A 72089-nucleotide genomic window follows, 5' to 3' on the forward strand; every position below is an offset into this window, starting at 1 on the left:
AGTGAGAAGACCAAATTGTAAAGAAAGCAAAACTTTCTTTCTTTCTCTCTTCTTCTCGCGTTGATGCATGGAAAAATGGTGGGATGGTGGCTTCCATCTTTCTTTCCACTTATATATATACACTAAATAAAATAATAAAATAGCATCAAGAAAAAAAATCAAATCAAAATATAATAAATTAATATTTATTTAATCTAAAATATCTCCAACATCATCATTATTTTCTAGATTTCTCTCTCTTCTAATTGACCATTTTGCCCTTTAGATCTTCTAAAATTCCATCCTTGAGTCATCACTTAATTTGGTAAAATTACGATTTAGTCCCTCATAATTCTTCATCTATTCAAATTGGTCCCACTTCATTCATTTTCCTTAGTTTTAGATTATTCCACCCTTAAAATATTTACACTATTGATCCTTTAACTTTTCATATTTACATTTTAACCCTTCAAATTTTGAGTATTTACTATTGGGTAACAAAACTTTTCTCACTTTTGCAATTTAATCATTTCTTGAATTAATATGTCATAATATACTTCCCAATGTTGTCATAACTCAAAATTCTCCTTTTGTCACTTTATTTCCTTACTATATCAAAATAATATCTTCTGTAAAAATTTTCGGGGTATTACAGTTCGTCTCGAGATATAAGGTGCAATGTTTTAATATATGGATCCTAATGCGTTGCAAAATTAACTAAAAATTTGAATAAGGAAAGTTCACCTATCAATTAGTAGTATAGCTACGATGAGCAAAGATATCGTTCCCATGAAGACTAAAAGTACTAGTAATTACCATTTTTCTATTATTTAACCAAATAATTAGAGTAATTGACTAAAAACTAAAATTAACTAAATTAATTAACTAACGAACATAGTATAGAACAAAACAGAAAAATAATCGATTGATAACCAAGAAACAAAACAATACCCAGGAAAGAAGCCGCCTAGATTTCATATGTCACTACCAATTTAAATTACACAATTTCTTTACTTGGTATCTTGACCCGTAGAAATCCTTAAATTATGTAAATATCTCTTTCATGCGTAACAGCAACTGAATCTAGGTTGACTAGTTGAAATTTCTTTGTAATTAAAACTCCTATTATCGCATTAACTCGTGCTATGGATTTCCCTATTAGATTTGACTCTAATGTGGTAGATTTATGTCATCCTATTTCTAGGATTGCATGCAACTCCACTCAACTATGCAATATCTGCTCTTAAACAAGGTCTATTCAACCACCGATTTAAGCACATCAAACATGGATTAATAATCTAGAAATACCAAACCAAGAATTAAACACACATAATTGAGAATAAGAATTAAGTATTTATTGCGTAAAATAAAGATCAAACAACTTAACTCATCATAGGGTTCATCTTCCCTAGGTACTTTAGAAAATTAATTTTTGCTTGAAAACAAAAACATCTAAGATACAGTTAAACCGAAAAAAAAAAGAAATTCATGATAACTTCCTAAGAAACTAACTAGGAATTTTTAATCTTGACGGAAATCTTCTTCAATGGTGTTTTTCTAGTTGTTTTCTTGAATATTCTCTGACAGATCTCTCATATCTTCTTATTTTTGTCATATATATGTCTTAGAATGCCCAAAAAACCTAAAAATTTTAATTTCTCGTTGTTCAGTGCACAATTCTGCGAAATCGACACAGCCTACAACTCGCTCATGTGGGTCACACGGCCATGTGGAATGGTTCAACCTGTGTGGCTCCTGCAACTTGCTCCAACGCTTCGTTTTTCGCTCTTTTTGCTCCCAAGTTCTCTATTAAGTATTAAAACATGAATTTAAAGAATTAAGAGAATAAAATTCACAATTAACATTGAATCATCATCCAGGAATCCATTAAGAACGAGGTTAAAAAATGTTAGTTTTAGCACTTATTAGACCTATTGTCTTAAGACATAAAACATAAAATCTAAAATCCTAAAACATGGGAGGCATGTCTTGAGACATGACCTGACATGTCTCAATACATGGCTTTGTATTTTGATATTTTTGCCTAGAAATCATAACCTAGTCTCTTATTTGATCATATTTGACCCAAGAATATCGTATGTGGGCTATCTAAGTTAGATACTCACTCGCATTGATTGTAAGCATCCAATGCAATGTCTAACTTTTCTTGATGGTGACATTTTTGTTTGGGCAACATGTTTTCTTGTTGGTATAGGGTTCAACATGCTATACCAACAGATTTTTAGGTATTTACTAACGGATGTTTAATTATTAGTAAATGACTTTCTTGTAGTGTTGTGTGAAATTCATAATTGTATAAATATGATTTTTTCTACGCTTATTTTGAGTTACTCCAGTGATAGATGCATGCCTTATATTTGATCGTCTTCTAGATCTGATGTATGGTGTTGCATAAATATACTATGCATAGCATTTTAAGGCCTATTTATATGCTGTTGAAATTGCACATTTGGTGCGCTTTTTTAGAGTGTTTTATTTCGTTTTGTTACCTTGATATTATGTATTTTAATACTCTCTTACTTGAGCATTTCTTGGAGAGCTATTTTGTATGTAAAGTGAGGATATTGAGAGATTGAAGGTAACAATTGTAGACAACTTTGAGGCTTCAATTATCCATTATTGTAATGGTAGATTGCATGCCACCCTAAAATTTTCGATGTCTTAGTGTGGTACTATTCCAAGAACGTCATGGAAAAATCCTAAAACTAAAATTTCAATCTATTAGTATTTAGTATTTAGTATTCAGTTGGAACATATGAGAAATTAGTTATTGAAGCATGATAAATATTTTTAATAAATAAAACAAATCATGTAATTTATATACAATCACAATTTTTGTTCATATAGTTTAGTTCTTAAGATAAGCAAAAACATATAATAGTATATGCTACTCCTTTTATACCAGCTAAAATGTCACATTTAGTGCAACATGGTTTGTTTGCAATCAAATCAAGTCAAGTAAATCCATTTATAGCAACATTTTCTTGGTTATTAACAAAGAAAACAAAGCTTGTAGTTTTAGATCAAATCACAACTTTGTGCTCCTTGTTTAATTCTTAATATAAACAGCAAATATTAGCTTAATTTACTCTAATTTTTAGGTTTCAATTTCAACTTGATTTTCTCAACTTCGTTGGTATCAATTTGGAATTCCTTGCTCAATAAATCAATAGGAATTGTTGGCATGGCTACAAATAAGGTGGATACAATAGATTGTGTTCCCAGATTTTTGCTATTAAAGGTAGTAATAACAGCAGCAGGCATCCTCCAAATGTTCTTATGGAAATGAACCAATCCTTTAGGGAACAAAAATATTTCACCCTTTTTTATCAGCTTTGATATAAACATGTTAGATGTAGTTAAGAAGCTAACCTCTAGCTCGCCTTCTAAAACAAACACTATTTCTATTGCTCAAGGGTGGGTGTGAGCAGGGTTGACCCCACTTGGGGAATAGTGAATGTGAGACATAGTGACAAGAAGGGTGTTGAGACATGGGATTTTTTCCACATTAGCCACTACGACAAGTAACCCCATAGTGTTGTTTAGGACACTTGGTTGGGCAAACCAACAAAGAAGAAATTATTTGCTCTGTAACACCCCACACATAACCTGGTCGCCAAATTCAAGAATGAGATGTCATATTCATTGTCAAAGCAACTCAAACTACTAAAGCACAAAATAAATTCAATTTATTCATCAAAATAATTCATAAGTATATATTCATAAATTCAATGACTTGATTTTAATATCTACAAGGTTATATGGGTTAATGTTAGAGTTAGAACTCAAATCCAAACTCAAATGTCAAATTTCAAATTCATGTCTCGAGCAAAGACAATGATCCCTATGTCTCGAAATAGGTCATAAATTATTTAGGGATTTTTAGCTTTGAAGTTAGCATGTCTCGAGGCACTACACATTATGTCTCGAGACTAACCTCCCCTATTTTCCTATTTTTTCTTCAATGTTTGATTATCTCAAGACAAGGGATTCCTGTCTCGAGACCTAAAGCAGAAAAATTCTACTTATCTTTGATGTTCTTCTATCTCGAGACAAAGGTCACTTGTCTCGTGACCTAGGATCAATTATTTCAAGACTATACAAATATGCCTCAAGACCTCAAGTTATTGAATGCAAAATTTAAATAAAATAAGTTTCAATAGTCTCAAGACATTTTCTTTCTATCTCGAGACTTAATGGTCAAATGGGAAAAAAAAATTGCACAATTTCAAACATTCAAACCTCACCTAATTGTACCTAAAACATATCCAAATACTACACCAATACAAAACCACCAATTTAACACATGTAACCACAATCAAACATCATTAAATCATAGTATCCAAAACATTAAAACTTAATCTACTAATTAACACATTCAAACTTACATAAACAAGCATAGATAATCACAAATTAAGTGATAAAACTTAACCTTAAAAACTTTATAATTCATAATGCAAAATGTACCAAATATTAACTTAAGAGCATACTAACTAACCCAGGTACATGCCACAAAACTCAAAACACTTACAAAAAGATTGAGATGTCTTTTGAATTGATTTTGGAGAAATTAGATGCTTAAGCTCAAGTCTACTAAGCTCTTGACCGAGACCTGCACATAGAACAAACAAAACCTTACACTAAGCAATAGGGTGCAGTGGTGCTAACATGATTTAAAACAATAATCAATTAAAAACAAAAAAAACCAAATACATTTAATATGAAATTAAACTATAATATAAATCATGTTTACATTTCTTGTCTCATGTATTTAATATCATGTTTTATGCTTATTATCATGCCATATATCAACATTTGAATTCATCTATTATTCTATCTCAATTACATGCAAAGTTAGACATAACATATAAGCCATTTTACCTTTTCATTTCTACTCAAATCTATTAATTAGTATTATAATCGTATCGGCTCGTAAGGCTTGTAACAACTATATCACATGGTCTTTCACATGCTATTATCTATGCTATAATGTTGATATACAAATTCAACATCATCATTCAATATTCATTATTATTTATCAATTTGCATATCTAATAATCCCTATTAACCTAACATGGACTCAATGTAATGCCCCAAAATCTCTTATATATTTTTTCGTATGTTTGTGACACAACTGTGTATCTGCTTTAGTGGTTAAGTGTTCTGGGAAGTGTTTGAGAGGTCCCAAGTTCAAGCTTAGCTTGGGAAAATTTTTGTTCTTAAATGAATAAACCCCAATCTCTAATCAGTAGGCTTATAAATATATGTTGGTAAAATATGTTAGAATGGGTTTGCTGGTCTAGTGGTTAAATGGGGTGTCAGTGTGCTGGGGGTCTTGAATCCACCATTTTCCTTCATTTCTCTTTTCAACTTTGTTTTCAAATCGTCATTTTACGCAACATAGAGTCACACTCATTCGGTAAGTGATAATGGTGTTATAAAATTTTAGTTTTTAAGTTATTAATTGGGGAACCTTTGTTTAACTGTGTTATAGAGGGAAGCGTCCGTAGTTAATAAGGTAATGGTTCTTTCGCTTGGAATATGACTTTTCTATTTTGGGGTTAAGTTTAATTCGATTATTTAATTGACTAATTGAGCGAAATGTTCGTCAATAATAGGTTCTGGAGTGCTCGAGGTGGCTTTAGCTTCGATTCGAAACCAGGTGCGTGTAACCGTAACACTGTAAACGAAAAATGATGAAAAATCGAAAAGTGAGACTGTCGATGCCACACGGGCGTATGGTTGTCTATGTGGTTGGCCGTGTGGTCAAACATGAGTGTTTGATCAACGAGGCTAGTTGTGTGTGATACACAGGCCGAACCGAATTGGGCTGTGTGGGCCACACGGGCATGTGGGATTTTTGGGTCAGATCATGTGATCTACACAGCTAAGACCAATTTAGGCCATGTGGGCCACACGGGCATGTGGGCCCATACGGGCGAATATCATGGGCATGTAGGCTCATTTTCACTGTTTTATTGATAAGGTTGCAAGGGTCGCCCGAGTCGACTTTGGCCCTACTATAGGGTCGATAAGCTTACCTAGACCCCTAATTTGCTAAATGACTATTATTTCCATGTACGATATATATATTTATGACTGTATATTGAACATGCTATAAAATTGTACTTAATGCATGTATAATACTATGATTTGACATGACATGATTGTATGATGCGTAGCGTAGGGATGAGTTTATATTGATCGGAGGAATTGTACTGAAAGGCTTCAAGCCTAACTTACTGGCAGCTCAACTGCATAATACTGTATAGTACCATATTCGGTGTTACTCGGAGTATAGGGATGGGTGAGTTGATTATATCCCCACATAGAGTGTAAGGTTGGACGGAGATAGAGTGTGGAGGCTGGCTGAGTAGGATTTTGTGATCGCATAACTGATACTGTACTGATTACTAATACTATAATGGGCCAAGGCGCAATGCATGACTGCACCTATATAGAATGAGCTAAGGCCCTAACTGAAACTGGATCTGATACTGAAAAAGGGCTTAGGCCCAGATTGTGATTGATTTCTGTCTGCTTGTATATGGGATTACACATTGAGTTTTCGTAAACTCACCCTTCTAATTTATCTGTACAAGTAATCCCCGGTCATAAGAGGATCGGTGCGACAAAGGCTCAGCGGTGGCCACACGACCTACTTCATTCCATTTAAGTGCTTAATTTTGATTTTGATTTTATGTTGGGGTTTTTACTGTATCATAGCCTCTTTGGATTTATATTTTTAATTTGGGATTTTTATTGTTTTGATTTATAACTATTAGTAGTAGGGATAATCAAGTTTCAAAAAGAACCAAATGTTTTAACAAAATTCACTCAAATACACAACTGTTTTAAAAAGCTTCCGCAATAAGTGACGTTTTGAAAATTAATAACATTTTAAAAGAGAACAATTTTATGAATTACGTTTTGAAAATGAACAACACGTCCTAGAATTAACATAAGATACTGTCAAAAGGTGATATAGGTAAGAGGTTTTTGACGATAAATTATTTTTTATTTCGAAAAACACTTCCATGTGACATCATAGGTCGGGTTTGAGGTGTTACATTTAGTGGTATCAGAACCAAGTTGTAAAACTCAGCTGTGGATATGGGTTTTTAAGACGTTATTTCTGATAACTAAATTTTAAATGTTTTTACTGAAAGTGTGGTAAATTGAGTCTCCGGCGCTGATCTAGTAAGTTTTTTGAAACTGTTTTTGATAGTATATCCTGAAACTGCTATATGTAGTATATACTGAGACTACTATAGATAAACTGTACTAAAAACACTCAAATTAGTGTATACTGATACTGTAGTAAAACTGATAGACACTGATAGACATTGCATTGTACGAAAACAAACGTTACACTTTTGATATTGTTTTCATAAAACATCTGTTAATAAACATTGGAACTGTAAACTGATGCATAAAATTGTAAATACAGATTAACACAAATAGACATTGAGCACAAGAGGTACTCGCGGACGGGGTACAAAAGGACGTGGTAGAGGCCGTAGAGGTGCCCGAGCTGGGTCTTCATTTTCTGGCAACTTGCCTAATTTGGATACAAGTGAGACACCGACTTCACCCGTGACCGAGACTGGGTCTCATGATCGTGCGACTGAGGATGGCGTATTGTCTCAAGCCATGTAAAGGATTCTAGAGAGGGTCGTTGGACCCAATACTGGAGCTAGAGGCCGTGGGTCAGTTACGAAACAACTCCGGTCTAGCGGAGCTTAGCTTTTCAGGGGTATTGCTGGAGTTGCCCCTAATGTGAAAGAATATTGGATTGAGGCCATGGAGAGGATTATGGACGACCTGGACTGCACCTCTGAGCAGAAGTTGAAGGGTATTGTATCACTACTATGTGATGAGGCTTATCAGTGGTGGCTCACTATTAAAAAGGGCACTCAGCCCGATCGACTAACTTGGGAGTTCTTTAAGACCGCTATCCAGGGGAAATATGTGGGGGCCAGCTATGTAGATTCTCGTAGGAGAGAGTTCTTAAATCTAACTTAGGAGACAGATCAGTGGCCGAGTATGAGGCTGAGTTTTTACGACTGAGCCGCTATGCGCATTGTATGGTGGTGACTGAGTACGAGTTATGTGTTCGCTTTGAGGATGGTGCCAAGGATAATCTGAGGGTTCTGATAGCTCTATAGAGGGGGCGAGATTTTGCTACACTGGTTGATAAAGAGAAGATCACAGAGGAAGTGAAGCGCACTAAGCTCCATAACTGTGACAGAGAGAGAGGTAGGAATAAGAGGGATTCGGAGCTCTCGAGTTCCGTTCAGAAGCCTAAAAAAATGTTAGAATTGATGGGCCGATCAGAGTTGGGGCTCCCATTGCTACTACTGGATAGCCGTTGTATACTGACTATGGTAGACGTCATCAGGGCGAGTGTTGGAAAAGAACTAGGGCTTGTTTGAGGTGCGTTTCATTAGAGCACCATATTAGAGAGTGTCCGCGGAGGTCTGATTTGATGCAAGCTTTGGGTACCGATACTGCACCACCACCGAGAATAGTTCAGCAGCCACCGAGAGGCTGTGGTCAAACCAGATTTAGTAATGGGTTGGCCGAGGTCAAAGAGTACCTGGCAGAGGTGCCGGTCATACTGAGGTGAGGCAGCCGGCTCTAGTTTATGTTGTACGTCACCGAGAGGATGAAGATGCTTCAAACGTTATCATGGGTACGTTCTTTATTTATAATGTACTTTATACTACACTGATAAATATTGGATCCACTCACTTCTATATAGCTAGTATTGTGTCTGAGAATTTGGGTATCTTGGTTGAGAGCACAACGAGTGAGGTGACTGTACTAAGTCTGCTGGGACAATCAGTAAAGGTAAATAAGTTGTTTAGAGACGTTCCTTTAGAGGTTCAAGGGGCTATTTTTCTGGCTGATCTGATGGAACTGCCTTTTAAAGAGTTTGATCTGATACTGGGAATGGACTAGTTGGTTAAACACCAAGTGAGCTTAGATTGTGCCACAAAAAGATTTGTACTGAAAACTGAGGAGGATAGTGAGGTAGTCGTAATCAGGGAACGTCAGAACTACTTATCGAATGTGATTTCTGTATTAAGGGCAAAAAAGTTGGTTTCTAAGGGATGTGAGGCGTATCTAGCCTACATCAGTGTTTCTGATTCTAGGGCTTCTTCGATTAAGGATATTAAGATGGTTAAGGACTTTTGGGGCGTATTTTTTGAAGAGCTATCTGGGTTACCTCCGAATTGTGAAGTAGATTTCGGGATTGAGCTTCTTCCTGGTACAGCTCCGATGTCCATCGCTCCATATAGAATAGCACCGAAAGAGATTGTGGAGCTTAAAGCTCAAATTCAAGAGTTAATGGATCGTGGGTTCATTCGTCCTAGTGTGTCTCCGTGGGGAGCACCAGTTCTGTTCGTGAAAAAGAAGGATGAATCTATGCGTATGTGTATTAACTATCGACAATTGAATAAGTTGACAATCAAGAATAAGTATCCCTTTCCGAGGATAGATGATCTGTTTGTTCAGTTTCGAGGGGCTTCAGTTTTCTTTAAGATTGACCTCCAATCAGGATATCATCAGTTGAGGGTTAAGAAGACCGATGTATACAAGACAGCATTTAGGACTCGATACAGTCATTACAAGTTCTTAGTAATGCCATTTGGACTAACGAATGCGCCAGTAGCTTTCATGGACCTGATGAACCGAGTGTTCCAGCCCTATCTAGATCAGTTCGTGGTGGTTTTTATTGACGACATACTGGTGTACTCAAAGACTGAGGATGAGCACGATGAACACCTTAAAGTGGTTCTACAGGTTTTACTAGAGAAACAACTGTACGTCAAGTTCAATAAATGTGAGTTCTGGTTACAGAAAGTAACATTTTTGGGTCATGTGGTTCCTGCTGAGGGGATTAGGGTCGATCCTTAAAAGATTAAGGTGATGTTGGATTGGAAACAGCCTAAGACTGTATTTAAGAGTCGCAGTTTTCTGGGACTGGTAGGGTATTATCGACGACTTGTAGAGGGTTTTTCACTGATTGCAGCACCCTTGACTAAGCTGTTACGTAAGGGTCTGATGCGCAGCAAGAGAGCTTTAAGAAGATCAAAAGCTGTCTTGGTGAGGCCCTATTTTGATCTGACGAGTCCGAAAAAGAGTTCTTGTCTCTGACGATGCATCACATGTTTTGGGATGTGTGTTGATGCAAGAGTGTAAGGTGGTAGCGTATGCGTCTCGTCAGCTTAAGGCTCATGAGGCGAATTATCAGACTTATGACCTAGAGTTGGCTGCAGTGGTGTTCGCATTGAAAATCTGGAGGCATTACCTATATGGTGAAAGGTGTATCATCTACACGGATCACAAGAGCCTCAAGTATCTCGTCACTCAAAAGGAGCTGAATCTTAGGCAGCGTAGATAGATTGAGCTGTTAAGGATTACAACTGTACAATTGAATACCACCCTGATAAGGCTAATGTGGTGGCCAACGCACTAATTTGTAGGGCAGTGGCTGATTTGAGGAAGATGTTTGCTCGCCTCATTTTATTTGATGATGGTAGTTTGTTGGCCGATTTTCAAGTTAAACCGACGTTGATATAGCAGATTAAAGGTAAACAGTTGGAGGATGAATCTTTGGGTCTTCGCTTCTGACAAATTGAGAGTGGGAATACTGTAGATTTTGGACTAAATAGCAAAGGGGTACTCTGTTTCCGTGAGAGAATCTGTATATCGAAAGACACTGAATTAAGGCAGTCGATACTGAAAGAGGCGCACAGTAGCCCCTATGTTATGCATCCTGGAGAAAATAAGATGTACAGAGACCTTCGTAATTTATACTGGTGGTCAGGTCTTAAGCGAGAGGTTATCGAATTTGTGGCTAAGTGTCTAACATGTTAGCAGGTTAAGGCTGAACATCAGTTACCTTCGGGATTACTGCAGCCAGTCAAGATTTCACTTTGGAAGTGAGAGCGTGTAACTATGGATTTTGTTAGTGGGTTACCCCTCACACCCACTAAAAAGGATTCTGTATGGGTCATCGTGGATCGATTGACCAAGTTTGCCCATTTCATTCCGATTCGTACTGACTACTCTCTGCAGAAGCTGGCTAAATTGTATGTGTTTGAGATAGTGAGACTGCATGGGGTACCGATTTTAATCATATCTAATAGGGATCTTCACTTCACGTCTCGATTTTGGAATAAGCTACATAAAGCTCTGGGTACAATGTTGAACTTCAGTACTGTGTTTCATCCTCAAACAGATGGTCAATCTGAGAGGGTGATTCAGATACTAGAGGATATGTTGAGGAGTTGTGTCATTGACTTTCGAGGCAGTTGAGAGGATTACCTATCGCTAGCAGAATTTGCTTATAACAACAGCTATCAGTCTAGCATTCAGATGGCACCCTACGAGGCATTATATGGTCATAGGTGTCGCACACCTTCATGTTAGACTGAGTTCGGTGAGCGGCGTGTTCTGGGCCCTGAACTAGTTTCTGATACCGAGGATAATGTTAGGTTTATTCGAGACTACTGAAGACGCCATCAGACAGACAAAAATCCTATGCGGATTTGAAGCGTCGAGAGATTGAGTATTCGATGGGGGACTTCGTTTTTCTCAAGGTCTCACCGTGAAAGAAGGTACTGAGATTTGGTTGCAATGGCAAGTTGAGCCCTAGATTTATTGGATCTTACCTTGTGCTTAAGCGAGTGGGATCAGTTGCTTACCAGTTAGAGCTACCTCTAGAGTTGGACCGAATTCACGATGTTTTCCACGTCTTAATGTTGAGGCACTATCGCTCTAATCCTACGCATATTGTTCCTGTTAAGAAGATTGAGGTAAGGCCAGATCTGACCTTTGAAGAGGAGCTAGTGCAGATATTGGAGCGAGATGTAAAGGTTCTAAAAAGAAAATCCATCCCACTGGTTAAAGTTCTCTGGCATAATCATAGCACCGAGGAGGCCACGTAGGAGCCTGAGGATGCGATGCGTCAGCAGTATCCCAATTTATTCTGATCAGGTAAAATTTCAAGGTCGAAATTTTCTTTTAGGGGGAAGAGTTGTAACACCCCAAAATCTCTTATATATTTTTTTGTATGTTTGTGACACAACTGTGTATCTACTTCAATGGTTAAGTGTTCTAGGAAGTGTTTAAGAGGTCCCAAGTTCAAGCCTTAGCTTGGCAATTTTCATTTAAATGAATAAACCCCTATCTCTAATCAGTAGGCTTATACATTTATGTTGGTAAAATATGTCAGAATGGGCCTGCTGGTCTGGTGGTTAAGTGGGGTGTCAGTGTGCTGGGGGTCTTAAATCAATCTTTTCCCTTCCTTTCCCTTTTTAACTTTGTTTTCAAATCATCATATTGTGCAACATAAAGTCACACTCATTCGATAAGTGATAATGGTGCTATAAAATTTTAGTTTTTAAGTTATTAATAGGGGGTAAGGGTTTTTCCGCTTGGAAGATGACTTTTTTGTTTTGGGGTTAAGTTTAATTCGATCGTTTAAGTGACTAATTGAGCGAAATATTGGTCAAGAATAGGTTCTGGAGTGCTCGTGGTGGCTTTAGCTTCGATTCGAAACCAGGTGTGTGTGACCGTAACACTGTAAACGGAAAATGGCGAAAAGCCAAAAAGTGAAGTTGTCGACACCGTACAGGTGTGTGGCCGTCCGTGTGGTTGGCCTTGTGATCGAACATGAGCATTTGATCGACGAGGTTGGCCGTGTGCGATACACAGGTTGGACCGAATTGGGTCGTGTGGGCCACACAAGCGTGTGGGCCCACACGGGCGTGTGAGATTTTTGGCCAGGCCATGTGATCTACACGGCCAAGACCAATTTGGGCCATGTGGGTCACACGGGTGAATATTATGGGCTTGTAGGCCCATTTTCACTGTTTTATTGATAAGGTTTCACGGGTCGCCCAAGTCGACTGTGGACCTACTGTAGGGTCGATAAGTTTACCTAGACCCCTAATTGACTAAATGACTATTATTTCCATGTACGATATATATATTTATGATTGTATATTGAGCATGCTGTAAAATTGTACTGAATGCATGTATGATACTATGATTTGACATGACATGGTTGTATGATCCATAGCATGGGGATGGGTTTATATTGATCGGAGGAAGTGTATTGAAAGGCTTCGAGCCTAACTTCCTGGCAGTTCAACTGCATAATGCTGTATAATGCCGCATTCAATATTACTTGGAGTATAAGGATGGGTGGGTTGATTATATCCCCACATGGAGTGTAGGGTTGGGCGGAGATGGAGTGTGGAGGCTGGCTGAGTAGGATTTTGTGATCGCATAATTGATACTGTACTGATTACTGATACTGTAATGGGCCAAGGCCCAATGCATGATTGCACCTGTATTGAATGGATCTGATACTGAAAAAGGGCTTAGGCCCAGATTGTGATTGCTTTCTGTCTACTTTTATATGGGATTACACATTGAATTTTCGTAAATTCACCCTTCTAATTTATCTGTACAGGTAATCCCCAGTCATAAGAGGATCGGTGCGGCGGAGGACTCAGCGGTGGCCACATGACCTACTTCATTCCATTTAAGTGCATAATTTTGATTTTAATTTTATGTTGGGGTTTTTACTGTATCATGGCATCTTTGGATTTATATTTTTAATTTGGGATTTTTATTGTTTTGATTTATAACTGCTAGTAGTAGGGATAATCGAGTTTTCAAAAAGAACCAAACGTTTTAACAAAATTCACTCAAATACACAACTGTTTTAAAAAGCTTCCGTAATAAGTGACATTTTGAAAATTAATAACGTTTTGAAAGAGAATAACTTTATGAATTACGTTTTGAAAATGAACGACAGGTCCTGGAATTAACATAAGATATTGTCAATAGGTGATATAGGTAAGAGGTTTTTGACGACAACTAATATTTTTATTTCGAAAAACACTTCTATGTGATATCGCCAGAATCGGCCATAACGTCTAGGCCGGGTTTGGGGTGTTACACTCAGGACGGATAGATGGATCAACCAACCATCACAATAATATAACTTGCACTTAGTACAGCATCAGAACGTCCGAAGTATATTGTGCTCCGTGCCTCATCGGTATAAATCGAATTAATATATGTAAATGTGCCTAGTATATCATCAATACATCCAAAGTATAATGTGCACTCCATATCTCATCGATATAAACCAAAGTAAAATATCGTACACTAATCCTATGACATGTCAACTATATCTGACTCTATCGAAGACCATTAGTAGGTTAATCAATATCTCAAACATATATATATTTCACATTATATCAACCATCACATGGCAAATTCATATCAATCAAACCATTTGCATATCATTACATATCATTACTTAACATATCACATATCTTCAATTTAATCATAACATGAATACTTACCAAACCATGAGACAATATTAGTGTTACCTTAATTAAACTATACTTATCGAACCATATACATATTGAATTCAAAGTCATGAAAGCGCAAACCAAAATAGGCTACTCATCTACGACCTTCGCCTTTCCTTTATCTCGAGATGGCTTGACATTTTCTTTAGCTACACGTGATAAATTTGATAAGAGAAATAATATCAGTTTTACACAAACAAATGAAAACACAACAATTTAATATAATTTTTATTTTATTCATTTTAGTCCCTATATCCAAAATGCTCATATTTTCTGATATTTACAATTTGTATTTTATTCATTTTAGTCCCTATATCCAAAATGCTTATATTTTCTAATATTTACCATTGAACCAAAATCCAATTTTATATTCTTTCACTAAGGACCCCAAGCTTTCAATCTATAACAAAATTTATTTTTCTTAGCAACTTTCACTTCATTCAATTTAGTCCCTAATATCATAAATTTACTATAGAGATTAATTAAACTTCCAATTAAATTCTACACCTTTTACTACTTTTTATTTAGTCCTAACATAATCTAAGCTTATAATCAATAATCTCACCAAAATCAAGCTTAAAGCTCACTAAACCCTTTAATGACAACTTGAATAAAAATCATTAACTTAGAAATATAAAGTATGGGTATGTAAAACCAAGCTTAGATGATCAATTATTTGTAAAAATCACAAATAAAAAGCTTAATTTCCTTACCTAATTTGATGGTTGAATATGTTGGAGAAACTAGCAAAATTTTCTTTCTTTTTCTTAAGCAAAGGATGACAACACCAAAGAGAAGAATGGTCATTCATTCTCTCTCCCACTCACTTTGTTTTATACTTAGATTATAGGTATGGTTGAAACTTAAGTAATCTTAATTTAGCTAATTAAATTAAGGTTACTTTATTTATTATAAACAATATTAGTAATGATGATGGATTTAATCATCAAATGCCACTAACTTAATTTTCTAATGGTTAAATAACCATTAGGTCCCTAGCATAAATGCTACGTAGGCCTTCGTGCATTTTCTAAATTAAAAATTCAATAGTGATTGCACTTTTACAATTTAGTCCTTATACTATAACTAACAATTTTCTTGATTTAATAACTTGACCGTCCAGTAATATATTTTAATACTAAATAAATAAATTCTTACATTCATAATTTTATTGACTCGATTTACAAAATTCGATTCTAAAATTGCAATTTTTGATACCAACTATAAATCTAGTTGTTACATGCTCTTATAGTTGAAGGTTTCTTGCAAGGGAACCCATTCACTTTCACTCGTGTTTACATTGACACATAATACCTATTATGTATACAAGTATTTAACAAAAAAAAATATAGCTAATGTTGTATCTAAAAGCCCGATGTTTATACTTTTTTTTGAGTATACATAAATAATAATAAATAAGAAGTTAATTATTATGGTAAATGGCAAAAAGAAATGACATATATATAAGAGAATATTAGCGTATAGTGCCGACAATACCTGAAGAAAGATCGACAACACATATATCTTGAAATAAGTTTGGATCAACATGGGAGGCACCTAGCAGTAAAGCAAAAGTTATGAGAAAAAAAGATTGAAAAGGTTCCATGTTGAATGATGTTATTATTGTTGTAGTTGATGTAATAAAATAAATAAATAAAATAAGTAGAAGGGATAGTGAACTAAGAAGAGTTAAGTAAAGGGATAATTAGAAGATTAATGGAAAAAGGAAAGAAAGAGTTGCAAATCAAATTTATAATGAAGTTTGGATACTTGTGTGTACCATTAGTTTTGGGCATGACATGATTGTTTTAAACAAACAACATGAAACATGCATTTATTTTGGTCTTTGCATTGTCAAATCTAACATAACTATATAAATACATAATAGATAACTAAAAATTAAGTAATCGTTGCCTTTTTCTATCCATAAACACAACTAATTAATTAATAATTCTTGTTTTAGTTTGAATTAAGGTTATAATGTTAATAATCTTAATGATGGTATCACTATTACTATTCTAAAAAAAGTAATTAAATAATTCAACTCTTTTTTCATCGAGCATAAAATTAATCAAATTAATATTTGAATATGTATTGTTGATATACATCATTTGAATGATTATGTGAATGCAAGACATGCACCATGATTAATCATATTCATGATGTATCATAATCGTATGACTTCTAATATGTTGATTCCATTACATTTACTTACATTTTCTTTTGTAAAAGAAGAGAGTCAAGCTCAATAACACTGACATAATTACATTACACAATTTTTCTCAAATGTAATTCCCCTAACATTGCTTGTAAGTATACATTGCATTTCTGAAGGTGGTTGGTCAAACATGTATAGTCCTTATGCACTGATTAAGATAAATGCCATAAAGTCAATTGCTCGATTTGCTTTCCAGTAGATATGCCTAAGTTCGATCGCCTAAGATCGTCAATGCTTTTGATTATATTGAAATTGCTACATCCAATATAGTTCCAAGATAACATCTGGACTATCACCATATTATTCATGTCCACCCTAACTTTTTGGAGCCCTTTATCCTAAGCTAGCATCAGTCCATCTAGTATTGCCCACATCTTCACATCTTAGTTGTTGCTGCTGCTAGTTGTTGTTGAATATTCAAATTTTACTCTTAATACCTATCTAAATAAATTGATAATATGATTTTTCAACTAATCGAATAAACAAAAATAGGCAAAGCAAGTTAAAACAAAATAGTCAATCAATAATAAAAACCTAGGATTACAATTTCATCTAATGTATTAGTTAATTGTTCTACCTCCACCCAATTTATCCTAATAGAATTGACTACTAACTTTGAGAAACTAAAATTCCTTAATTCTTTTCCAAGCAATTAAAGAACTAATTTAACCTAATTATTGAGCAATATTTCTATGTCAATAATTTAGACCAAATTGATTAAGAACAAACACCAATTATTGCTACCAAGGTAATCGGTATACTTTTATCCTAATTATAGATAAGGAATTGACCCATCTAGTTTAGATAAAGAGTTATTCATTCAAGACCTAAAAGAAAAGTCATTTTTCAATTTCGTTAAGTTTGTTAGATTAATTGCTGGCCGACTATTATAAATAAAGAACAAGAATGAATAAATAATCAAATCTCTACTAAAAATAAAGAGATGTGGAAAAATATTCAATTAACTAAACATGGAATACATTGCAATCTTAGAAAAGAGAATTTAGTTCATGGAAGAATTGAAAAAGAACTAGTCATAAAAAAAAAAAAAAATCGATGGAGAAACTTCGTCGTCTCAATGAAATCCATTGATTCTTGATGCTAGGTCTCTTTTTATCTTTTATATTCCCTAAAAATCCCAACTCTAAAAAATTGTTCAAGTACTAACACCCCTCAAATTAACAAACTTTCCGCTTTTGTCTTCTAGCATTCATTAAGGCGGGGAATTGCCTTAACATCATATATCAAACTATCCTTCTTCCATACTATGTCTAATCTACATTAGGTAAGAAACATAAAAAAAATAAATCTAATTTAAAAAATATATATATAATTAATTAAAAACATAAATTAAATAAAATTTTAAAATCTACTACTACTCACCTACAAAATAAACTAGAATCCTACTAAAATAAAAGAGAAATAACTCTAATATAATGCTTATGACTATTAGGTTGAATCTCTCAATACTTTTTCTAAGAATAGATTTTAGTTATTTTATTTAAATTAGTGTTGAATTAGTTAAATTAATTTGATATTTAATTAATTTATAATTTAATTCTTACTTTATTTTTATAACTAATTTAAGTTTACAATTTTTTTCACTTTATTTAAGGTAAAAGATAATAAAAAAATATAATATTAAACATAAAATTACTCCATTCAGTAAAAGAGAGAGAGAGAGAGAGAGACCAATTTTATCGAGTTAGTTTGCTTAAGGACAAATTTTACTTTTGAGTTGTATCTTAGAATCTGGCACAAGTTATATTTTGAAGACATATAATTGGTTTAAGCGTTGAAATCAAAATAAATAAATAAATAAAAGGATAAACTGTCAAAATAGTCACTTTTATTTGTCTCAAATTACATTTTACTCATTTATGTTTGAAATATTACGTTTAGTAACTTACATCATTAATTACCATTAACTGAGCCATTAATTACCATTAACGGTGTAAATCATCATTTAAAACTAAAATTTTAGGTTAAATCTTACAATTGGACCCTATAACTTTTCATTTTGAGTAATTTAAATTTTTTCTTCTATGTTATTTTAACTTCTTCTTTTTTCCATTCTCTTCTATTTTCCACTCTTTTAATGTAGTTTTCTATGTTTTTCATTTGTTAAAACTAGTTCACAAGCCCGCCTCACTTGAAAAAAAATTATTCAAAAAATAAAAGTATAGCGCCTAGTTTTAACAAATGAAAAAATAGAACAACTACATTAAAAGAAAGGTAAAAGGGAGGAAAACAGGATGAGAAGCAGAACAAAATGAAAAATAAAGGAAAATTAAAAGAACATAAAAAAAATTTAAAGTGCTTAAAACAAAAAAATATGGGAGACTATTGTATAAATTAACCTAAAATTTTTATTTGAAATGACGATTTAACATGCCACATCAGTTTAATGTTACACTGTTAACACGACAATTAACGACTACAACGCGATAAGATAATGTAAGTGACTAAAATGTAACAATTAAAACATAAGTGACTAAAATGTAAACTGGGGTAAACAAGAGTGACTATTTTAGTAGTTTACCCTAAATAAAATTATTGTCACTGATGTCTGAAGGCATCAACTACGAAGAAACTGAAGGGAAAGAAAGAAAAAGAAAACTCCACTTACAGTTCACTCCAGCAGTTTACAATAAATTATCCCCTCCCTTTGTCTACCACACCAACCCCTTCCAACTTCATTCTCTCCCAAAAAGTATCAAAATGCTACGATTTTCTCAAAATTCTCACTATAAACTGAGTTTCTTGGTATTAGTATTATGGGTTTCTCACCTTGTTGATTCAAAGTCTGGGTTTGAGTTAGATGAGCCGTTGACTTATCTTTGGCCTTTGCCATCTGAGTTCACTTCTGGCAATCAAACCTTGACCGTCGACCCAACTTTATCTTTCTCTGCCTTAGGAAAAGGAGGGAACTCCAAGATTTTGATTGAAGGATTTGAGAGATATAAGAAGATTATATTCAAACATGTTTCTGGGATTTCACTTTTTGGTAAATCGAGAGGGATAAGATCTGTTTATGATATTAGTGAATTGAGATTCATTGTGAATTCCGACAGTGAAGAGGTATGTTGGAAACTTGCTTTTTGCCCTTTAAAATTCACTTGAACATTATATACATATACATATATATTGGTGACATTTTTGGGTTTGATTATGGCAGCTTCAATTGGGTGTGGATGAAAGTTATACTTTGTTTGTGGCAAAGAAAGATGGGAAATCTATTGTTGGAGAAGCAACAATTGAGGTAAAGTTTGAGACAGCTTTTTAAGGTTTATCATATTGATGATCATGGTCATATGTTTTCCGTTTTGTTTCCAGATGTTTCTAGCTTTGATCATTGGTTTCTATCAGTGTCCTGCGCATATTCAGACTTGGGTATCGGAAAAATATCTGCATACAACATTGACCATCAAGTCCTGGTAACATAGGTGCCTAGTAGTGTCTTTGGTGGTTGTTTAGTGTATGTAATAAGTCCAACACTTGTTTCCAACATATATTCGGACATAGGTACGAAGTATGATTCTCCAAATATATAGAAAAACTTAGAAAACTTTTGATATAATCGTGTAGGAAACATACCCGCATCCAAAATTGATTACATAGGTGCTTAGGATTGTCTTTGGCAGTGTTTAGTGTATGGGCACATGTTCTGACATGGGTATAGAGTACAATCCTCCAAATATTGGAGAAGAACTTAGAAAAAATTGAGTACAATTGTGTCAGATAAATACCCGCATTTGACACTCACCACTAAATCTGGAATAACTTGTCTTCTTAGTAGTGTCTTCGATGGTGTTTTAAGTGCAATAAGTGTATGGCATTCCTAGGTGTGAATACATTGTGGAGATGCATTCCTTACTGGTAATCATCCTCAGTAGGCAAGGATAATGTATGCTTAGTTTTGAATTTTCTAATTTTCAAGTTTAAAATTCATTTCTATTGAACTAAACTATTTCTGAAGATGAGTCAACTTGAAATCTTGAAGTAAATGTGTGATGACAGCTGATATTCACTCCTCTGTCTCTCTTTGTATTTTTGGCAGGCAAATACTGTTTATGGTGCCTTAAGAGGGTTGGAGGTATGCGATCAATCTGCTACTTATATGCTGTTTATCGTGTGCATATAATCTTTTGTGTTTGTTTCCCAATTTTAAGTGACGGTTATAAACGTCGATCAAAGGGATACCAATAAATGGGTGAAATATATTCCTCCCTAATGCACCTCTGCGCCACCATATGTAGTATAATGATGACTACCTGGTATTCAGAAATTTTCTGGGATTTATTTGCTCCTTAAGGCACATGCTTGTGATACATTACATTGAAGTTTTATTTATGTTTCTTCTTGCATCCTTCTCTTTTACAATGTTGCAGACATTCAGCCAATTGTGTGCTTTTGATTACGAGACTAAGTCGGTGCAAATATACAAAGCACCATGGTACATAAAAGATAAGCCAAGGTTTGCGTTTCGTGGGCTTATGCTTGGTAAGCCTCACTTCCATTATTTTCCCTTTAGATAACAATTTCTGAAATAGTACTTGATTCAGTTGTATATGCTTATCTGTTACAGATACATCAAGGCACTATTTACCGATTGATGTCATTAAGCAGATAATTGAATCTATGTCTTATGCCAAACTTGTAAGAAATGCTACTAGCTGTTATTTTTTGTTCAATCCTATATTTTCATGGTCAGAATTCATTTGAGCTCTCACGAAATTATTGCTCCATCTTTTTTTTACATGTCATTCTGATTTTGCGGATTGCATTCAGTAGAATGTCCTTCATTGGCACATCATAGATGAAGAGTCATTTCCTCTAGAAGTACCCTCATATCCAAAATTGTGGAACGGTGCTTATACAAAATGGGAACGCTATACGATCGAGGATGCTAGTGAAATTGTTAGGTATGATACATAAATGTCCCGGAATATGTTCCTTGCTAACTTCTAAACATTCCTTTGGTTTTTATGCTTACTTATATCTGTAAAGCAAGAAACTTTTGCATCTGCATGTTGGGTACAATGATAGATGCTTGTGCAGCCTAGCTCAAAGAGCTGGATTTGGTTCCCTCCTTCCCCTGGATTTGTAAAAACTGAACTTTCAGCAGATTAAACTAAATGCTCTAAAATCTGGAATTATGTCTGAAAAATATAGAGAAGTGATATGTTGTCAGCTTGGATTGAAGTTGTTAAACTTTGAATTAAAAGCTTTCAATGGATAAAGTTGTCGTCTTTTGTACTGCTTTTATCCAAGATTCTCAGTTTAGTTTTCGGATTTATTAGCTATCCAGATTTATGACTGAATATATATCTCTGCTTCTCCATTTTCTTTCTTCTGGTATTTCATGCTTCTTGCTCAAACATACATTAATTATGTGCTTTTTTTTTTTTTGGACATATTTTCATGCACAAATGTGAAGCTTTGCCAAAATGAGAGGTGAGATTGATCTTTCACTTTTGTTGGCAATTTAAGTAAATGTTCAACGTTTTCTAGGGGTCTCTAGATTTCTCTTCCCTTATAATACACGGTACGAGTGTCAGATTCAAATATGTGTCTAGCACAGGTATTTCTATTTTTTAAAAGTTCTTTCATGTATTTGGAGGATCTTAGGGGAGTCATATCTCCATATCCATGTCTTGATATACTTTAGACACAGGTGTTACAAGAAAATGAAGAATTGGAGCAACATAGTTCTTCCCTTCCCATTTTCCTTTAATTAAATTCGTTGTTATTTAATCCAATTTAGAAATAAAAGCATAGTGCAACTAATTAAAACAATTAATAAGACTGCCGGTCTCATGCTGTCTATACTGAAGATAAGTTTTCTTATTATTTCTTATGATGTATGGCAGGCATCCACATAATGGCAGAAGTAGATGTTCCTGGGCATGCAGAGTCATGGTAAGTTGCTTTGTAATGCCAGTATTATCTTAGCCTTATACGATAGGACTCTGAGTACATAAAACTTTTTTCTCTTTTGAGTATTTCCACTAGGAAATTCATCATGAGGCAGTTGAATCTTCTTGACACTTTTCGTTTTTTTTTTCTCGTAATCATGCAATAAGAAGGACATAGTTTCTTAGCTAAACCTATCCAACTGTAATGTATCTTGAAAGGCTGGTAATATGAAATATTTCCTATTTCTACTCTTTAATTTCATTTCAATAAAAGAAATGGAAAAGTTTTATCTTAATTTGCATGCTGGCTTTATTTTCCTTGTTCACTTATTTCTTAAACCCGGATTTAATCTTACTTTGTCTTCTGTAGGGGAGCTGGGTACCCTGATCTTTGGCCTTCTTCTACCTGCAGAGAACCACTTGACGTTTCAAAAAGTTTTACTTTTGATTTGATTTCTGGCATTCTATCAGGTTAAGATCTGCAAAAGCCTTTCCCTTGGTAGTGTAAGTCCTAGTCCGCATCTGTGCTAGTTTTGTGGATTGACAATAATCTTTCAGATATGCTACTGATAAGAATAATAGTTTTGTTCTTTATGTTATTCTGTAAATCCTATCAAAGCAGATTAGTTATCATCGAGTTGGTTGGTTCACCTATAGGCATAGACGGCTATTTTTCAGTAAAGTTGCAGTCAACTGTCAACACATCTAGTTAACCAAGTCAAATTTTGTCGAGCTTCAGTTTTAGGTCATGAATCCTATGTATTGGAATAACTTCATGCTGTCTTGATAATCTGAAACATTTTATCCCTGATATAACTATTTACATCGTTAATTCAGGTTAAGTACCTTTCTTTTAAAAAAAATTATGAAAGAAGTAAACCTTGAATATAATGAAAACTGAAAGAAGCACATATTTCAGTTTTGCTGATCACCGTAGGTACTACCCTACTTGTTACGGACACATATCGCACACGGATGCTCTAATTAGTAACAGTTACCTTTCCCATTTGCTATCTAGTTATGATTGAAGTTTTTGTTTTACAGAGATGAGAAAAATTTTCCCATTTGAGCTTTTCCACTTGGGTGGAGATGAGGTTCATACAGGTTGGTAGATTTGATTTCTTCTTGTTAACAGGCATTTCTGCTTTCTCTTTGTTAATAATGCGACTGTGTTCTTCCCACTTTTTAGATTGAAAGCAAATTTTTTCACTGAACTTCTTTCGATTTTGAGTGCTGTCTGCTAAGATTCATTATATATGTGCATGCAAAGTTACTTGGACTCAATTGTAAGTGTCAGGTTGGATATATGTCTGACACAGGTATTTTTAATTTTTCCTAAGTTTTTTCATGTATTTGGAGTCATATCTCTATACCTATATTCACATATCCATTGGCCACGAGTGTTGAACATGGATGATTGAAGAAAAAGAGTGGGAACAACATAGCACGCTAGACCATGATACTATGATACAAACCATGTAATTTAAACTATACGTGTGCTCGTAAAGTCTTTGAAATCTTTTAAATTTATCCTTTTCTTTAAAATTTTAGATTGATAATTCATCACTGTTTCACCCTAAATCTTGTATGTTTATCTTCTCACTAGAGACAAAGCATTTAAGTGATTATCAAGTGCAAGTCTATGAGTAAAGGCTGTTCATTGTCATCAACTTAATTTTATGTTTAAAAGCATGAAATGAACAGTTTGATTTTCTGATGCGGCTTTGCTTATATAAATGAGTGGACTTCTTTTTTCTACTCTGTTTGTTGTTATTTCGATGCTCGGTTATGCATTTTATTCTCCCTATATGAAGTTTATTAATATTGATAATAATTATTTTGACAGATTGCTGGACCTCTACTCCACACATAAAGCAGTGGTACGTGCCCAACTCTTCTTGTTGATCAGTACTTGTATGCTGATTCATGTTTGGAGTAACTTCTACATAAATTGAACTTGATGATACTTTAGCCATTCAATGTTGTAATACTGGGATTAACTGTAACCTTTTGCTTCAAGCTGTGCCGTCTTATAAACCATTAATCCAATGAAAACGAATTGCAGGCTCAATGACCAAAACATGACTGCTAAAGATGCTTATCAATATTTTGTACTCAAGGCTCAAGAAATCGCAATCTCAAAAAACTGGACGCCTGTCAACTGGTATGTCTGTATCCATACCCTACGATTGCTGTTTAATGTTCTAAGAATGACTTCCGGTTTGGGTTTTTCGTCCATGGAAAGCTATTCTGTCTAGCCTCACTTCTTCTCATTAAGTTCTCAATACGATAACATAAAAGTTTTCGGATATAGCAAAATAAATATAAAGTAAATTACCTAAAATCTTAAAAACATGCATGAGATGAAACCTATGCTGCTCTGACTCTTCACTTTTTTGTAAGTACCTCTGTCTAGCACCCGTACCTGATGCATTGCTGGACATGGATATGGCTTACAGGGATAAGACCCTATAAATATATGGAAAAAATAACTTAGAAAATTGTGAACATACACATTTATGTCTAACACTCACACCTAAGTCCGAGTAACTTATGATGAAACCAAGATGTTATTTCTATAAGCTTGCTTAAGTAAATATAATGTTCAGCCATCAAAAGATTATTTTTCTCATCTTTTCCTTGTATCTGAAGAATCTGACAATTCTTCTTTTCAGGGAAGAAACCTTCAATTCTTTTCCGTCAAAGCTTAATCCACGAACTATTGTGCACAACTGGTGAGTTTTAGACCCTTTTTTTTCCTTTTTATTTTGACTGAAAAGGTTCTCATCCAAGAGTTGTTACTTTAAATTTCACGCCCGAATGATTTGATATAAAATGCTAGGTTGGGTCCCGGGGTTTGTCCGAAGGCTGTTGCAAAAGGATTCAGATGCATTTTCAGCAATCAAGGTGCTTGGTATCTTGATCATCTGGATGTTCCTTGGAATGAAGTCTATAGTGCTGAGCCACTAGAAGGCATAAATAATGTGTCCGAGCAAAACCTTGTTCTAGGAGGTGAAGTTTGCATGTGGGGCGAGACAGCTGATACATCAGATGTTCAGCAAACAATATGGCCTCGAGCTGCTGCTGCAGCAGGTACGTTATATGCTTCAAGAAAAAGTTATTAAAACCTGAGTATTTATTTGAAGTCATTATCATCTTAAAACATAAATGCTCGAGTCTTGCTTTTTCTTTTCCGTGATGAGTTCCTCTTTTTCTCCACCAATACCCCATCTTGACCCAAAACACGAACAAGTAAATATCAAGCAAAGGATGTAAAAGATCTTAAAAGCATAATTTTAATAGGTGCCATCCATAGGGTACAATAAAATTAGCGATTACTTATTTGGGAGTTTTTTGACCCACGCTGTCAATTTCGCTCTTCGATATACATGTTAAAGGATATGTCATAGGTAAAACATGTGTGATTTATAATGTTTGGACCAAAAGAAATTTATTTAAACTGTTTTGGAATGCTGAATATTTTTCTCTTATGTGTCCTAACCATTTCGAATTATGACTTTCGATTCTGTATCACTTCTCTTTTTGATGTTCATGCCATACAGGTGAAACCAAATGCTCGGATTTCTGCCTGTTAACCTCATTCGTTCATCCCTTGTAATGATTAATGGCTTCCAAAATATGCATATTAGATAACTATAACTAAATCACCCTTTTTAGCATCTCGTATTTGGCTGCATTCAACATAGATTGGTTTAGACGCAATTAAGCATTTAGGGCAAGCAACTAAATTTCGTATTTCCGCATATCATGTCGGACTCAATGGTTAAACTAACATGGACACGATCGGTTTACTTACTCTGCTTCTTCATTGCTTGGTTCTTATTTTGAATGATGCCATTTGCTTCGAATTGTCTTCCTACAGAGCGGTTGTGGAGCAAAAGGGAGGCTGTATCTGCACGAAACATTACTTTAACCATATTACCACGGCTTCATTTCTTCAGATGCCTATTGAATAGGCGCGGGGTTCAAGCTGCTCCCGTCACAAACAAATACGCTCGACAACCTCCAATTGGTGCCGGATCATGCTACGAGCAATAGTTCCTCAGTTCATTACTAGTCGGATTGCTCTAGAACTGCCTGTATCTGCTCTTGTATATGTTGAAAGTAGCCGCATTTTCTGTGTTTACAGACAGTCCATTGGTGTTTATCTCATCTGATTTGCTCATGTATACGTCAAAAGTACATTCAAAAGCTTAAATCGCCACATTTTCGGTGTTTTAGAACAATCAACTGGTGTTCATTCATCTTGTGGTATATTTTAGTTTGATGTTGTGATTATCACACTTAATTTAAATTTGTACCTGTTTGTGTTTGACTAGTTTATCTCCATGGTATAAACTTCATAGATAAAATCTTTTCTGCAACTTGCCATCAGTAAGCTATGTTATTCGGACTTTGATCAGAGTTACGGGTGTGGTTATGTGTTTTACTTGGAAATTAAACATGTTGATCGATTATGGCACGAAATGTGATTTCATAAAAGCTGACATTATGGTGGCTGAACTTGCTCTTAAATTATGTGGTCGGAGATTTGATTCTTATTCATGAAAATTGAGTATATTTCATGGTCAGTGCTTACTATCGATAGTGAATATTTTGATTTCGAAAAAAACCTGCTAGACAGTATATAATACAATTATCACGATGAATAAATAAATGGTAAACTATCAAAATAGTCACTTTTTACCTCAGGTTATATTGTAGTCACTTACATTATCATGTTGTAATATTTTAGTTACTGAGCTGTTAATTATCGTTAACGGTGTAACGGATTATACAATTGGTTCTCAAATTTTTTCATTTTGAATATTAAATTTTTTTCTTTTATATTCTTTTAACTTTTCCTTTTCTTTCTCTATTTCTTTTAACATAATTTTTCTATGTTTTCCATTTGTTAAAACTTATTTATGTTTATGAAAAAAGAAAAGGCGAAAGCTTAAACCAAAATAAAACTTGTTTCGCATATTCTTACCCCACATTTACAAACCGCATCATCCATCACTGCTTTAACGAACCAATTTGAATCCCTCAATGACCTAGTCCATAAGTTCGCCTCACTCGAAGACCTCGCTAGTTGTGACTTATGACAATATACCCTCAACAAAGTTTTTTGAACCCGTTCCCTCAACCTCCTAACAAACCCCCACGACCACCTTATCTATCCAACCACCATACGGAACTTACCTTCAACTTTATCCAAACTAGTTTGCTTCCAATGTCCATTTCTCTCTTCAATTCATCCATGCTTGACTTCCAATCAAGCTTGCTTGGGAATATCCAAGAAGGTTTAGATCAATTTTATCGTTTGCTTAATTTTATTCATCAGAAAATAAAAGGAAAGAAAATGAATAATTCATACGATTCTGTAAACATTTGAAAACCGAAAAAAAATATTTTGAATATAAATAATTCAATTTATGTTTAGATTTAATTAGTGATATGATTTTTGTATTGATTAGTTAGATCCAATTTTAATTTTAAAATTAGGTTATATTCAAATTGAGATTTAATTAAAATTATTGGTATTTGATTTTGAGTGAAATTCAATTTAGAAATAATGTGAAAAAAAATAAGGAATTGGTTTATTTGGTGGGTAGAGATTACGTGGAATATGAAAAGAGAGAAAATAAAAGGAAGAAAAAATTAAAATAAACAAATAAAAAGAAAAAAATTAAATTGTTTAAAAAATAAAAGTATAGGTACTAGTTTTAACAAATAGAAAACATAAAAAAACTATGTTAAAAGAAATAGAGATGGGAGAAAAACAAAGGGAGAAGAAGAAGAGAATGGAAAATCAAGAAAAAAAAGTTCAAAGAACATAAAAGAAATAAAATTGCTCAAAACGAAAAAAATATAAGGACCAATTTTATAATTTAATCTAAAATGATAATTTAACATGCTAGGCTAGCTTGTTGTTACATTGTTAACGACAATTATCGGCTCAGTGACTAAAATGTTACAACACGATGACATTAGTGACTAAAACATAACGTTTCAAACATAAATAACTGAAATGTAAGCTGAGGCAAATAAAGTGACCTTTTTCGTAATTTACCTATAAATGAATAAAATATGAGCAAGTTTGAGTTGCATAGTTTTTGGCAGGAATGGTTGAACATGCAAAAACAGGAAGGCATAGAAGAAGGGACAGCTAAAGTTTAATTAAGTTTTAATTCCGTCATAAATATAGGTAATAAGAAAACATAGGAAAAAGATCTGTTTTTTAAGGTTGAAATAATTGAAACCCATTCCGAATTCAATTATTCAATGCATAATATTTAAAAAAAAAAATCAAATATTGGACTCCTCTAAAATAAGTCTTGAAATTTCATATCTATATAAAAGTTAAAAATTCGAAATTTTGATAAAATTTACTTATAATTTTAATAATTGCATTAAAAAGTAAAAATACTACATTTTAGACTTTTAAAATATAGGATTTAAATCTTAAATTTTGTCAAAATAAAAGGACTGACGTGATATTTTAACCCTGAAAATAATATATAAACACCATTAAAAGTTCTCACTCCCTCAAACACACAGAGAGTCAAATAAATAAAGAAAAGAAAATTATTGAAAAAGACTGCTATCATCGCTTCATCACTCTTCCTTTTCCTCTTTTTCATTTTTATTATTTTTTCCCTCTCTCTCTCTCTCTTTCCATGGCTTCTTCTTCATCTTCCTTTCACTTCCCTGTGAGTCTTGTGGCCTTATTTCATACTTCTTTCTTTTAATTTTATTATTTTTAATCTTTTGTTTCTAAACATACCCAGCTAGATTTACAGATTGGGGTTTCCATTTTCTGTTTCTTTTTTGATTAATTTGCTTTATATTGATTCTTTTGCTTCTTTATTTCTTTTTCTGTATTTGTATTTTTTAAGATGGGATTTTGATTTACTCTTTTTTTTTTTTTTGCATTTGCAGTGACCTGTTCTTCATGGTTGATCTGATATGGGTTTTTGATTTCTTCACATATTGGGGTTAGTTCAACTTCTACTATCTCTACTCGTCCTTTCAAGTAAGGGTGTTTTTTTTTTCTTTTTTAAATTCGAAGTTGGATTTTTTCTATAGGGTTCCATATTTTGCCTTAGATTTATATTGAATTATTGAAAGTAGTCATGGTGAAAGTGGGTAAAATTTAGGGGTTTTATTAGGATTTAGGATTTGGGTCATATATGTTTGATGAGCTTATTGAGGTATTTATAATGGTGGCAGCATTGTGAATAAGGAGTAGGGCTTTGTTGCAATTTTGTGTTTCTTTCGAAATATTACTGAAGGTTCATATTGTAAAGTGGAAATGGTGGGCAAAGAGGATCCTCCTGCTAGTCCTAGGGCTCCATCGTGCCAGCTTTCAAGCTCGCGAAAAATGTTTTGGCGTTCAGCTTCGTGGTCCTCTTCCCGGACGAGTGGTCAAATTCCCTTAACTGAGGACAAAGATCTAGGAGCAGGTTCTAATGGTAATGATGGTATTAATAATGGGCAAACTCGCCGGTTTCCTCCTCCTCCTTTAACTCCGCGTTCTCAACAGAATTGTAAGGCCAGGTCATGTTTGCCACCTTTGCAGCCACTGTCAATTGCACGAAGGAGTTTGGATGAGTGGCCGAAGGCCGGTTCTGATGACCTTGGTGAGTGGCCACAACCGCCAACCCCAAGTGGGAACAAGAGTGGGGAGAGGTTAAAGCTTGATTTATCATCAATTCAGCGGAATAATGATAAGAATGGCGGGCTTGTAAAGAGGGATAAGATTGCTTTCTTTGATAAAGAATGCTCGAAAGTGGCAGAACATATTTATCTTGGTGGAGATGCTGTTGCAAAGGACAGGGAAATACTTAAAAAGAATGGTATTACTCATGTTTTAAATTGTGTTGGGTTTGTTTGTCCAGAGTATTTCAAGGCTGATTTTGTGTACAGAACTTTGTGGTTGCAAGATAGTCCATCGGAAGATATTACTAGCATACTTTATGATGTTTTTGATTATTTTGAGGATGTTCGGGAACTGGGTGGAAGGGTTTTCGTTCATTGCTGCCAGGGGGTATCGAGGTCCACATCATTGGTGATAGCATATCTTATGTGGAGAGAGGGACAGAGTTTCGATGATGCCTTTCAGTATGTAAAGGCTGCAAGAGGAATTGCTGATCCAAATATGGGTTTCGCTTGCCAGTTGTTACAGTGCCAAAAGAGGGTCCATGCATTCCCTTTGAGCCCTAGTTCCTTGTTGAGAATGTATAGAATTGCACCTCATTCTCCTTATGATCCTTTGCACCTAGTCCCTAAAATGCTGAATGATCCATCTCCTTCGGGTCTAGATTCTCGAGGTGCATTTATTGTTCATATACCTTCTGCAATATATATTTGGATTGGTAAAAACTGTGAATCTATCATGGAAAGAGATGTGCGAGGTGCTGTTTGTCAGATTGTTCGGTATGAGAGAGTGCAGGGACCGGTAATAGTGATCAAGGAAGGAGAAGAACCGGCTTATTTTTGGAATGCATTTTCAAACTTTCTACCATTGATGGATAAATCTGGAAACAAAGTTGAGGTAGGGGAGTCGGCAATTAAAATTTGCTTGGGTGAGAGGAAAGTGGATGCGTATAATGTTGATTTCGAGATTTTTCAGAAGGCTATAAAGGGTGGCTTTGTCCCTCCATTTGCTTCATCCGAGAATGAACATGAAACCCACCTTCCTGCAAGAGAAAGCAGTTGGAGTATGCTTCGACGTAAGTTTGCCTCTGGCATAATGAAGGAGTTTGTCTCGGCACCGAAGATATTACTCTCCAGGGTTTATTCAGATTCCATGATGGTAGTTCATGCATCATCACCGTCATCGGCATCATCCTCTTCGTCTTCTTCTTCCTCACCTCCTTATCTCTCTCCAGATTCCATCTCTTCCGATTCCAGTACTTGCTCAAAGTACTTTTCTGAATCCTCTCTGGATTCACCTTCAGCTGTTTTGTATTCTCTTCCGGTTTCTTCGACTTTGTCTAACTTTTCTAATTTGTCTCTCATTTCATCCCGAAGTTCTCTGCACCCCAAAATTAATAGCTCAGAAATTGCCAGTGTCAATCTCACTTCTCAACCTTGTTCAAAATCTGCATTTTCACCTCTAAAAAAGGTTTCACCTTCCCTTGCTGAACGCCGAGGTAGTTTGTCAAAGTCTCTCAAGCTGCCAGTGATGAGCGATAGTATAAGAGAAACAAACGATCGGTCATGTTTTCTTGTTAAGCAAGATGGGGTTCGGATAGATAACAATACCAGCTCATCATGTGAATCAGATATTGAAATTGTCTTTGACTCCAAGCGTGGTGTTAGAAATGGTAGGGATATTTTGGTTCAAGGTTCTGGTTTGAAGATATCCCCAGGTAGACTAGCTAATGTTGGCCAACATGATTCTGAATCTACTTTTGTTAATAGTTGTTGTGAAAGTCCAAGAAACCATCCTCCTCAGGATGGTCTCCTGTCTGCTGTTCCAAACAGGATGGAGGAAATTATTCCAGCTTGCACAGGTGTAGTTCAGCCTTTAGTATGCCACTGGCCCAGTATAGAGAAGATGACAAATTTTACTAGAAGTGATCTAGATTCAAAGTCCGCTTTTGCAATTTTTTTGCCGACTGCAGCTGTAGACGAAAACAAAGATAGGATTCTATATTTTTGGATAGGAAGATCCTTTCATCTTGAAAAAAGATCAAACCAACTAGATAGCAGCAGAGTGGTAGGGGATAGAGAAGATATCGACTGGAACCAAGTTGCTTATGATGTACTCACAAAAGTGGGTCTTCCGAATGATACCCCTGTTAAGGTACGGAATGTTGAAGTTTTCTACATTATATTATTTGCGCCTTGTTCCCATGTTTATGTACAGATTTATGTTATATATTATGATATGTTTGCTTCTGATTTTAGATTTTTAATAAGATTGAAGCACTAACAACCGTATATCTATGTTCAAAAATATCATACCATAAGATGTGTCTGAAATATCATACCTTAATTCTTGTCATTTAAAAGTAGAAACTACATACATGTTTGATTTGTTGACTTTAACTAAATATGTCAAGCTGCCTGCTTGATTATTTTTAATCAAGCATTGGACCAATGTCATAGATTTTTTTTACGGGAATGGATATGCTATTCAGAATATCAATTTAAGGTTCTAGTTATGCTTATGCCAGTGTAAATTATTCTGAGATTTTCACCAATGTTAAAAAAACCGGACAAAATGTTGAACCAGTCAGACCTTCAGTTCATGGTTGAACCAAGCGGTTTGATGTTTTCTTTATTTTTCAATGTTTAAATGCTTTTAACCTTTATTTAATGTAAAATAAATTATAAAAATAATTAAGAATTAACAAAAATTACATTTAGCTTGATGTTAATATCTTTAATATAGAACTAAGAGATTAAATTTTAAAGTTGTAAATCTCATTCATTACAAATAAAATATTCAGGGAAAATGGATTTATAAGAAACCAGTTTTTTACCTGTCCAATCTAGTTTTATCGGTGTTTGACTGGTTCGACGTGTAGCCAACGGTGGTTTCCCGTTCTGGATTTTTATTCCTCGATGTTCACTTGTCTTTCTCTGGATGCATCTGTCGAGGCGGAAAGCTTATTTACCTCTATAAAAGAAATTTCTAAAAGTCATCTATGACCTCTGTTTTGCAACGTATTTCGTTTGATTTTGATTTGTTCTGTTATATTGCCTTTTAACCTTCTATATGTACCTTGATATTTACTATTTGCAGATTGTCAAAGAAGATGAAGAACCAATGGAATTTCTTATGTTGCTGAGGACATTGTAGCTTTACTGCAATCTAGGATATATCTGCAGGCCAATAGTTCATAGATTATCTTTTGTCTCTTCAAATGGCTTATTTTTGCTGTGGAATTTCAGGCATCAGGCATAATTCCCATGGGAAAACCAATGAGGTAGGTAGCCCTTTTTTTTCTGTTGTTTCTTATTGGCAATGTAAATTTCCAGCAAGATACCTCTGTTGCTCCGAGTCTTCATTTTCCTTGAAGTTTTTGTGCCCATAATCATGTTCAATGCATGATTCTCCAAAAGAAACACTCTTAAGACATGGAAATCTTGGAAAACTTTCAAAATATCTGTGCCCGATACATCGGAGTCTGAGTACATAGCTAGGTGCTGTAGTTGGCATAGCAGCTTTTTTGCAGGTTGATATGGTTCAATTATGCACCACTCTTCCAGCCATCTGCTGCATTCAGGGATTTTAACTCATATTTCAACTAGGTTTAAATGTTTGCAGATATTCTACAACATTGTTTTTCTTATGGCTTTGTAGGCTACAATTGATCATTAGAGTGATAGATCAACAGGAAAACTTGTTCTGTTTTTGCTTCTTTGCAATCATTTTTGGTGTTTATTTGAGGGCTAAATTCTTGCGTGACCCTTCCATTGTTAACATAAAAACATGAATATGATCTATGCACAACTTTCGATTGTGCCAGCATAGTCCCCTGCAGGTTTTTATCCATATTACTTGTTACTTTCAGATGTCATTCAGCTACAAGGGAAGTCCATGTGAAGATCAGATCCTGTTGGTTGTTTTTAGTTCATTTTAAGTAGACTTCAGTTATAGAGCATGAAGAGAATGCAAGCAAGATGTCAGTCGGCATGTGTTATCTAAGAAACTATGCTTTAGAGACCGGGGGAGGGAGGGGCTCAAAGCATGTAATTTGACAAATTGGGAGTTTCACGCTATATATGCTGAAGCTTAGTGCATGTAAGAGTCAGGACCTTGGTGACACCATAGTAAATGTGATTTCCCTGGATGTCCCATTACAGTGTCCTCTGGCTGCCATAATTTTATTGTTTTGGCTCAATCCACTGCTGGGTAAACACTTGCACACTTTTTTGTATTTGAAGGTCGATTGTTCACTGTACTGATGTTGAAGTAGGGTGACCAAGAACCTGGGTTTCTGGAAAATTTTATAGAGTTGAGCTTCGTTATCATACAATCAGGTTACAATAGGTGGAAATTACTTGCATTGCATGCAGTCGTTAACAAATCTAGCCTTGCATGTTTTTCACATTATCAGTTTGTTTCACTGTTTGTCTTTGGATGTTTGCAGGTAGCTACCATGTCGGAATTCGCCTGGTTGTACAGCACCATCGTAACTGATAATCATTTGTTTCGATAGACAGTTATTGTATATTCAGTGTTATTAGAATCAAATTCTTAAAATCTTAGTTATCCATTCCAGCCTCAATAGATTCACTGTAATTTCCCTTGTGCCTGCAACATCATTTCGTTTCTCAAAACTGTTCAATTCAATACTCTTTAGCATGAACTTTCTATGGCAAATGTTGGATTCTTAAACTGGGTATTGCTTATTTCTCTCTCGCTTAATATATATGATATTTGTTCTGCAATTTTGATTTTATATATAAAGAACCAAAGATGATAATCTGCAACATTTTGGGCATCATACTTGTCCATTAGGTTTAAGGAATTGAACTTGTTTAAGTTTGATACGGATCCTTGTTCAAGATCAGTGGTAGAAGGTTTGATTAAACTTGCCAAAGGTTTCGGTTTGGTTTTTATTAAATAAGTTGCGATAATAATAAAGTATAATTAATTTGGTTTACAAAATTTTGTTTTTAAATTAATTTTGAAGTTTTATAATAAATTTTTTTATTTTTAAAAATTTAAGTATTAAAGAATATAGATTTAAAATATTAGAAAGACCGATGATCTAATGAATCAAAAGCAGTACTATTAGCATTAAATGGTGTTATTACAGAAGGTCATGTTTTTGTTAGTAGAGATCCCACTCTAAACTAATGCTAATACAAAGCTTCAAGCAACCCTTTCCATTCCATCAAATGGAACTAAAACTTTAAAAGCATAAAAACTAGAAAGAGTTGAAAGGAGGCGGGCTGAAGTTTTTAAGGCAATAATCCCACATCGCAAAGCGACAAGCAAGTGCATCCCAAGTGCCTTTATAAATTAAAGCCCGAGTATGCTCTGAAATCTCACGGAGCCGTGCGATGGGCACAGAGCGAACTATTCTTTCGCCTTTTACTAAAGAATACCGTGTGGTCGTCGCCTAAAACGGCATACGCCTATTTTTGGAGGGCCGGTTTTTCGAGAACGGGCCCAACAATTCATAGTTTAAAAGTTTTCGGTTTTAGCCTGCAGCAACATATTATTTTGTTCAAAAGTTACACGACAAAAAGAAGTAAAGGTAATGGACACAACTGTTAGTTGGCAACCTTTTGAACGCAACACCAGTCTCACTGGAGGAGAATGGCTACCAGGATGATCTTTTTTAATTTATTTTCAAATCTTACCGTCTAATTTGATTCATTTATTTTTATGAGAATGATTTTCAAGTAGTTTTTAAAAGTATCAGCATTAAAAAAAAAACATTTTAGAAGTATTAATACTATTTATTTTTAATAAATGAATACTTTTTCATGTTGGGATTTTATTACGACATTGCATGTAAGATGTATAATAAATTTCTGGTCTCCGCATTTTAATATTTCTAGAGTATGGTATAAAATGTCATATTGTTTTTGCTGGAATTGGAATAGTAAAATTGAAAATCATAATATCTACTTTGAAATCTTCATCGTGTAATTTTATTTAAGTTTTAAATAATTATTTATATATTTTATATAATAATATAAGAAAATAATAACACTATTGTAGTTGTATTTGTTACTTTATGAATAGAAATTTTTGTTAGTTATTTTTTTATTGAGCTAGTGTTCAATTAATTCGTGATATCAACATGATTATACTTTTAAGGGATAAGTATCATATTTATATACAAGCTTAGATTTAATGTGCAATTTGATACATGAACGTTAGTTTAATGTAATTAGACGAATGAAACTAGAATTGTGGTTCATATATATGTATGAAACTTTAATTTTGATTTAATTTTAACATTTAAAGAAATAAATACATACATTTATTTTCATATTGGATAAATATAATTGTTAGTAAATGCAAATATCAACGTAAAATTGTACTAATTTGGTAATGTTGCTAATGGTTTGTGAAATTTGAATCAAATTAAAATTGTGTATAAATTGCACAAAATCAAAATTTATATATAACATTGAACATCGAATCAAAGTTCATATATAATTTTGATATTTACCCCTATTTTAAATATAAGATAGAATAAATATATAAATTAATCATCTATGATTTACTTGTAGAGGGTAATCATGAACACCAAATATGGACTATAGAACAGACATGAACATATCAAGGAAAATATTAATTTTAAAATTCTATGAGAATTTTCATAATACTTCTATAATATAAAATTTTAAAAATTCAAAAAAATTATGAATTTTTAAATCTAGAATGATATTATTTTGAAATTTCAAAAGAATTCAGTTTTTTTATAATGTATAAATTATATAATATTCCGAAAAGTTAAAATTGTTTATAATATTATAACAATGATATAAAACTCAAAGATATATAAGGTAATAGTTTTTTTTAAATTGAACTTTTATTACTTTTTTTCACTTTTAAATTTTTGAAAATTTAATTTACTAAATTTTTTACAATTATATATATTTAAATTAATTTGATTTACATATTTTCCCTTTTTAATTATTTATTTTAGTAATTTAGCAAATTTGAGATGGAATTCTTGTAACTGGCATGCTGTTGAATTAATAAATTTAAGTGTATGGTTAAAATATATACATTAACTTTACATTAGTTTTGATTAAATTATAGAAATACATAGATTTATTTATTTTTATATTGAATTAATATAATTGTTTGCGTAAAAATATATAAACATAAAATGGTGCTATCTTAATGATATTATTAGTAGTTTGTAAAAATTTCATCAAAATAAAATTTCATATTCTAAATTATACAAAATCAAAATTCATGTGTAGCGTTACACATTGAACTAAAGTTTATGTTTATTTTTCTATTTTATCTCTTTTTATTTCAATATAATTAATTTTGAAATGTGTATAATGAATAAGATCATCGAAAAATGTTTTTGGAGTGATAATCATATTAAAATTAAAAATAATTTGATTGTTTAATTTTTATTTTGAAGTAGATATTAATTAACTCTGGTACATACATGTCCAATTGCTTCATATATTATCAGATGCTCGTGTATGTTGAATCTTGGGTAAGGATTACCTAACAACTTAGAATAAGGTCTCTAACATCTTGAGTTCAAAGCCTTCTATACGAAATAACTTGACAATATTATTGCTACTCTATTACAGGGGTGAATCAAGGGGGGCTGGTAGTTGCATTTTGCCTCTCTAAAAATGATAAAATTTTAATTTAATTCTATAAAATTTATATTTCTACTATAAAAAAATTACAATTTAATTTTGGCCTCCTTAAATTTTTTTTTTGGCTTCGCTCCTGCTCTATTATTCTCCCTTAGAGTATATTGCACCTTGACAGTCCATTGCCACCGCAGCATCGATCAAATATTGCAATCATGTCCATCATCTAGCACGTCATCAATCAGCCATGCCACTCTTCAAAATTACCAATCGATAGTCTTTACCCCACACAATCTTCAGATCCTTGTAAGCTGCTCTCAACTCGGTAGAAAGTAGAGGGGCCACACTAATCTTCCTTCCAAAACCACAAATCGATGCTCTTTGGGCATCTTGTATTACCCATCCTATAGCGGCCTCTCCAGAACCCACATCAACAGCAATGTCTAAGTTAATAGCCACCCAATCCTGTGGTGACACTTGCCACCCAACACATCCTCCACCGTCCTCCATGCTTCGACACTACACCAATGCCCACTCATACCTGCTTGCCTCCACCCAACATTGTCGAACCACTTGAACAATCCGTATGACACTCTCAAAGACAATCATTCCGCTTCTTCCACAAGTGCCATATCATGGTCCCAAACATTGTTCCCCACTAAACAGCTGAACCATTGACGCTAAATGCCCTAGTCACCCGCTATAGAAAAAGTCGTATAACATCGATTTCAATAGTCCAATGACTTAAATAAAATTTTTTGAATAGTTTAATAGCTTAAATGAAAATTTTCGAATAATTTAATGATTAAATTAGAATTTTTTTAGTTAAGTGACAAACAAAAATTTATACATAATTTAATGACGAATGTAATTTATATTAAGGGTTTACAATATATAATGGGCTTCACAGTGAGCCCAAAATCCCTTGAAGAAGCCATTTTCTAAATCCTAATCCATTTTCGGCCCTTCTAATTTTGGATTTTAGGGTTTAAATATTTGGTACTTTAGGATTTACTCCCAACAATATTTATTAATTAAATTAAGGGTAAACTGCGTAGATATACACTCAATTATTAAATATTTTCATTTTAGACATTTAAAATAAAAAATTGTAATTTAAACACTCACGTTATTTAATTCTATCATTTTGGTTATTCTTTTAAGACTACAAACGAAAAGTTGATGTAGAAATTAAAAAGTTAGTATAATAATAAATTTAATCCTCAACTTTAGCATATTATATCAATTTAGTCATAATTTAAAAAAAATAACTCTCAAAATTTACAAATAATTTCAATTTGATTCCAAATCTAAAAAAATCATACAAAAATATAAAAATACATAAATATTTTCAAAAAAATATAATAATAAATTTAAAATTTATATTAATATTAAATAAAATAAAAATCCCCACCCCGTCCCTCTCTCCCTGCCCCATCACCGTTCCCGTCCCTCCCCCCCCTCCTCTTTGCTTTGAGGTTTCGATATGGTTACCATTAATTTCCCGAGAACCTCTAGTATCTGTAACAACACCATGGGGTTTTCTTATTGGCTTTCTCGTTTCAGGCCTATGAACTCTTCTGCTTATCTTTTTCCTAAGAAGCCATTGAAACAAACTCATTTAAGCTGATAACAAACAGTGTAAAGTTGTGGGGGAAGAGGAGAGGGAGGTCCGGTGGGAAAGGGGGAGAGGGAGAGGGAGGGGGTGGGGGGTAGGGGTTTTTATTTTATTTTATTTTATTTAATATTAAGATAATTATATTTATTTAATATTAATATAAAAATTTATTATTATATTTTTTGAAAATATTTATTTTTATATATTTTATATATTATTATTTCTTGTCAAGATTATTTTTTATTTTTATATATTTTTAAATTTATTATTATATTTTAAAAATATTTATGTTTTTATATATTTCTTTTAATTTTTAGAATTATGATTAAATTGAGATCATTTATAAATTTTGAGTGTTAATTTTTAAAATTATGACTAAATTGATATAATATGTAAAAATTGAGGACTAAATTTTTATTATATCGAACTTTTTAATTATAAGTCATTTTGCTGTTTGTGATTTCAACTGGAGTGGCCAAAATGACAGATGTGGTGTTTAAATTGCAATTTTTTTATTTTAGGTACCTAAAATGGAATTTTTTTATAGTTGGTGACTATATGTGTAATTTACCCAAAAAAACCAAAGAGAGGGAAAAATCTTCTCCCTGTGTCTTCGTTTCATTTCTCAATTCACTCTCTCAAAGCTTTGGAATTTGGATGTACCAAAAACCCTAACTGTAACCCTAACCAGCAATGTATCTTTACAACTTAACTCTTCAACAAGCCACCGGCATCGTCTCCGCCATAAACGGAAACTTCTCCAGTGGCAAAGTCCAAGAAATCGTCGTCGCCCGTGGCAAGATCCTTTCCCTTCTCCGTCCCGACGATCTCGGTAAGCTCCAAACACTTCACTCTGTCGAAATCTTTGGCTGCATACGTTCTTTAGCTCAATTCCGGCTAACCGGAGCCCAAAAGGACTATATTGTAGTAGGGTCGGATTCTGGTCGGATCGTTATCCTTGAATACAACAAAGAAAAGAACGTTTTTGATAAAGTTCACCAAGAAACTTTTGGGAAATCTGGATGTCGCCGGATTGTCCCGGGTCAGTACTTAGCTATTGACCCTAAAGGAAGAGCTGTAATGATTGGTGCTTGTGAGAAACAGAAATTAGTTTATGTTTTGAATAGAGATACTGCCGCTAGGTTAACCATTTCGTCACCTTTAGAAGCTCATAAGTCACATACTATTGTTTATTCGATTTGCGGTGTTGATTGTGGCTTCGATAACCCTATTTTCGCTTCCATTGAATTGGATTACTCGGAGGCTGATCAGGATTCCACGGGACAGGCTGCTAATGAGGCGCAGAAGCATTTGACGTTTTATGAACTTGATTTAGGGCTTAACCATGTGTCTAGGAAGTGGTCAGAACAAGTTGATAATGGGGCAAATATGTTGGTCACGGTACCTGGTGGTGGTGATGGGCCGAGTGGGGTTTTGGTTTGTGCAGAAAACTTCGTTATTTATAAGAACCAGGGGCATCCAGATGTTAGGGCCGTCATTCCTAGACGTGCTGACTTGCCGGCAGAACGTGGTGTTTTGATTGTTTCTGCGGCTACTCATAAGCAGAAATCTATGTTCTTCTTCCTTTTGCAGACAGAATATGGGGACATTTTTAAGGTTACACTGGAACATGGAAATGAAGGAGTTACAGAATTAAAGATTAAATATTTTGATACAATTCCTGTTACAGCATCAATGTGTGTGTTGAAGACTGGCTTCCTATTTGCAGCTTCGGAGTTTGGAAATCATGCTTTATATCAGTTTCAGGCTATTGGAGATGACCCTGATGTTGAGTCCTCGTCATCTACTTTGATGGAAACTGAAGAAGGTTTCCAGCCAGTGTTTTTCCAGCCTAGAGGGCTTAAGAATCTAGTTAGAATTGACCAAGCTGAGAGCCTGATGCCAATAATGGATATGAAAATTTCTAATCTCTTTGAGGAAGAAACACCTCAGATATTTTCACTCTGTGGGCGTGGTCCTCGTTCATCTTTGAGGATATTAAGGCCCGGTTTGGCCATCAGTGAGATGGCTGTCTCACAGCTTCCTGGTGTCCCGAGTGCTGTGTGGACGGTGAAAAAGAATGTTAGTGATGCCTTTGATGCGTACATTGTAGTGTCATTTGCCAATGCTACTCTTGTTCTTTCCATTGGTGAAACGGTTGAAGAAGTTAGTGATAGTGGTTTTCTTGATACCACTCCTTCTCTTGCTGTTTCCTTGATTGGTGATGATTCACTAATGCAAGTCCACCCTAATGGTATTAGGCATATAAGGGAAGATGGGCGTATTAATGAGTGGAGAACTCCTGGGAAAAGGACAATTGTTAAGGTTGGCTCAAATGGGCTTCAAGTGGTTATTGCATTGAGTGGAGGGGAGCTTATATACTTTGAGGTGGATATGACTGGGCAATTAATGGAAGTGGAGAAGCATGAAATGTCTGGAGATGTGGCTTGTCTTGACATTGCCCCTGTTCCTGAAGGAAGACAGAGATCCCGTTTTCTTGCAGTGGGTTCATATGATAATACAATTCGTATATTGTCTTTGGATCCTGATGATTGTATGCAGATTCTGAGTGTTCAGAGTGTGTCCTCGCCTCCTGAGTCTCTCCTTTTCCTTGAAGTTAAGGCATCAGTTGGTGGGGAGGATGGTGCTGATCACCCTGCCAATCTTTTCCTTAATGCTGGTTTGCAGAACGGAGTGTTGTTCCGAACGGTAGTAGATATGGTTACAGGGCAGCTCTCTGACTCCCGTTCACGGTTCTTAGGGCTGAGACCCCCAAAGTTGTTCTCTGTTAAAGTGAGAGGCCGACCTGCAATGCTTTGCTTGTCCAGTCGGCCATGGCTTGGTTATATTCATCAAGGACATTTTCTGCTAACTCCGCTTTCTTATGAGACACTTGAATTTGCTGCCTCATTTTCATCTGATCAGTGTGCTGAAGGTGTTGTTGCTGTTGCTGGGGATGCATTGAGGGTTTTCACCATCGAGCGTCTTGGGGAAACCTTTAATGAGACTGCTATTCCTTTGAGGTATACTCCTAGGAGGTTTGTCATGCAACCAAAGAGGAAATTATTGGTAATTATCGAGAGCGACCAAGGATCATATACTGCAGAAGAGCGTGAAGCTGCGAGAAAGGAGTGCTTTGAGGCTGCTGGAATGGGTGAAAATGGTAATGGTAATGTGAATGAAATGGAAAATGGCGGTGATGACGAGGACAAAGAGGATCCCCTCTCTGATGAGCAGTATGGTTATCCAAAGGCAGAGTCGAACAAGTGGGTTTCTTGCATTAGAATTCTTGATCCGAGGACTGCTACCACAACTTGTCTTCTGGAGCTTCAGGATAGTGAAGCTGCTTTCAGTGTATGCACCGTGAATTTCCATGATAAAGAGTATGGAGCTCTCTTGGCTGTTGGAACTGCCAAGGGCCTGCAGTTTTGGCCGAAAAAAAGCTTAGTTGCGGGATTTATTCATATTTATAGGTTTCTCGAAGATGGCAGGTCACTTGAACTTTTGCACAAGACACAAGTGGAAGGTGTTCCTCTTGCTTTATGCCAGTTTCAGGGAAGGTTACTTGCTGGAATAGGATCCGTGCTCCGATTGTATGACTTGGGGAAAAAGAGATTGCTTAGAAAGTGTGAAAATAAGCTTTTCCCTAACACTATTGTCTCTATCCACACTTACCGTGATCGAATATATGTTGGGGACATCCAAGAGGTATGATTTCTGATTTTTTCTGAATTCTCACTTCTTTAGCAGTTTCTTTTAAAAACTACTTTACATGTTGTATGCACGTCTCGTCTAATAAATGGGTTTTGAAAAATTGATGAAGTTGAGTTTTAATGCTCCCTTTGTTCCAAAACTGTAGTGCACTCCGATTATGTGTTCCTCTGTTTGCTTTCTTTGTCTGTTATTCTAGATCAATAACAAATATGATCCTTTATTGCAGTCATTCCATTTTTGCAAGTACAGAAGGGATGAAAATCAACTGTATATTTTTGCTGATGATGTTGTTCCAAGATGGCTTACTGCATCATACCATATAGATTTCGACACCATGGCTGGTGCAGACAAGTTTGGGAATGTCTATTTTGTGCGGCTACCACAAGATGTATCAGATGAGATAGAAGAAGACCCAACCGGTGGAAAGATAAAATGGGAACAGGGAAGGCTCAATGGAGCTCCTAACAAGGCAGAGGAGATCGTTCAGTTCCATATTGGAGATGTGGTAACTTGCTTGCAGAAGGCATCTCTGATACCAGGTGGTGGAGAGTGTGTTCTTTATGGTACAGTAATGGGGAGCTTGGGGGCATTGCTTCCATTCACTTCCCGTGATGATGTTGACTTCTTTTCTCACCTAGAGATGCATATGAGACAGGAGCACCCGCCCTTGTGTGGACGAGATCATATGGCTTATAGATCTGCATATTTCCCTGTCAAGGTGAACCTCAAATGATATGTTTATTTTCAGATCATCATGTTCTCAGATGTAGTTTATTTTATTAGTTCTGGTTTTCAAAGTTTGAAATGATTTTGCAGGACGTTATTGATGGGGATTTGTGTGAGCAGTTTCCTACCCTACCTTTGGATTTGCAGAGAAAAATTGCAGATGAGTTGGATCGGACTCCAGGGGAGATATTGAAGAAACTTGAAGAAATCCGAAACAAGATTATCTGAGATAGCTAACGGCATCGTGTTAAAGGTGCTTTTCCCTTCCCTCTCCTTTTTTGGTTTTCTGTACCATTTTTGGTTTATATCTACGTAATTATGTTTAAAGTAGGCTAAAATAACAAAGAAAAGACCCTAAACTTAACTACATTATCCGGATAAGCCCCTGTGGTTTTATTACACACAAATAACCCTTTGAACAAGTCCCTGACTTTTAATTTATACTTCAATAAACCCTTGAAACAAATTAACCGCTTGTCTGGATAAAAATTGGAGGATAAGGTTTCTTTTTGTACAATCAAAGTTTAGGAGGTTATTTAAGAATGTGACATGGTTCAGGGGCTTCTTTCCCTAGTATTTTAGCCTTTAGTGTTATTGCTTGAACTGTAATTAGGCGGTGTAATCAGCGTTTCGAGTAGTATAACTGCATATTGAAGAGTAGTTTGTGCTTTGTGTATCAGTGTACCTGGAGTTGTCAGCAAGAGTTGCCGGTAGTCAGTCGTGGTGTCAGAGTTGTGAGGAGCAATTGCACATGGCAAGTCAAGTTGAAAACGCGAGGTAACGAGTCAAGTCGAGAAGACTAGGCAACTGAGGGGGATAATTTTACATAATCAAACAAACTAGTTGGCGTTAGAGGCAAAAAATTAGTGTTAGTATTCGTAGAGATGACATTTGTTGTTGTTGTAATTAGTTGGGATCATCTTGTGAATTTGTATGATATATTTTGAAGTTTGATGTTCACGCTTCGGTTTTGTTTTAAAAAGAAAATATCCAGTCATCGTTGATAGTCGAACTGACTCAAATTAAATTTCTCCCATGCAACATTGGTTCAGTTTTTTTTATTTTATTTTTGGTTAACTGGAGTATTATAGAAAAAAGAAACAATTAAAAATTAAATTAAGAAAAAAGAACTTGGCTCGTTTGTATAATTGCAGTTTTTTTAATATAATTTTGCTGAGGATTCGGGCTTTCCAACATCATCTAGTTTATAAAAAAGAATGATGGAAAAATTGACATCAAATCAACATTACCATAGAAATCTTGCATTACTTCCTGTTTTATTAAATCTTGAAATAAATTTTAAAATCCAAATAAGATGATATAATTATGAGTTTTAATATATCTATTTGCAAAAATTATTTAGGATTTTACAAGCAAGATTCAAAGGTGAAACATGTGTGGGAAAAAGAAATTAAAATATTAAATATTAAAAAAGTGAAATATATAATGAACTAAAATATTCTCAATGTCACATTGAATATTAACTAATTATGTAGTTGGGTAATAAATTGAAACGGTGTGGTTGATCTGTGAACAGTACCTGATGAAGTTTCATTGTCATGTTGTGTTTTTCTGTTAAGAAAGACATGAATATCGGTCCCATGGGTGAAGTCATTTCCATTTAGATATGTTGGGATTTTATTTATTTTGGCGAAAAAGGTTGGATTTTTATTTAGATTAAGATTTTTTTATTTAAATAAATATAAATTATAAAAAACGGCTTTTTCTTTTTATATATTTCAATATTTGTTGAATAAAACACCAAATGGAATGGGAAGGAACATACTTGTCGTAGTCTCTTTATTTAAAGAAAACTATTCAAATCTGCATAAAAAAATTATTTATCTTTTAAAAAGGTTTTACTTAACCTTCATTTAAAGTTTACTAACCTTTCTAGTATTTATTTAAAGGAAACTATCCCTAATATTCTGCTTTTTAACTATCATGACATTTGGCCGATTGAGTCTTAGCTTGATTATCATCGGCATTGTTGCCAGTGTAAGAGAACGTGAGTTTGAGTGCGTTAAAGCACATTATCCTCTTATTTAAGAGTTGGGGAGGGGCTATGGGTAGTTCTAGACATTGTATCAAAAAGAACAGATACGATAAGAACCTATAATGAGATTAATGTTTAAAAAAAAACTATCATGACATTTGAGATCCAATCTTGATACATGACTTTTCTAGTGAAATTATCAGCTACAAGCTTATCAACCTTTCTTTATATAACGCGGACCATTGGTGGAGTGAACTTTTTTGGTTTGATAGGCTACACACTTGGATCCAAACTCAAGGTATGTACTAGCATATATGTTATTGTCTGGCTAAACACATCAGCATTGTAATACCCAATTTGCCCGGCCCAGTAAACACCAAAAGAAAAATCAAAAATAAAACACAAAAACAAATAAAAATTAAATAACAGTCCAAATGTCTAGTTATACAAACCCAAAAAACTAAGCCCAATACCTAGCCCTAAACAGTTTCCAAAACCCTAATTTTCAAAGAACAAAGAATAGCTTGACAAGAACCAAGCCCTTCACCCACGCAGAAGACCAGTACACGCCCCACGTGCGTCTCCACATTGGTCATGTACTGCAAGTGTAACAAACCAAAGAATAGCGAGAAGATATACACGAGGATAATAGGAAAAAAGAAAAAAAGACAAAAAAGGAAAAATAATTCTGTGTAATAGTCGGCAATATAAAAGCCGATCGATTCATTTTGTAAAGGGGGATTCACAGATTTGAATAGAAATACGAAAAGAAAAAAAAAGAAAACAATCAGAGTTTTTTTAAGGTGATTTGAAATCTCGTTTTTTGCCTTCGATTATTTCGCTTTTTGTTTCTTGAATCTTTTTTACTTATGGTACATAGAAAAAGAGAGAGATTAGAGGACGAGAAATTTACCTGATCGGTGCCGTCGAATCCTCACCGCTTCGTCACAATCGAAGGGTGAATGGGGATTTAGGGCTAGAGAATGTAGAAGAACATTCGTAGATAGAAATAGAATTGAAGAAGAAGTGAGAAATCTTAGAAAAGAAAGAAAAGGAAGCTTGAGCACAGTGAAGCTGAGAAAATCTGTATTCAATATTCATGTCCAACCTCTTTTCTGTTACACGTAATATAGTGAAAACAATAACCGTATTTTACTAAACGCACTCGTTTTGTTCAATCCAAACTCACCGTATCACTAAACGTCTTAACAAAAACGCAGCACCTTAACTAATTATTATTAACCAACTTAACGAGAATAAAACCAGAATATGAACCATAACAATTTGCCCGCCCTAAAAGAAATCCTTGTCCTCAAGGATTAAAGGTAGGAAACCTGCGTTGTAACTCAGACAACTTCTCCCAGGAAGCATCCTCAGGAAAAATGTCCGCCCATTCAATCAATACTTCCACCGCAGCATGATTACCTTGTCGGACCATCCTCCTATCCAACACTCACACTGGAGATTTAAGAAGAGCACCATCCGAAGCGACTGGTGGTAGCGTGGAAGCGCTTACTGCTGAACGAATATGCTTCTTTAACTGTGAAACATGGAAAGTGTGATGAATTCGAGCTGAAGCGGGTAATGTCAACTTGTAAGCCACCTGCCCTATTCGAGCTTCCACAGGAAAAGGACCAAAATATCGGGGTGACAATTTTTGGTTTCTAAATTTGCGCAGGGAGTGTTGACGATATGGCTGAAGCTTTAGATAAACTAAGTCACCCACCTGGAACTCCCTTTCTAGTCTTTTTCTGTCAGCCATTTGTTTCATTGTATCTTGAGCCCGGGACAAGTGGAACTTGAGAATCTTGTGCATAATCTCCCTATGCTGTAGGGTACAATCTACTGAATCTACTGGGGATGCACCCACCACATAAGGTAGATGGATAGGTGGGAGCTGTCCATAAAGAGCTTCATAAGGCGTTGTTTGAATTGCTAAATGGTATGTCGTGTTATACCACCACTCAGCCAGTGGTAACCATGATAACCATGCTGAGGGTTTTTCCCCAACCATGTATCGCAAGTATCCCTCCAAGCATTTGTTCAACACCTCGGTTTGCGCATCTGTTTGAGGGTGATAGGCTGTAGATTTCTTCAATTTGGTTCCCAAGTGTTTGAACAGCTCCTGCCAAAATTGACTTAGAAAAATTTTATCCCTATCGGAGACAATGGTTTTCGGAATCCCATGAAGCTTGTAAATATGGTTGAAATACTCCTGTGCCACTGTAAGAGCTGTGAAAGGATGAGCAAGTGCCAGAAAATGACCGTACTTGGTTAGACGATCAACCACTACAAAGATGGTTGATTTTCCTTGAGAAAGTGGCAGTCCCTCAATGAAGTCCATGCTGATGTCAGACCAGACCCATTCCGGAATGGGTAATGGTTGCAAAAGACCAGGCGATGCTGCATTGTCCTACTTACACCTTTAACACGTCACACACTCACGAACCCAATCATATACATCTTCGGACAGCCCCTTCCAATACAATATAACAGATATTCTCTGGCGAGTCACAAGGATTCCAGAGTGACCTCCTAAGGGTGTGTTGTGGAAGATGTCAAAAATCTGCTTTCGCAGTGTTGCATCTTTGCCAACCACGACTTTGTTTTTCCTACGCAAAAAGGTGTCATGCCACGAATATTTGGGATGCAACTGTGGCTGCGCACGCACTTGCTCACAAAGTCGAGCAAGACTCTGATCCCTCTCATACAAACTTACAATCCTGTCCTAAATTGTAGACCAATCTGACTCCAGATTGCCTTCACATTGCAACAACTGATGCTCCAATTCTGAAGGTTTCCTGGATAACGCATCTGCCACTGCGTTTTGCGCCCCTTTTCGATACACGATTGAATAATCATACCCAAGCATCTTAGCCACCCACTTTTGTTGATAGAACGTAATAGCTTGTTGCTCCGAAATGAATTTCAAACTCTGATGATCTATTTTGATGACAAAAGGTCTGCCCACAAGGTAAGAGTGCTACTTCTTTACTGCTAGTAACACTGCCATCATCTCCTTATCATAGATGGATAGAGCTTGGTATTTAACTCCAAAAGCTTTACTAAAGAAAGCTATTGGCTTCCCCTTTTGTTGAAGAACAGCTCCCACTCATTGCCCATTAGCATCTGTTTTGACACAAAACTGTTCTTGAAAATTTGGCAGAGTTAGAACTGGGGCTTGACAAATTGCTGACTTGAGTTGCTCGAATGCTCGTTGTTCCTGCTCGGTCCACTCCCATAAGACCCTTGACGTAAAAGTACAGTGAGAGGTTTAGCTATTAACCCGTATCCCCTTATAAACCTCCTGTAATAACCCGACAAGCCAAGGAATCCCCGTAGTTCTTTGACTGATCTTGGAGGAGGCCAATCTAGTACACTCATTACCTTTGATCGATCCATGCTAACAGTCCCTTGGGCAATGATGTGGCCTAGATATTCCACATGTGTAGCTCCAAAACTACATTTAGACCTCTTGGCAAACAACTGATTTTCTCGAAGCACCTGCAAAACCTTATGTAAATGATCCAAGTGGTCAGACCAACCTCGCGAATAGACAAGGATATCGTCAAAAAATACCAACACTGATCTTCTTAACATAGATCGGAAAACTGAATTCATCAAGGACTGGAAACTCGATGGTGCATTGGTCAAGCCGAATGGCATGACCAAGAACTCATAATGATCCTCATGGGTTCTGAACGCCGTTTTGAAAATGTCCTGCTCACTCATTCGAATCTGGTGATAACCAGAACGCAGGTCCAACTTAGAGAAAAAGTGTGCTTGTCCCAACTCATCTAACAATTCTTCAATGATGGGAATGGGAAATCTATCTTTAACTGTCAACTGATTTAGCTGTCTGTAGTCTATACAAAGGCGCCAACTCCCATCCTTCTTCTTGACCATAACTACTGGAGAAGAAAAAAGACTATTGCTATCTCGAATAATCCCAGCCTGTAACATTTCCCGAACTAGTCTTTCAATTTCAGTTTTCTGCACTGTTGGATACCTATAAGGGCGCATTTTCAGCACCTGAGATTCATCCACTAATGGGATCTTGTGGTCGTGGAATCTAGGGGGTGGTAGTTGTGCGGGTACCTGAAAAACATCTTCAAAATCTCCAAGCAAATTTTATAACTCAGGAAGTGAAGAATCTGATTTCAACTCAAGCACAGTCTGATCACAAGAAGTTAACAGCATTGGACAAGGGCTATTACCTGCTAGACTCATGCATTTAGAAAACCGGCCACTCGGAACAATCTGCATTGACCCAGGGACAGTACCCTTTAAATTGCATTTTTGGTTTCTATACTGAAATTTCATAGTCAGTTTTGCAAAGTCCCATACAATCGGTCCTAAGGAAAGCAACCATTGAATTCCTAGAACTAAGTCAGACCCTTTGACTGAGAGAACTAAAAAATCGGTGGTATATTTATACCCCTGTGCTTCCCATCGTACAACCTTACATAATCCCTGGGTGCTTAGTTTGACACCATTTGCCACCATCACCTTTAGGCTAGGCTCAGATTCAATGGTCAACTGTAGTCGTTTAGCTACCTTGAAATCAATGAAATTGTGTGTGCTGCCTGAATCTACCAAAGCCACCACCTCAACTTGGTCGATCATTGCTGGAAACCTCATGGAGTTGTGACCTTGTGATCCATTCAATGCATGCAAAGATAACACCGGTGTAGAACTTCCCGAACCCAACTCCATAGATTCCAACTGTTCAGGACAGTCCTGGAAATCGTCTTGAGAATGACTCTTTGCTTTAGAATGACTATCTTCCTACGGTTCCACCACTAGCTGATACACTTGGGACTTAGAACACTTGTGACCAGGAGAATACTTAAGACCACACCAAAAACAAAGGCCTTTCTTCCTCCTATCTTCCAATTCTGCCTGCGACAAGGATTTTGAAGGCATTTTAGAGCCGTCTTTCCCATTTATTGACTCGTTTGTTGAACAGGAGCTACTATTTCCTCTAAAGTTTCTTACTACAGGCAACAAAGGTCTGCCCACATTTACCCCTGTAGGCGGTATATTCTCACGCTTAGCTGGACCAAACACAATGTTTTCCACTTGTCTAACTAAGTTGAATCCCTCAACTAATGATTGAGGTTTAAACAACTTGAGATATTGGCCTATCTCAGGCTTAAGATTACTGAGGAATATACTCAATGTATACATTTTGGGCAAGTTAAGCTGATCGACAAAATCGATTTGTTTAAAGGTCACTAACTCTCCTATCGGATCAAGGAAAGAGTCTGAACCGAATCGTTCCCTCAACCCCTTTACATACATTTCCCATGACAATTGATACAACCCTCCATGTCTCCTGGCAAAGAAATGATGCCACTCAAGAGCTTTACCTTCCAAATGTAGCATCACAAGTCGAACTTTAGCATGGTCCCCGATCTCTTCTGCTTTAAAATATTACTCAGGTTTAGACCACCATCCTCTAAAGTTGCCACCATTGAACATCGGACATGCCATTCTAAAAGTAGATCCATCCGCTTCTGCTAGCATTCCATGTGACGAGGAGTTAGAATGACCCAGATCCACCATCGGAGATACTATCAAATGTTCCTACGATGGAAATCCCGGTGGAGATCCCATAATACCCTTCCTCTTGTTGGCACTCGCGCATCCCACGGCCACTGGAGGTCCCTGACCAAAATATTACTCAAACAGAGTATGCAGTTCGGAACGAAGTTCTGTACGTACCTCTGATTTGATATCTTCCTGTAGTCCCTTCAAAGGAACATTAATTTGAGCATCTAATTGAGAAAACTCCAATTGGATGTGAGAGAGTTCACCTTAGATTTGACCAAGCTCCTTTTGCATCCTCGTGGTTACACTGTCGCAAGTCATGAAGATCGTCAGGCTCTGATACATTTGTAGAAGAATGTTCGTAGATAGAAATAGAATTGAAGAAGAAGTGAAAAATCTTAGAAAAGAAAGAAAAGGAAGCTTGAGCACAGTGAAGCTGAGAAAATCTGTATTCAATATTCATGTCCAACCTCATTTCTGTTACACGTAATATAGTGAAAACAATAACCGTATTTTACTAAACGCACCCGTTTTGTTCAATCCAAACTCACCGTATCACTAAACGTCTTAACAAAAACGCAACACCTTAACTAATTATTATTAACCAACTTAATGAGAATAAAACCAGAATATGAACCATAACAGAGAACAGCGCAAGAGAGAAAAGGGGATGAATATTGTATAAAAAGGGTTATAAAAACAATCGGAAAATAGAATATGAAAAGGGAGGTGATTCTCTTTTAGATTTTTTTTAGTCTTCGATTTTTGTTTCTTTTGTATGCGCAAAAGAGAAATAAAGTGAAAGAATAGAGGGTTCTTACCTTTGTGGCGTGCCATCGGAGCTCCGTTCACTCCGTCCGAAATCAGAGTCGGATGGGATTTCGGGGTTGCAGCGCCAGAGGGAAAAGGGGTCTTTATTTCTGCTAAGTTAAAAGTCTGATGAGGGTTTTGGGTTTCAAAGCTTTCATTTGGTTTTTGTATGGTGCGTGAAATGACACCGTTTGGGGTCTGACTTAATGGCTCTAAAATGGTGCCGTATTAACATTATAACCTATTAATTCGTGTGACTCGACCCGCTCCATGGGGGATCCGCGTTTTTTTCGTTAAATGGGTTATTTGCAACCATGACCCCTCCGCCTTGCAATAGTATTTCAATTCGATACTTTTTTTATTTTATTTCCTTTTTAAATATAACATTTTATTTTATTTTTGTTTCGATTTGATCCGCATCAAAGTGCCGCATTTTGAGATAGGGGGTATTTCCCTTTTTAGTCCTTCATGTAATCCGCGCATTGCTTTTCAATCCCTCGTTTTATTTTTTATTTATTTCATTTGTTCCTTGTTAATTTTGTTTAATTGCGTTTTAACCCTGCATATTGTTTTTGTTAATTTCTATTTTATTTTGTTTCCCATTAATTCAGTTCGAATTGTGATTGAGTCATTTTTATTTTTTCGATTAACCAGCTTATTAATTAATTTATTGTTATTACTATTATTCTATGTAGTGTTTATTTTAAACTTTATTTTGAGTCCATTACATATTTTATATATATACATATTGTTCATTTTAAAACTTTGGCATGTATAATTTATTGATTGTGATTTCTCTTTTGCCATTTTTTAGTATATATTTTAAAATTGATTATTAATTCATTTGATGTTTAATTGTTTATATTGATATTTGCATAATAGGATTAAAATTATTGTTGCTATTCTTGTTAACATTTATCTATTGCTTGGTCATTATTTCTTAGTGTGTGTTCGGATTACCAATTATCTTTTACGTTACACATTACTATTCATCATGCTACATTTGTTTTAAAAATTGTGTTTCGTTAAAGCACTAAAATCATTCTATTCCGTAAATTTTTAAAAATACTCGGTGTTCATGATTCTCGAGAGGATTGTGCCCTAACTTACTGGGCTTCAATTCTTTTCGATGAATTTAGATAGCCAAGTATTTCTTTTGCCAGAAAACCATACAAATTTTAAATAAAAGTTTTTCGGGATTTCTAAATGTTGGATCCTAACTCACTGGATATGACATTTTGCTACATCGAATTAAGAATTTCTAAGAAAATAAAGACAATATTCAGTATTTGGAATTTTGAGAAATTGTGCCCTAACTTACTGGGTTCCGATTTTTTTCATTTGACCTAAATAACCGAATATCCTTCTTAAGTTTTGAAGCATGAGTGTTAAAAGTCAAAAGACAAGCTTAATTTTGGGGATTGGAACTGTTGTACCCTAACTCACTAGGTGTGACATTTTACTTCTTGAAATAAGAGGGTCTTATCATCCAATTCAATTTATTCAAAATTTTCTTTTAAGAAAAATCGTATTTTAGAATCTTCTCAAATTTTCGACGCTAAGACATTAAATAATCAATTTGGTACCAATTCTGGGCGTTACGAGGGTGCTAACCCTTCCTCGTGCATAACCGACTCCCGAACCTATTTTCTCAAAATTCTTAGACCAAAAATCATTTTCAAGGTGATCTGATCACACCTTAATAAAAGATCGGTGGCGACTCTAATTTTCGTTTTTAAGTCAAATACTAACTTTTTGTTTTCAAAAAGTGGTTTCGACAAGCATTTTCTTTCAACAAATTGCATAAAAATGTGATTTGCATCTTTTGGCTAGACTGAGGCGATGTGAGTCACCTTTTCCTTTCAAGAACACTATGAAAGGGTTTGTTTAGTTGGCTTTGCTTTATACAAACTTGTGTTTGATCTTATGTCTAGACTTTCAAGAGATATCATATAATTATCAATCATGTTTACCAAGTCACCTATCATAGCAAACCCTCAGGTTGGCTTGCACTACCTTTACTTGATTACATTGCCTGGACAAAGTTTGTAGCTTGTTAAGTTAGTTGAAGTGATGTAATATGACACTGTTCTATTGTTTGCTTTTTAAGTAAGATGTCATTTGGGTAATAGTTGACAAATTGACCAAGTTAGCATACTTTATTCCCATCAGGACAAATTACTCGTTTAAGAAGTTGACTGAACTATATATCTATGAGGTTTTTAGATTGTACAGTATGCCATTATCTACCATTTCTAACCGAGACCCGAGGTTTACCTTCAGATTTTGAGATAAATTACACGAAGCTCTAGGCACAAAACTGAATTTTAGTACAACATTTCAACCTTAGACTGACAGACAATCAGAACGGGTGATTCAGATGCTAGAAGACAAGCTGCAGTGTTGTATAATTGAATTTGAAAACAACTAAGAGAAATTTCTACCATTAACAGAGTTTGCATATGATAACAATTATTGGTTGAGTATTAAATAGCACTATTCAAGGCTTTATATGGATGTAAATGCATAACTCCTTTGCGCTAATCAGATTTAAGCGATAGAAAACTGGTAGAAACTTATTTGATATGTGAGATAGAAGGAAAGGTTAGGTTTATTCGATATTACTAGAAACCTACCTCAGACCGTCAGAAATCTTATGTGATTTGAAAGAAAAGATATTGAAGAGGCTACGTGGAGCTGGAAGAAAAGAAACTATGAAAACACTGTACCCTAACCTTTTAGCAGGTAAAAAATTTGAGGACGAAAATTTCTAAGGGGGGAGAGTTGTAATCAGCCAAAAGCCAGTGGTGTCAGAAATGGTGGTTTCAGAACCCTGTTCTCTGATGATCGAGTCCATAAATGTTATGAATTAATAATTATGAGTCAATTATAATATTATATTAAATTTTGGTCTGACGAATTTGTTAATTGGATAGTTAGTTAAGGTACAAGTGTATCGATCCTAAAGTTAGTGGTGTTGGAAAATGAGGTATCAGAACTTTATTTTTGTAAATCGAGCCCCTAAATATTTAGTTATTAGATAGGTGAATTAAATTTTGGATAGGTAATTTCACCGAATTAGTGACCAATTAAGGTATAAGGACTAAATTGTAAAAGTGATAAAAGTTAATCACTATTAATTTTTATTTGTTAAAAGGGCGAATTACTATTAAAACAAGGCTTTAAATGGCAATTTAGCCATTTTAAAGATGAGTGGATAGTTGGTTGTGTCCATTAGTGTAAAAAGATGTTAAAAATTATATTATAATTATAATAAACAGTAATAAAACGTGTTATAACATAAAAATTAAAGGAAAAGAAAGGCATACCTTTATTTCCTTCATATTTTTTGGATGAACCTATGAGGAAGAAGAAGGCATGGAGCTTCAATCTTTTAGCCCTTGCATGGTAAGGTATGCAAAGCTTATTTTTCATAAATTTTATATTTTTGAGATTGTGGTAGCTCGATATAGTTAACCCGTATGTTATTTTTCAAAACTATTAAAGTTTAAAAATATTTCTATTGATTAATTTCTTGATTAAATTGGTGTTATTTGGTTAGATTTGATACTTAGATATGAAAAAGGGCTAGTTTGTAAAGTTTAATCGTTAAATTTGAACATAGGGACTAAAGTTTAAATATTTTAAAATTGATGTTGAAATTCTATAATTATAGATGATAGAGGATTATATAAGGATGGAATTGAAATCGGATTGAAAAATGATGTAACACCCCAAACCCGGCCTAAACATTAGGGCTGAATCTGGTGATGTCACATTGTAACACCGCTTACCCATATTCTACGCTGGAATAGGATACGAGGCATTACCAGAATAAATACACTTATAAACATATTAAACCGAGTTATAAAATTTCATCCAAATTAAAAACTTTCAAATTATTATCTTCGAGTCGCTAATTAGGGTTTACGAGGCCCAATACATACCTATTCATATGCTCAATATATCCGTTAAATCAATCCAATATTGAAGAATCTACTTTAAGTCAGAATCAATATTAATCACGATCATAAATCTTTTCATGTTATTTTCATATATCACTAACTGAACTTTGAATGTCAATTTACGAATATGTAATTCACTAACACATTCTTGTATACGCAATGTTTAATTAATGAAATCATTTAATTGAGCTAAATTTCATATTCACTCTGAATTTTCTTCTATATCCATAAATGCTTTCACTTACCATTTACCTAACCAATTTCTCGAACCAAGCTATCACACAACAATAATACATCACCTGTGCTTCATGAATTCAATGTTCGAATCTCATCACCATCAAATCCATGTCATTCGAATACTTAAAGTTTATTCAAGCATATATTATTACGTTTCATATACCAAGTATATGTCAAAATTACGAATACGTAATCAATTCATTTGTCATTTATTTGACTAGCAAATTAATCTCAAAATTCATAACATTCCATTACTTAAGATATGCCATAAAACACTTCTTTAACATAAACTAGCACCATGGCCGAATTTTCAGTATGATATTTATTCCCCTTTTTCCGAATCACATAGCAAAATATTACAAATATGTGTATATTTGAATACTATAATTATGCATCAACTTACCAACATGAGTTATTTCATGAGCCACTTATGACATCATTTCATGCCAAATATATCACACGCATATGCTATGAAACTTTATTTTCTCTCATGAGCTTACCATGCCCAGTACTGCACCAATATAAGCATCACTCCTATTTCAACATTTATCGATTATAATCAGACATTTAACCAATTATACAAAATTAATTCATATACTTTATTGTCCTCCTCCTCCTCTCCATCCCACATCCTTTATGTATATAACATGCTTAAAAAACATTATACATAATTTCACTATTCACTTATATTTAAATTCAAAGCTGTCTAGTCGAGTTACAGTCACTAAATTTTTTTTATCTGGAGCTAAAAAGATCCAAATTAAGTTCCATTAATTTTACCCAAAACTAGACTCACATATATTATTACCCTAAAATTTCTAGAATTTTTGGCTTAGCAATTTAGTACAGTTTATTCTTTAAAGTGACCCCTGTTTCACTGCTCAACATCTCTGACCTCTCTTTACTAAAAATGAATTATCTCATTGTACAAAATTCAGATGATATTTCTGTTTATTTCATTTGAAAATAGACTCATTAAGGATTCTAAGCATACAAATTATAACTCATAATTATTTTTTACAATTTTAATTATTTTCCAAATTTAGAACAGGATTCCAAAATCAATCCAATTCACCTCACTAAAATTCAAATATCTCAAAATATATAACTCTTTTGCTTTTTCTGTTTCTTTTTATGTAAAATAGACTCATTAAAATTTCATTTCATATCTTATTCACTCTCTAATTAAATTTCCACCATTTTGGTGATTTTAAAAGTCACACTATTATTCTTGTCCAAAACTATTTTGTTGCTAATTTTACTTTTCATAATTTCACTTTTCACTTTCAATCATTATTCAATTCAATTCCAAAATATATTCATCATTCAATCACACTTAATCGTTACATGATCTCATGTATTTTCACTTAGTCAATTTCTGATGAACACTTGAATAATAATGAGATACAGCGGATTCAAAGACACAACAACCACCCTTTGTAATCAATGATATCCGGTAGGATCAGCACATAGCAACCACCTTATAATTAATGATACCGGTTCACATAGTAGCCTGCACATAGTACTACACATGTGACCATCACTATCCGATACACATAGTAGCCTGCACATAATACTACACATGTGATCGAAGCTATCCGATACGCATAGTAGCCTGCACATAGTACTACACATGGGACCTATCATTCTGGTACACGTAGTAGCCTGCACATAGTACTACACACGTGACCATCACTTTCACTTTCACATAGTGGCCTACACACAGTCCATGCCACACATGTGATCATTTCTGTCACTTCATTCGTATCCCTTTTTATTCCGAATGTTCAATCGGGAAATTTCTCACTTTTTCTCATTTTTTCCTTTTTCACTAATCAAAGTCACATTATTTAAAACACATTTAACTTATTTAAAACTCACATTATTCAATCCAGTCCAAAAATCACATTTTGGCAAAATTACATTTTTGCCCCTAAAGTTTCACAAAATTACAATTTTGCCCCTAGGCTCGGAAATTAAACTTTATTCCTTTTTCTTATGTTTTATGACATGCTAAACATTTTTCCCTTTTATGGCAACATCAAATTCTCACTCTAACACTTATGAACATTAGGTATTTTTACCGATTATGTCAATTTACTCGTTTTCACTTAAAATCGGCTAGCAAAAGTTATTTAACATAATTTCAAGCTTCATATCCTACCATAAAACATAAAAATAAACATATTTCACCTATGGGTATTTTTCCAAATATAAACCCTAGATTAAATTATTGCTAGAATAAGCTAAATCAAGTTACCGGACTCCAAAAACGTAAAGAACATTAAAAACGGGGATTGGAATCACTTACTATGGAGCTTGGAAGCTTGAAAACCCTAAATATGGCTTCCCCCTTGCTGATTTCGTACCATGGAGAAGATGGACAAATTTTTGGCTATTTTGGCCTTTTTAATTCTTTTAATACTAAATGACCAAAATGCCCCCAACTTAAAAATTTCCTATTTCACTTATCTCTTGTCCATTTTTGTCCAACAAGTTACCCAATGGTCTAATTACCATTTAAGGACCTACAATTTAAAATTTCATAACAATTTGACACTTCTAACATGTGGAACTCAACTTTTGCACTTTTTACAATCTAGTCATTTTGACTAAATTGAGTGCCCAAACGTCAAAATTTTCGAACGAAATTTTCACGAAATCATTTTGTGAAATCGTAGACCATAAAAATATAATGAAAATAAATTTTTTCTCGTTGAATTTGTGGTCCTGAAACCACTATTTCGACTAGCCCAAAATTCGGGTAGTTACAAATGAAGCTTAAGTTTGAAAGATATAGCTATTTCGGTTTTAGGAACTAAATTGAATAAAATGTAAAAAATTAGGGAATTTTCAAAAAGTGAAATTGAACTGACTTATGGTTATAATAGGTTTTTAAAAGATGGTTATAATTGATAAATTGTAATGAATTATTATATATCGGGATTTGAATCAACCGAAAGATAATTGAAGAAAAGACAAAATTGTGGATTAGTCTTCGACATTTCATTTGTTATTATTTTTGCCGTAAGTTCATATGAAACTTACTAAGTTATTCTACTTATGTTTAAAATTATACTTAGTGTATTTTAATTTACATTAACTAAAAGGTTGTTGATTTTTGGCATACGAGGAATTAAATTGTAAAATATAAAATAAATGATGAATATGAGTAAGTATTTCTATGATTTAACACTTGTTTAATTTTCATATTTTGTGATACTTTACATCGTATACTATCATAATGAACTATTAAGGATGAATTGAATTGAATTGGAGTATTTGAGGTTGAATATTTGAGACAAGGACTGAAATGAATAAACTAGAAATTATAGATTTAATTTTCATTTAATAATTAGTATGAAAATTAAGTTGAAGCATATTGAAACTATGATAATTGATAAGTTTTGAATTAGGAAATATAAATTGGTTCGTATAAAACAAAATGGTAGATGGATGATTTGTAACATACGACATGTGACGGAGCAATTTGTGAGCCATTGGGCCTGAAACGATAAACGATCATTTTTGGGCAATACGGGGTGGTAAGCTATCATTTCCAGACAACTCGGGATGAAAAATTGAATTGATAAACCATCGTTACCGGGTAATCCAAGGTGGTAAGCCATCGTTGTCGAGTAACCTGGAGGTGGTTCATCGTTGCTAGGAAACTCGACATGATAGAATTGAATCGATAAACCATCATTTTCGGGCAATCTAGGGTGGTAAGCCATCGTTGCTGGGCAATCTAGGGTGGCAGGACAATGTTGCTGGGCAACCTGCGATGACAGAATTGAATCGATAAACCATCATTGCCAAGCAATCTAGGGTGGCATGTCATCTTTTCCGGGTAACTCAGGATGACAGGATTGAATCAATAAACCATCATTGTCAGGAAATCTGAGATAACAGATTGAAATGAGTTGAAAATGAGCTTATGAACTCAAAATATCATCAAGAAGTTTACACGGTTTGAGATTTTACATATAAAAATGTATATTGAATGACGAATTCATGCTTGAGTTATAAAGAACAAGACTCTTAGATAACAACTCCATGTGTGGTGAATTATACTGTCTCCTTATACTGTTTTGGATTCATAGGAATACTACTGAGTGATATACTCATCACACAAATTATTTCTTGTGTGCAGGATAGGTTCATAGCTGCATTTCAAACATCCACTTCAGCATCTCATCAAGATTCCCGACTCCATAAAGTTTGTGCCTTTTGTTTCTAATTGAATTTGGTATGTACCTAGTGAGTCTTATATGTGTTTTATTTTTGTAAATGATGTTAAACATGGATGTTGGTTTGTAAAGCTCATTTTTGGTACAATATCTATGTTTTTGATATGCATAGGTATAAAAGTATATATGCTTGGAAGTTTGATATGTCAAGTTATAGAATGATAAATTAGTTTTTTGTTGTGATTATACCTCGAGCATGAATTGAAAGTGTTGTTAAGGTTATGCCTTTAGGGAATTAGGTGTTTTGTGGGTATATTATGTGAATGGCATATGTTTGATGCATATAAATATGAGTATGCAACTTAACCATTTCATAGTTTGAATGTGCTTTAGTTATGTTAAAATTGTTTAGCTACTCTTCATTTGGTCTAAATTAAAATTGCAGTAGGTTTGCACTGTTATGCCTTTGAATTGCAGGTTTTGAGGATGTGAAATTGCAGAAACAGTTAGTGACGTCGTTTGAACGACGTTGCGACGAGGATATCACATCGCGATGTAGTGTGTTTGTCGTCGAGATGAGCTTGAGTTTTAGGTCACGGTGCGACGAGGTAACCCGTCACCGTGACAAGTCCATAACAGTGAGTCACGTTGTGACAAGTAACTCCCTCATGTCATGATGCTGACCCTAAATTTTGAAACTTTTCATTTTAGTTCTTTTTTTATTTCGATTTAGCTTTAAAACTTTAGTAAGTTCGTGCAAAACTCGAGAATGATTGCATTACACCTTGAATGCATAATTGTTTGATTTTATCTTTAGAATTGTATAATTTCAAATGTGAATTGATCGTAGCGACAACGAATGTGACATCCCTTAACTCAAACTCGACGATCAGGTTAGGTATAAGGTGTTACACTCGGATCCAAACTGAAGTTATGTACTAGCATATATGTTATTGACTGGCTAAACACATCAACATTTTCTTTCAGCAAATTGCATAAAAATGTGTTTTTCACCTTTTGGCAAAATTGAGGCGATGCGAGTCACCTTTTCCTTTAAAGGACATTATGAAAGGGTTTGTTCAGTTGGCTTTTATTTGTATAAACTTGTGTTTGATCTTATGTCTAGACTTTCAAGAGATATCATAGACTTATCAATTACCTTTTGGAAAGAATCATCTTCCTCATTTGTCTACCACCGAATTAAACACCCAAAACACCATTGTTAAAGCTTCCCAAGTTCGGTAATACAAAACTCCATGCATGTAAGTCATTTTGTTACCTGTTTTCAATAATTTTTATGTTTTTGAGATCATTGCAGCTTAATCTAGCTAACCCAAGGACTAATTCATAAAATTGTTAAATGTTTTGATTTATGTCATTGATGAATTTGTGGTGTTTTTGAAGTTTGATGATAGATTATTAAGCTTGATAGTTAAATGAGACTATTTTGTAAAGTGATTTTGGTTAGTTTTTAGTTAAAGGACTGAATTGATAAAATAATAAATTAGGCATGAAACTCTTGTGAAAATTTAATAATTATGAGCTGAAATGGCATAAGGGAAATTTTGGCTAGCATGAAATTGATGAAATTGTGACAGATTTGAAAGTTTCGGGTTTAGGGACTAAATTGTATAAAAGGGAAAATTTTAAGGTCAAATTATAAAATGATGATAAAAGGGTTAAATATGTGAATTTAAGTATTTTATGATATTTGAATTCGTTAATTGAATGAAAATTATTATATTTAGATGAAGAAATGGATCCGTCGATTGATAATCGCGGGAAAGGGAAAGTCAACGAGTAGTCGTCTTTGAAGTGTTCGTAGCTATTGTGGTTAGGTAAGTTTTTATTAGGTTTATTATGTTTATAATGATTTGAATTTATATATATGTTTATGAAAATATACATTATAGTTAACATGATTAATTAATGAAAGACATGAGATTGGAAATAAAGGATTGATTTGTAAAACATGGTAAATGAGTATGTGTGAATTGAAGGTATAACATATGAACTGTATATGACCAGGTTGATCATGATATAATAATAAAAAGATGAAAAGGTTATAGAATATTGGTTATAGCCCGTGTGAACGTAGTGAATAGCTAGGATACAATTGACATGTCATTAGGATTTATATTCAGCAGGTACTATGTACCGGTGTTGGCTATGTGCCATTTATATTTAGCAGGTACTATTTACCGATGTTGCAGTAGCATACACTTTGTGTCGGTGTTATATTTATCAGGTAATATGTATCGGTAATGGATACCATACCGATAGCTTGAGATCATGCATGTGTTGTAGATTCTCTAAAGCTTGTATAGGCTGCATCATGTATCGAATTAATGTCCTTTTGTCAGCTTGTGTGAGCATTACCCTTCCGTGTATTCGAAGTCAATTTCCTATTGTTCTTCAGGCAAAACAGTTAATTATTGAAATGGAAATGAGACGAGATAATTTGATGAATTATTTTGTGTTGAGTATAGCTTGATATATGAATCTTGGCAAGTTATGTTTTGATGATTCAAATTATCCAGGCTTAACCAGTTGACATGGTAGAAATTATGGATCAAGACAAAGGATTGTAATTTTGATGTTATGTATGAGTAGTAAACTTAAATTGACAGGTATGTAATGTTTGTTTTACGAACTTACTAAGCTTTACGTAAGCTTACCTTAGTTGGTTTTCTTCTTCGTAGATCATTAGACTCTTGTCGTCGATTGGACATCGTTGGAGATCACACTATCCGACAACTAATTTGGTAGCTATTTGTTTATTTTGGTCAGTTATAAGTGACATGTAAATAGCGTTTTGGTATGTTTATGTTAATAGGCATCTTAGTGATGTTTTATGCCATTTGAAGTATATAATATGTATAATGAAGTAATTCTAATTGATATTTTGGTATAAATGTCTAGGTAACTTGGTAAACTTTGGTTGGTAATATGTTGGCAATATGAGCAATGGTGTAATGTGTTTAATTTGGTATTGAGTTCATGTAATGGATGATTGGGTTATATTTTCATTAAAAGGTTTGGTACAAATGGTTGATTATGACATATGCTATTTGAGACTTATTTGATGATTGAATAAGGTTGATGTGTTGAGTTTGTTTTGCTTTGGATAGTTGTTGTTTATGTTTGAATTGTGGTGCCAATGAGGGCATATTGGTTAGGCACATAGGTTGGTTGTGAGATGGTATATTTTGGCATGTTTTTGCAGATTTTGAATAAGTTTGAATGTTGGTTAATACATGGCTTGGAACTTAAGAATTGGTATGTGATTTAGCTTGTCTGTGAAGGTGTTTTTGGGCACACACGACCTGTGGCACAGTTTGTCACACGACCGTATGATCATGTGGCCCACACGGTTGCATGACATGACCATGTGGTTTATTTGATTTTTGGTACAGGTTTCTCCATGCAGTTACAGTGAGTTACACGACCGTGTGACCTCTATTTTTACTTTTTACCTGAATTTTTGTAAAGGTTTTAGTTTAGTCCAAAATTTTTCTTCGTTTATTTTAATTGCTTCGTATGTTCGATTTAGATCTGAATATGATTGATTGACATGGAAATGATTGTAATTGATTTATTAAATGAATTATTTGGTTATTTACAACAAGATAGTAAACAATGTTAATAATTTACAATTGTAATACGTTAAAGCTTGGGTCAGGTGATTGAACTGGGCATAGGGTGTTACATTTAGTGGTATCAGACCTATGATTTAGTCAATTTTAGGACTGAACGTAACATGTATTGAGTCTAGAAATACATGTCATTTTATAACTTGTGATAGTGTAATGACTCTTGATTAGTTTGACTTGCTTTATTATAGACTAAAGATGTTAACTAAATCCAATAGAACATATTTTGATGGAGTATAGAGTTATGTTCCATCCATCGATCAAGGGGTTGCTCATAATGTGCCTGAGTTTCAAGATCCTGGAGAAGAGGCTCATAGTATTTTTTTCGGTATGATGAATGATATGTTTAACTCGTATATGAGAGTCAATTATGTGACTCAAAAACCTCCACCCCTCATCCTCAAGTCCTATACAATAGAATATTCCCATACTTTCTATTGATAAAGTTCGAAAATGCGAGGCTGAAGAGTTTTGCGTTAATGTGGGTGATGATCCAGTCAGAGCTAAGTACTGGTTAGAACACACACAGAAAGTTTTGGATGAAATATTGTGTCCTCTTGAAGATTTTTTGAGATGTGTAGTGTCATTGTTAAAAAAGGAGGCTTTTTACTGGTGGATGACTTTAATTACGGTTGTACCTAAAGAAATAGTTAATTGGGAATTCTTCAAAACTGAGTTTCGAAAGAGATATGTCAGCAAACGATATATTGATAAGAAGAAAAATGAATTCCTCAAGTTGAAATAAGGAAATAGATCAGTTGCGGAGTATGAGCGTAAGTTTGTCCAACTCATTAAGTATGCTCGGGAAATTGTATCTTATAAGGAAGAAATGTGTATTCATTTTGAAGATGGTTTAAATGATGAGATCAAGCTGTTAGTTGGAGCGATTAAAATTAGAGAGTTTGTGGTTTTGTTTGATAGAACTTAGAAAATGGAAGAGGTATACAAACATAAGAAACAAAATGAGGCGAATGTTCGTGACTTCAATAAACGCAAGTTAACCAGAACATTTTTTGCTCCCCCAACGAAGAAGATGAATGAATCGAGTAGCCATTTTTTAACACCATCAGAGTTTTTTGGTAGAGATCGATCGAAATAGAAAAATATGATATCACTAGTGCCTTCAATAGCTAACACAGGTAGCGTCCAAAATATAAATAAACTTGAATGCAAACTTTGTGGCCGAAATCACTTTGGAGTGTGTAGATTGAAAAATGGATCCTACTTTAATCGTGGATCTCCCAATCATTTCAAGAAAGATTGCCTGGATCGAACTAAGTTAAATAGAGATAAGAATGCAAAACCTATTGTTACTTCTACTAAAGGCAAATAGCCAGGGAATAGTGGTACCACATGGGTTAGTAGAAGTGGGACCAGAGACACAACAGTTCAATCTGAAGCTCGAGCTCCTGCCAGAGCTTATTCTATTTGTGTGCACGAGGAGGCCTTCGATCCTAATGGTATTGCTGGTACCTTTTCTATCTTTGATGTTATTGTGTATGCATTAATTGACCATGGGTCGACACATTCATAGATATGCACTACGTTAGTAACGGAAAATATTTTATCGGTTAAGTCAACTAATTATGTTGTCAAAGTAACGAACCTTTTAGGCCAAAATGTCATAGTTGATTTGGTTTGCAAACATTGTTCACTAAAATTCAGGGTTATGATTTTCTTGTTGATTTGATGTTACTTCATTTTGATGAATTTGATGTTATTCTAGGGATGGATTGGTTAACTGTATACGATGTTATCGTGAATTGTAGACAAAAATGAATTGGTTTGAATATGAGAATGGTGAAGTAAATAATGTTGAATTGGTAAGTATGATTGTGTTTCAAATATGATTTTAGCAATATTAGCACAAAAATTAATTAAAAAAGACTGTAATGTGTTTTAGCTAATATCCTGGGTTCCAAATTATTGAAAATAAAAGTTGATCAAATACGAATAGTTTGTGAGTTTATAGATGTTTTTTCTTAGGTATGACCGAGTTTACCACCAAAGCTAGAAGTCGAGTTTTCTATAGAATTAATGTTATGAACTACTTCGATTTCGATTGCTCCGTATAGAATGACTCCAATTGAATTAAAAGAATTAAAAGCTCAGTTTCAAGAATTAATTAAAAGAGGTTTTATTCAATCGAGTATATCACGTAGGGGTGCACTTGTTTTGTTTGTAAAAAGAAAAACGGGTCAATGAGATTGCGTATAGATTATCGACAATTGAAAAAAGTCACAATAAAGAATAAATATCCATTACCTAGTATTGAAGACCTATTTGATTAGTTAAAAGGGGCTACAATGTTATTGAAGATAGATCTCTAATCTGGTTACTATCAATTGTGAGTTAGAGATGTAGATGTATTGAAAACAATATTCAGAAAGCGTTACAGACATTACAAATTTTTAGTTTTGCCTTTTGAATTAACTAATGCCCCTACGACATTTATGGATATGATGAATTGGGTGTTTTGGGCACATTCCGATAGTTTCATTGTTGTTTTATTGATGACACAATGATCTATTCTAAAACTAAATTAGAGCATGCTTAGCATTTGAAAATTTGAATTACAGACGGTTTGTGAAGAGTTTCTTGATAATTGCATTGTCGATGACAAAGTTATTACAGAAAAACATTGAATTCATTTAATAGGATAAGTGCCAATAGAGTTTTGACCAGTTGAAAAATTTACTAACAGAAGCTCATGTACTGCTTCAGCATGAATCTGGGAAGAAATTCATTGTTATAGTGATGTTTCACTCAATAGTTGGGGTTGCGTACTGATACAAGATGACAATGTTAATGTGTATGCTTCTCGATAGCTTAAAACTCATGAAAAGAATAATTTCACACATGATTTTGAGTTGGTAACTGTTGTGTTGCTCTGAATAGTTGGAGACACTTTCTTTACGGTGAGGAATGACACGTGTTTATCGATCATAAAGCTTGAAATACTTGATGAATCAGAAATAGTTAAAATTGAGGCAACAAAGATGACTTGAAATATTAAAAGACTATGATTTGATGATTGACTACCATCAGGGAAAAGATAACTTAGTAGTTGATACCTTGAGTCAGAAATATTTATTTGTATTGAGGTTGATTAAAGCTTAGTTGATCTTGAGTTAAGATGGTTTAATTATTATAGAGCTGAGAGTTAAAACATTATTTCTTCAGAAAAATTTGAGTTGTAAAGAAAAGATCCGAATCTGTTAGCTAAACGGGAACAAATTCAGAATGATGAGATCACTAAGTTTAATATTGATTATGATAATAGTATATATTTCCGACATCGAATATGTGTGTTGAACAATGCTGAGGTTATACGAGACATCTTACATGAGGTTCATAGCAACATCTATCTAATTTAAACCAAGCAGCGACAATATGTGTAATGACTTAAGACAAATTTATTGGTGGCCGAGAATAAAATTTGAAATTTCAAAGTTTGTATCGAGATGTCTGGTATGTCAACAGGTCAAAGTTGAATATCAAGTTTTGTCTGGGTTACTATTGTTACTAATGAAATCAACTCATTTTATTTCGGTTAGAACAAATTACTCGTTTGAAAGGCCAGTTAAGTTGTATGTATTGGAAATTGACCTATAGATTCCAAAGTAAACTTCACAAAGCTATGGCACAAACAAATGGACAATTGGAACGGATAATTTAAATTCTAGAGGACATATTACGGTGTTATATCATCGAGTTCAATTGCGTGAGAACAAGCTAGTTGGGTTTGATTTGACTTGAAAAAATGAAGAGTCTTTGAGAATACAGTAATGAAAACTATTATCAGGTAAGAAATTTTTAGGACGAAATTTTTTAAGGGGGAGAGTTGTAACGACCTGTTTTCAGTAGTGTTGGAAACAGTGGTTTCGAGACCACAAATCTAATGATTGAGTCCGTAAATATTATTATTTAATATTTATGAGTCAAATATAGTATTATATTTAATGTTGATTTGATAATCTTTGCTAATTGAATAAATAGTTAAGTTTAAGTGATTTGTCCCTAAAGTTAAGTAGTTTTGAAAAATGAGGTACGGAGACCTAGTTTTCGTAAACTGATCCCATAAATATTCTATGGAGTTGTTATATAGGTAAATTGAAATTTAGTTCAAAAATTTTAGTGATTTTGTCGTTAATTAAAAAGGACTAAATCGTAAAAGTCAAAAACTTAATTGCTATTAGGATATAAGTGTTAAATGGGTATAAAACATGAATTGAAGGCTTTAAAAGGAAATTAGACCTTTAGTAATCTAAGTGGACGGTTAAATAATTAATTTTAAGTATTATATATGTTAAAATATGTTTAATTATTAATAATTATATGATAATTAATAAACAAAAGAAAAGAATAATCTTCCTCATTTGTCTATCATTGATAAACACCCAAAACACCATTGTTAAAGCTTCCCAAGTTCGGCAATACACCATTGTTTAAGTCATTTTGTTACCTGTTTTCAGTAATTTTTATTTTTTTGAGATTGTTGCAGCTTAATCTAGCTAACCCAGGGACTAATTCATAAAATTGTTAAATCTTTTGATTTATGTCATTGATGAATTTGTCGTGTTTTTGAAGTTTGATGATAGATTATTAAGCTTGATAGTTAAATGAGACCATTTTGTAAAGTGATTTTGGTTAGTTTTTAATTAAATGACTGAATTGATAAAATAATAAATTAGGCATGAAATTCTTGTGAAATTTTAATAATTATGAGCTGAAATGGCATAAGGGAAAATTCAGTTAGCATGAAATTGGTGAAATTGTAATTACACAAAGTTGCAATTATAATTCTCAATACATAAGAATTTAACACAAACATACCGTATGAACTTATCTGGTCAAGACAACAAACAAACAACTCTCTAAGGACTAATCAACAAATTTTGCCATTTCCCCAATTACCTTCAATTTGGTCTAATTTCTGATCTATTCAATAATTCAATTTCAAACCTCTTATTTCATCCAATTATAAACATGTATCAACTCAATTTCCTTATTCGGTTGCTCTTTAAAATTTTACATTTTATTCAATTTAGTCCCTAAAATCGAACTTATCATATCTTCCGAATTTAAACTCCAATTTTAAAACCACTTCAATTATGTCCATATACAGCCTACTATGATCACAATTTACAAAAAATTCATATAAATTTCAATATATTCACAATTTAGTCCCTAAACTCAAACATTAATAAAATTTACTTAACAAATTAACCCCATTTAATTTCTAAGCTTCAAAATCTACCATAAATATTCAAAAACTTCAATTAACATCAATGGTAACTTTGGAAATCTTTAACAGTTTTAAAAATGAATATACGAATTAGCTGGACCTAGTTGTAACGATCTCAAAAACATAAAAATTACGAAAAATGAGCTTAGAAAACAGTACCATGCAAGAAGGATTGTTGGCTAAAAATGAGAAGCTCCAAAAATGGTTGTTCGGTGTAGACGAAAAGAAATGAAGAAGATGACTTAATTTCGTTTTTATATTTTTAACCTTTTAATTTATTTACTTAAACTTTAATTTAACTAAATATTTACTTATAAATAATTAATTATCATATACATTAACCAACTACTAAGATAAAATGGATTAATTGTAATATAGAACCTTTAATAAATGTTACTTATGCATTTTAACAAATAATAACTAATATCGATTAACTTTTATGGTTTTACGATTTAATCATTTTTCCTTAATTGACCGATCAAACATTAAAATTACTGAAAAAATTGATTCAACTATAATATAAATCCGTAAATATTATAGAAAATATTTACTAGCTCAATTTATGAAAATGAGGTCCCAAAACCATTGACTTTCTATATGAACCACTTGTACATTGACTACCTGACCAATTGATAAAATCTATCAAATCAAAATTCAAAATATCACCATGTTTAACTTTTAAATATTAAATAATAATATTTACGGACTCACTTGTTGGAATGGTGGTCCTAAAACCATTATTTCTGACACCACTAAAAAACGGGTTATTATAGTGAGTTCCATCACAAGATAACCAAAGCAACCAATAAGCATATTAAATCAAATTATATAGCTTAAATCACATCTTAGCAAATTCAGAATATTGGAATAACATAACAATTTTCATAATGTATAATCAAATACACATATACCATATCATATTGAAATTTTTAGAATTTCAAGCACATGCTTTACAGATGCAAACAGATTCGGTATAATAGATAAAATCCTACTCGACCACTACACACCACATGAGTTCTCCAGAATCCGTTCATCCCTACACATCGGGTTTTAGATGAACCACCAAATGTTACAGGTTAATACGCTGCCAGATAGTTGTGAATACACAACTTTATTACAGATAAAAGTTGCGAGATAATAGGTGGGTGAACCACCAAATTTGCAGGTTAATATGCTAACAGTTGGTTGTGAATACACAACCTGTTTGCAAATGAAAGCTAACAGATAATATGTGGATGAACCACCAGATTTTGCAGATTTATAGTCTGCCAGAACTTCCTCCTTTCAAAACGTCTCATCCAATGCAACGATTCAAACATGCTTATAACATATCATAACAAAAACAATTATCATGCCTATAAGTAATGAAATATAGTAGTAATACTTTCAACTATTCAATATAGAAGCAAAAACACATGCTTTTCAAATATCCAGTTTAGCGGTTTCATAAGGCATGTAATATGAAAATCACGAGTACAGATACACAAACATAATTATTCACAATTCGTGCAAGATTTATATAAATGTATGTGTATGTAACGCATAGGTTTGTGAAAGTGTACACAGTCTTTATCAAATAATAAGTAAGTAAAAGAGTTATCGTCTCCATAGGGACTGTATCTGTTAATCAAATAATTACAAAATTATGAATTTACGAGTTGTAAAAGAAAAGACAATAATTTTGAAGTGATAGATGTTAAAATTAAATTAATTAACTAGATGCAAATTAATCTAAATACAAATGAGATGAAATAAAATGTAGGGTGATGGTGTAAGGCCCTAAAAATAGGTCTAGTAGTTTCGGGTAAGTTTACCGAGTTCCGAGTGAAAATTAGGAGTTAATCGGGTTTATTAGTAAATTTTTAGTTATCTTAATTTCATTTAAAAATCGGGAAATAATATTCTGAAAAATAAAAATATTTTTAGAAAATTTAATTTTATAGTTTTAAATAAATTTTGGTAAAATAAATGTTTTGGGTCAAATTAGAATTGAAAAATAAATTAAAATGGGGCTTTAATTTAGAGAATTTGAAATATTAATTTTATAGGACCATTTTGCAAACCAAGGGAAATATTTGAGTGGTCCCATGGTAAATTATCCAATCTTCAATATTGGTGATTTCGGATCGATTGGATGTATTTTCTCAACTCTAAATTCATTCTAAGGTTTTTTTAATCATTATTTTCAATCTAAATTGAATAAAATGATTTTTCAAATCTTGATCTCTTAGCTCTTGAACATGAGATTCATCAATGGTGAATTCATGATTTTGAGTTGGAATCCAAGTTTAAATGGATATTTAAGCTCAAATAATGTTTTTTAAGATTTTTTTTATCAGAAAACAAAAGATCAAACTCGTTTGGTTGATCAATTTTGACAAATCCGTTTTTAACTAAGAACATGAGTTGATTTTCTAGAAAATTATGAAACAGTTTGTTTGATGAAATTGTTGCTTAGGTTTTGTGTTCATAGATTAAGAATGATGTTTAAAAATGATTTTTGGTGCAGAGAAGGTCATTTAGGGGCTGCAATTTGTGTTTCGATTAGATTGTGAGTTTTCA

The 72089-nt window shown here is 34.1% G+C and overlaps 4 protein-coding genes, 1 non-coding gene and 1 pseudogene across 10 annotated transcripts; 5 read left to right on the plus strand and 1 right to left on the minus strand.

The window, feature by feature from the left end:
• Positions 1-3090: 3090 nt before the first annotated feature.
• LOC105778940 (germin-like protein subfamily 2 member 4) lies at positions 3091-4889 on the minus strand (annotated as a pseudogene).
• Positions 4890-10968: 6079 nt separating this feature from the next.
• On the plus strand, positions 10969-11960 carry LOC128040498 (uncharacterized). Its single transcript, XM_052629266.1, has 3 exons — positions 10969-11268; positions 11508-11612; positions 11697-11960. Exons 1-3 carry the CDS (start codon positions 10969-10971, stop codon positions 11958-11960), a joined length of 669 nt encoding a protein of 222 aa, XP_052485226.1.
• Positions 11961-19219: 7259 nt separating this feature from the next.
• LOC105780330 (beta-hexosaminidase 1) lies at positions 19220-26880 on the plus strand. The gene is made up of 15 exons (XM_012604590.2): positions 19220-19704; positions 19802-19885; positions 20684-20719; positions 21015-21126; positions 21212-21282; positions 21418-21548; positions 22064-22080; positions 22497-22545; positions 22912-23012; positions 23586-23645; positions 24388-24421; positions 24607-24705; positions 25217-25276; positions 25384-25634; positions 26425-26880. Exons 1-15 carry the CDS (start codon positions 19345-19347, stop codon positions 26598-26600), a joined length of 1641 nt encoding a protein of 546 aa, XP_012460044.1. The 5' UTR covers positions 19220-19344; the 3' UTR covers positions 26601-26880.
• Positions 26881-29101: 2221 nt separating this feature from the next.
• On the plus strand, positions 29102-34902 carry LOC105779819 (protein-tyrosine-phosphatase MKP1). Of its 6 annotated transcripts, none has more exons than XM_012603753.2 (6): positions 29102-29257; positions 29487-29542; positions 29778-32358; positions 33304-33487; positions 34076-34544; positions 34655-34902. In XM_012603753.2, the coding sequence occupies exons 3-4, from the start codon at positions 29860-29862 to the stop codon at positions 33358-33360; spliced, it is 2556 nt and encodes an 851-aa protein (XP_012459207.1). In that variant the 5' UTR covers positions 29102-29257; positions 29487-29542; positions 29778-29859; the 3' UTR covers positions 33361-33487; positions 34076-34544; positions 34655-34902. The 6 variants fall into 6 exon arrangements, with proteins under 6 accessions (XP_012459207.1, XP_012459208.1, XP_012459210.1 ...); XM_012603754.2 differs by having other exon boundaries at positions 34076-34416; XM_012603756.2 differs by having other exon boundaries at positions 34076-34305.
• A 662-nt stretch (positions 34903-35564) lies between these two features.
• LOC128040674 (U5 spliceosomal RNA) lies at positions 35565-35682 on the plus strand. The gene has a single exon (XR_008195480.1). It is a non-coding gene; the product is annotated as a U5 spliceosomal RNA (small nuclear RNA).
• A 4344-nt stretch (positions 35683-40026) lies between these two features.
• Positions 40027-44916, plus strand: LOC105780049 (spliceosome-associated protein 130 A). The gene is made up of 4 exons (XM_012604143.2): positions 40027-43143; positions 43376-43867; positions 43966-44128; positions 44556-44916. Exons 1-3 carry the CDS (start codon positions 40129-40131, stop codon positions 44101-44103), a joined length of 3645 nt encoding a protein of 1214 aa, XP_012459597.1. The 5' UTR covers positions 40027-40128; the 3' UTR covers positions 44104-44128; positions 44556-44916.
• Positions 44917-72089: the final 27173 nt, after the last annotated feature.

Source organism: Gossypium raimondii, chromosome 4 (genome assembly GCF_025698545.1).
Source record: "Gossypium raimondii isolate GPD5lz chromosome 4, ASM2569854v1, whole genome shotgun sequence".
NCBI lineage: Eukaryota > Viridiplantae > Streptophyta > Magnoliopsida > Malvales > Malvaceae > Gossypium > Gossypium raimondii.

Bases quoted from the DNA above. Each gene is read 5' to 3' on its own strand.
- LOC105780330 (XM_012604590.2), top strand. From the start codon at position 19,345: ATGCTACGATTTTCTCAAAATTCTCACTATAAACTGAGTTTCTTGGTA. The intron at 21,127-21,211 runs GTAAGCCTCACT...TATCTGTTACAG, and splicing joins GTTTCGTGGGCTTATGCTTG to ATACATCAAGGCACTATTTA. The intron at 24,422-24,606 runs GTACGTGCCCAA...AACGAATTGCAG, and splicing joins ACTCCACACATAAAGCAGTG to GCTCAATGACCAAAACATGA.
- LOC105779819 (XM_012603751.2), top strand. From the start codon at position 29,860: ATGGTGGGCAAAGAGGATCCTCCTGCTAGTCCTAGGGCTCCATCGTGC. The intron at 32,359-33,303 runs GTACGGAATGTT...TACTATTTGCAG, and splicing joins CGAATGATACCCCTGTTAAG to ATTGTCAAAGAAGATGAAGA.
- LOC105780049 (XM_012604143.2), top strand. From the start codon at position 40,129: ATGTATCTTTACAACTTAACTCTTCAACAAGCCACCGGCATCGTCTCC. The intron at 43,144-43,375 runs GTATGATTTCTG...CCTTTATTGCAG, and splicing joins ATGTTGGGGACATCCAAGAG to TCATTCCATTTTTGCAAGTA. The intron at 43,868-43,965 runs GTGAACCTCAAA...ATGATTTTGCAG, and splicing joins CTGCATATTTCCCTGTCAAG to GACGTTATTGATGGGGATTT.
- LOC128040498 (XM_052629266.1), top strand. From the start codon at position 10,969: ATGGATTTTGTTAGTGGGTTACCCCTCACACCCACTAAAAAGGATTCT. The intron at 11,269-11,507 runs GTGATTCAGATA...GGATAATGTTAG, and splicing joins CAGATGGTCAATCTGAGAGG to GTTTATTCGAGACTACTGAA. The intron at 11,613-11,696 runs GTCTCACCGTGA...CTTGTGCTTAAG, and splicing joins GGGACTTCGTTTTTCTCAAG to CGAGTGGGATCAGTTGCTTA.